Source organism: Petaurus breviceps, unplaced genomic scaffold, assembly GCF_028583685.1.
Source record: "Petaurus breviceps papuanus isolate PSGF00001 unplaced genomic scaffold, PetGlider_PUasm1.0 91041, whole genome shotgun sequence".
Taxonomy (NCBI): Eukaryota; Metazoa; Chordata; class Mammalia; order Diprotodontia; family Petauridae; genus Petaurus; species Petaurus breviceps.
Window position 1 is genome coordinate 38944498 of NW_027187400.1, and position 70317 is coordinate 39014814.

The following is a 70317-nucleotide window of genomic DNA, read 5'->3' on the forward strand; positions in this document are numbered from 1 at the left end:
AATGCTGAAGCCCTGGTAGTCTAGGAAAGGCGTCTGGTTCTGGGCATGAATCATGACCTTGACCCCAGCCTCAGTGGACAGCAAGGGGAGGTGGTCATTCTGCTCAGCCTTGAGAATGAGGCTGATTCCTGGCAACAAGGAAAGGAAGATAAGGAAGGTTGTTAGGCCAGACAGCCACAGGGTACCAGGCCAGACGCTGGGGCCCAAGCAGGGAGCCAGAACCCAGCACTCAAGGCCTTCTACCATCTGCCGCCAATCAACCTGAGAAGCTTTCCTCACACCACGCCTCCCTCCCTGCCCCTTGCCATACTTCATGGTCCAGGCCAAAGGGGTCAGACGAATTGTCAGCAGCCTGTATGCATCTGACCCAAACCCTCAACCAGATTCAGATGAAAATGAGAAATACTTAACAGAATAAAACAGGCAACATCCCATTTTAAAACCAAGTCTCCATGTGGCCCTTCCTTATAGAAGGCTCAATGGCCTGGTTCTGTCTGAGGTGGACACCACTGGCGGGGCCAAAGTAAATTCCATATTTCTAGGGTCCCCTCCGTCTGCCCCTCTCCTCTGCCTTCCCATGCACCGGGGGCCTTTGCTAGCACTGTCCCCCATGCTTGGGGCATATTTCCCACCATCTCAATTCCCCTCTGATGAAGACCTTCCTTTTCATCAAGGCCTGGCTCAGTAGTCACCTTCTCCATAGAACCCGCCCTGATCCAAGGAGGGCTCACTGACATTTCTACAGCCCTCTGTGTGGGGATGCCACACAGGATGCCCTCTTCCTTAGGCGCACATTCATTGAATGTAAGTGAATTAGAGAGTGCCTGAGCAGGCATCATCGCCCTCAGCAGGACCATGCAGTCAGGCAAGTTTGTCCAGGGGTCCCAGACCTCCCCTGCTGTGCACCCTCCTTTGGTGGGGTCTCCTGCCTACCTGGCCCTTGTCCTTGGCATGCGGCGACCTCTCTGCAGGACCTAAGGCAAACCCCCTCTCTCCTCTGGATCGCTGTGCCTTCATCTAAAAAATGATTCTAATGCATAGCCTCCATTAGAGGAATTGGAATTTAACAAGGATCAAAGTCTTGTTCCCTAATTCTAGCTTCAGGAAATAGTTTCTTACTGAATTCTTGTCATTATTTCTTATCATTATTTCAAGGTTGGGAGGGAAGCGTACACCTCGGGTCCTTAATTTGTCATTTTATTCCTTAGGATAACAGATTTAGGGGTAAAGAGACCTAGGACATCCTCTGACCCTACCTTATCATGTGGAAACTGACTCCCAAAGAGCTGGGAGCTCTGGGCTTTGACTCCAGGACTCTGATTCATCTCTCTGCACTCCTTTCCTATGGGTTAAGGTCAACTGTGCATGGCGGGGAGCTAGCAAGCCCTGCGGGATTCCTTAGTATGCCCTCCAAGTCCCCTCCCCAACACAGGACCCTGCTGCACCTACCATGAGTGAGCCCAGACCGGCTGGCTTTCCAGAAGTCACTCATTTCTTGATTGTTGAATGTGTAACAGCTCCCGTAGATGGGGTGATGGAAGACCGTATAGTTCCTGTGAAAGCCAAAAAAGTCAGTGGGAGGACACCAAAGGAGCTGGTCTGGGCCCGTGGGACTAGTTGACCTTTCTCTGCCCTTTGCTCACAATCACTGGGCATACCTTTTGCCCAGCCACAAGTCCTTGGTTCATTTGATTCCTGGGGTTTAGGACTAGAAGGGACCTTAGCAATTGTTTAACCATAATATCAGGGCAGCTAGGGGGTTCAGTGGGTAGAATGCCAGGCCTGGAGGCAGGAAGACTCCAGAGTTCAAATCTGGCCTCTTATTAGATACTCATTAGCTGTGTGACCCTGGGCAAGTCAATTCATCCTATCTGCCCCAGTTTCCTTATCTGTAAAAGGAGCTGGAGAAGGAAATGGCAAACCGCTCTAATATCTTGGCCAAAAAAAACCCCAAAACCCAAATAAGGTCATGAAGAGTCCGTTGCATGACGGAAACAAGTGAGCAGCCACCACACCCAGTATCACCTGGTGGCCTAGACTTAGGGATGGAAGGGGCTTCAGAGATCAAACTTTGCAGAAAAAACCAAAAACAGAATACTGAGGCCACTCATGGAAGTGACTCGTCCAAGGTCACATCACACAGGAAAGCTGGGATACAGGCCTTTAGCTTCCTGATTCTAAATTTAGTGTCCTTGCCCCCTCCACACACACACCCCTGAGGAACAGCCCAGGGTCAGATTATCCAGGCTTTGCAGCCCCAGGCTCTGACCCTACCTCCCCATGTCCCTGCTCAGCAGTTCTCAGGTCTTAATCTGGGTGGCTGTGGCCTGGGCTGAGGGTGGATGCCAGCCAGGAGGGGCTGGTTCGCAGTCCTCCTTCCTCACTGTCTTATCTGCCTGCTCCCCCCTCCTGGCCTCTCACTCTTCCCTGGCTGCCCTTTGTACGACTCCTGGCATACCACCCACCCCCAGCCCCTCACTGCTCCTCATATGTTACCCCTGATCTGTTCATCATTTTTCTCTGGCTTCTTACTTTCTAGCCCTGCTCCTGCCAAACACACTGTACTCAGCACTTTGCTAGTCCCCCACTCTTCATCCTGTGCCCTCCCCTCCCAGCTGCCCCTCCTCCTACCAGTCCTGAGAGCCTCCCCCTCCCTCTCAGTGTCCCCTCTTCCCCAAGTTCCCAGGTGTCCCACTCCCCTGAAGCCCCCTTATCCACTCCTGACAGACTCCCTGGAACCCCTCCCCCAGCCCTTTACTCTACCCTTTCTCGGATCCTTCCCCCCACCTCCTGACGGCCTTTCCCCTCATCACTTCTGATAGCACCTTCTCCCAGTTCTCGTTGTCCTGCACCCCATTGACTGGTCCTCACTGTGGGCTCTGTCATTGCTGTTGAGAAGCTCTCCCCACCTCCCCCATGCCCTCATCGTCCTTGCCCCCAGATAGCCTCCCTGACACTCACTGCTCATGGCAGGCCTTTCCATTGTAGCAGCAGCTGAAGATGAAGTTGCCGTCATGGGCTTCATGGGATACCTCATAATGGGGTGGTAGCAGGGACATGACATTGAGGAAATGGAACTGGTACCAGTCTTGGATTCCCAGGACCCCAGAGGAGTGGGTGCGGTAGAAGCAGTCACCGCCTGTGCTGTTACACTGCGGTGGAGGAGAGAGGTGTCAGGTGGCACCCCCTGGCATATAGAAACCCTGCCCCTCACCTGGGTCCCTCTTTCTGCCCAGAAAGATTTGTGGTCAATGGACACCATTGCTGACTCCAGCATGGGGCTCCCGGCTGTCGCCCACCTCCGCCCCCCTCAGTACCCCTTCTCCATTCAGCCTCACTCCAACCTCTCTGTGAGGCAATGGGCCTCTCTCATCCTGCTCACATGGCCTGACATGGAACTGGGTGTCCTGTTAATGTGTCTGCCTCCATTGGTCCTGCATGGAAGCGAGCCCAGACTGTATGTAGAATCTGGGGGCTTCCTGAAGAGAGGCAGTACAGAACAGTGGAAGGGGAGTGGCCAAAGAATTAGAGACCCTGGGCTCACAGAATCTCTGAGTCTCCAAATTGGAAGGGACCTCAGAGGTCATTGAGGCCAGCCCACACCTGAGCAGGAATCCTTTCTACGTCACACCCGAGAAGTTTTCCAGATACACTGTGTAGTCATGCCTCCTTCATCTTGTACTGATGAAATTGATTTCTTGAACCCAAATGTCAGACTTTACATTTATCCCTAAGACATTTCATCTTCTCAGATTTAACCCCAAGTTCTATCCTGTCAAGGTCTTGTTGGAGCCTTACTCTGTCACCCAGGGTGTAAGCTGTTCCTTTCAGCTTTGTGCCACATGCAAATGTGATAAATATGTCATCTATATATTTCATTAGATAGCTAGATGGTGCAGTGGATAGAGGGTCAGACCTAGAATCAGGAAGAATCATCTTAGTGAGTTTAAATCTGCCCTCAGACACTTATTAGCTGTGTGACCCTGAGTAAATCACTTAACCCTATTTGCCTCAGTTTCCTCACCTGTAAAATGAGCTGGAGAAGGAAATGGAAAACCACTCCAGAGTCTTTGCCAAGAAAACACCAAATGGGATCACAGAGTCAGATATGACTGAAAAATGACTGAACTGAACTCTGAGCCTTGCTGACTGTGTGATACTGGACAGATCTGTTCTTTCCCTCTCTGGGAGCCAATGTCCTTAGCTTTAAAATGAAAGGGGTGGTCCAGATGACCTCTGAATTCCAAACTCTACCATTCTGTGACTCTGAGCCACACTGCAGGATCTAACATCACTCAACTCCAGTCAGAATGGTCGTTCTCCCCACCCCGTGCCAGGCACATCTACCTTTATTGACTGTGCCCGGCAGGCTGCCATCCCTCATTATCTGGGGAGAAGAGGTGTTGGGGGGGCCACACTCACCAGCCTGAACCCCACTTGGTTACTGGCCTCCCCGTCCAGCTTCTCCAGGTAGATACTCCGATCGAGGTGAAAGGACCTGTTGGAATCAGGGCCAGAAGCAGGGCTGCCTTGACTTCCTGCTTTCCTTTGAGTGAAGTTTAACTTGTATAAGGAATAGATGTTCTCCTGGGCAAATTGGTCCAGGTCCTCCAGGTACCGCTTCACAAGCAGAGGCCTATTGGATGATAAGGTTTAGAGCCTGGAAGGTAGCTAGGTGGCACCATAGAGGATAGAGCACAGGGTCTAGAGTCAGAAGGACCTGAGTTCAAATCCAGCCTCAGACACTTACTAGCTGTGTGACCTTGGGCAAGTCACTTAACTCAATTGCCTCCCCCTAAAAGGGGGGTGGATTTAGAAGCCAGCACATAGTGGGCACTTAACAATTCATGTTGGATGGATTGAGCTTGGGCTCTCAGTTAAGGATCTCTGGGACCCCTTACCTGTGAGGGTTCATGTTGCAGAGTGTAATGGACGGGAACATCTTGGGCTCTGAGTGCACAGAGACGGTCACGATGACTGAGTATTTCCAGTACTGCTCAAAGAGCAGGCCAAACTGCCAGTAGAGCATGCTGAGGGTGACCAGGAAGAGCAGGCCCCAGAAGGCCGTCTTCAGCCGGTTGTGGCTGGAGCAGACGAGCCGCACCGTGCCGTGGATGGTCGTGTTGGTACAGAAGAAGCTGAACATCTCCCCAAAGGAGCCATAGAGCTCGACAAGCCCTTCGCCTGGCGGCTGCTCTGCAGGGGTCTCCATTGCACCAAGCCTGGGATCAAGGAGGAAAACCGCTAGCAGCTCCTTGCCTGGGGCTGGACATTCAGCTCCCTAGGGCTGGCTAGGGGAGGTCTGTGCCTTGGGGCCTCCTGCCTGGAAGCCACTAGCATCTGCCAAGCACTTTATTTAACACTGTCACATTGGAGAGCAGCTGTGTGGTACAGGGAATAGAGCACTGGCCCTGGAGTCAGGAGGACCTGAGCTCAAAATCTGATCTCAAATACTTCCTAGCTGTGCTGGGTAAGTCACTTCACCCTCTTTACCTCAGTTTCTCCATCTGTAAAATGAGCTGGAGAAGGAAGTGGCCAACCGCTCCAGTGTCTCTGCCAAGAAAACCCCAAATGGGAACATGGAGTGTGGGACGTGACTGAAAAGACTCAGCAACGACATTCCATTGGACCCTCAGAATCACTCTGCGGAGGGGACTAAATGAGATGATGATTGAAAGTGCTTTCCGCAGTGCCTGGAACATTTCATTGTTGTTCTGTCATTTCAGTCATGTCTGACTCTGACCCCATTTGGGGTTTTCTTGGCAAAGATACTGGAGTGGTTTGCCATTTCCTTCTCCAGCTCATTTTACAGATGAGGAAACTGAGGCAAACAGGGTGGAGTGACTTGCCCAGGGTCACACAGCTAGGAAAGTGTCTGAGGCTGGATTTGAACTCAAGGTGAGTCTTCCTGACTCCAGGCCCAGTGCTCTGTGCACTATAGCGCCCCCTACTTGCCCCATCATCATAATAACAGTATTTGCCTAAGGGCTTTACAAATACTTTCTCATTGGATCCTGGGGTAGGTGCTAATGTTGTCGTCTGTCCTTGATTTTCAGAGGACCAGTAACATCACAGGGGATGTCCTGACAAGCACAAATTGAATTTAAGTGAGGCAGAGGTGCCCCCTCTTATTGTGCCCATTTTACAGGTGAGGAAACTGAGTCCAGCCACTGTGAAGTCATGCAGCTCCAGGTCCAAAAGCATCACCAAAAGTCTCATCAGTCCCAGTGACATTTCTATGGTGTTTCAAGGCTTGCAAAGCCCTTTGCTTCTCTTACATCAGCCGACTTTCACAACAACTTTGGGAACTGGGTTCTGTCGTTACCACACTGATCTTTGTGACAGTAAATCCATCATTTTGTCATGTCCCACTCTCCCTCTCTTGGGGCGTCAGGCTGGTGGGCACTGAGTGTCCACCATAGGTACGCACAGCGCTAACGGCTCTCCTAAGATTCCAGCCCAGTCCATAGAATTTGGTCCAGCAGTGAAGGACCCACTGTGTGCTGGGCATTGGGATCTGACTGAGGAGGCCTTCCCCATCTCAGGGGCCCTGGGACAAGGCGGGCCAGGGAAGGGCAATGGGATTGACCTGAAGAGGCCAAGGATGCTCGAAGCAGGACCCTGCTGACCTTCCAGCCGGGGCCTACTAGCGAAGGAGGAGCTGGGCAGAGAAGGAGGGAAGCCAGGGAAGGATGGGACAGCGAGGTGACTTCTCGCCTCCCTTGGGATCTGGGTCATGGGCGTGCGAGCCTGCCAGCTGGGATTGTGGCTCAGGAAATTCCTGGTTGTTTCTTTGCTGTTCCCTTGGAGTGAATGGAATAACAAATCTCTGAGGGCTCGTGAGGACAGTGGGTACAGTGGGAAGTGCTTTGTGACTCTGAGGAAGCCATCTCTCCTCTCTTGGCCTCACTTTCTCTCTCTGTAAAATGAGGGGGTTGGACTAGACGACCTTTAAGCCCTTTTCAGCTATAAGTCACCACCCCCTTGATGTTGGGTTGCTAGGGAGGGAGGGGGGGAGGCCAGGACCGGACCACACATGCCCTCTGTGCAGAAGATGATCAGGGCGCTGGTCCTATGGTTAGGGGGCTGACCCAGAGGCAAAACTAAAGCCTGGCTTATCCCCATCCCCACCTTTTTCCTCACAGACACTGTACCCAGAGACGTACCCCAGGCATACCTCCTTCTGCTTCCAGGCCACCTCATGTTGCCTTGGCAGGGGCCCATTCCCCCACCCCCACCCCAATCAAGCAGCTCTTATCGGTAGGTCTGGCCAGGCCCGGTCAGAACCAGGTCTCCCAGGGCCCCTAACCCAGGGTGGGGAGGGCTGTAAGGCCCCAGGGGAAGCTTGTTTGCCCTGGGTTTGGTGCTATGGGGATAAGGCATGTGCCTCACCTCAGCAATGATGTTATCAAAGGGTGTGGGGAGCCGAATGGGGGGAGAAGGGAAGGAAGGGGGCAGTAAGAGCCTGGGTCCCTCCCAGGGGTGCCATGTGACCACTCAGGTGTCCTTTAGCAGATGAAACAGATGCTAGAAATGTCTTCAAGCCTGAGCCCCCAGATGGGCATCCCCTGCTAGGCCATGGAGCTGGTGGCCCCATGGTCAGGGGTGGATCAGAAAGACTAAGGTTTAGAGGGCAGAACAGGGAATCCTCCCCACCCCCTGCTCTAGGAGGAGACTTCTCCCTGGTCCCAGAGGCTGCAGGGATAGTGCCTTTGGCTACGATTACAGGTTCACCTGCTCTGGCTTGGGCTGGTTTCTTCTGGGTTAGTTTATCCCAGGAAAGCCCTGGTTGGCCTTCCAGGCCCTTCACAGTCTGGCCCCTTGCTCCCTTCCAGGCTCCTCAGCCTCCACTCCCTTCTGGGAATCCTAGGATCCAGTCACACAGGCTGCCATCATGCAGACACCTCAGCTCCCTTCTCTTCCTCCCTGGCTGGGCCCCTGGCCTGGAATGCTCCCCTCCTTACCTCCATCTCTTTGGGATTCTTGGCTTCCCTCAAGACAGGGTAAGGGCTTGTTCATGCAGGAGGCCTCCCTGGGGCCCTGGCTGCCAGAGTCTGCCCAGCCAAAGTCTTCCCTTGCCTGCCATCTCTCTACTCTGCGTGTATGGTGAACGTGCCAATTCACAGACATGTCTCCCTCATTAAAACGGGCACAGTGCCTGGCACCTTGGAGGGCACCTAATAAATGCTTGCTGCCAGCCTGTCTGAGCCCAGGGCTGGTTCTGCAGCCGGCCAGCCATGGACGTCTTGGAGATAGCTCTGATGAAATGTTTGGATAAGAACCCCCTGCCTGGGGACCACGAGGCTACAGGGAGCAGCCTCCCTGCCCGCTGAGACCCACAGTTCAGTGTTTGTCCCCCCTTATCTGATGCAGCGGGTAGAGCACCGGGCCTGGAGTCCAGAAGACATGAGTTCAAATCCAACCCCCCACACTTGGCTCCTTGCGTGATCCCAGGCAAGCCAGTTAATCTCTCAGCCTCAGTTTCCCCATCTGTAAAATGGGGCTAGTGATAGTGCCTACCTCCTGGGACCAAATGAGATAATGTTTGTTTAGCTGACTGCCTGGCAAACAGTAGGCGCTTAATAAATGCTTTTTTTCCTCTTCCCCAGCCTCATCCCCGTCCCCAGTAGTTGGTTGGGCTTCTCTGAGACAACCTCAGGTCCAGCTGAGGTCAAGGCTGTCATCTCCTTCCTTGTCAAGGTGTCGGGGCCGATCACTGGGTCCTGCCCCCATCACACTTTCCCCACCTCTGAGGCTGCCCCCTCAGCTGCCTTTAGTCTATGGCCCCCTCCAAATAAACCCTCTCTTGGGGGGGTCCCGATGAGGACCATTGAACCACACACACACGCACACACACTCACATACTCACACCCACGCAGACACTCATACACTCACACCCACATACACGCACGCCCATACCCACACACTCACACACAATATACACACACTCGTACATGTACACACATACACACACTCACATACATACTCACCTACACTCACACCCACACTCACACACACTCACACACCCACCCTCACAATCATGCACACACACTTACATACATACACACACCTACATACGCGCACACACACACTCACACACATACACACATATACAATACACACACTCGCACACATACACACCCGTACCCACACACTCACATACATGCACACACTCACAATCATACACACACCTACACACGCACATACATGCATGCACTCACAATCACACACACCTACATACGCAATGTACACACTCGAATACATACTCACACACATACACACATGTACAATACACACACATGCACATATACACCCTCATGCACTCACACACACCCACACTCAGTCACACACACCCCTACATACACACATACACACTCACACACATAGACACATATACAATACACACACACATACATACACCCTCACGCACTCACACACACCCACACTCACAATCACACACATACCTATATAGACACATACATACACAAATACAATCCACACACATGCACACAATCCACACTCATGCACTCACACATACACACTCATATACACACACAAGCTTCCTGTGCTCTGTGAGCCTTTTCCTCTGTTACCTATCAGCCTAGAATCACATGGCTCCAGGTTGTCCGCTGACTCTTGGGCTGGGGCAGGGGGTTGGTGGGCAGTGGAGCCTCAGGCCTCAGGGCCCCAGGGTCCCAGGAGGATGAGGAGCCCCCATCAGAGCAGGGCCCGGGGCCACCAATGGCCAGCAGCTGACTTGTGCAGGGGCCCACAGAGAGCAAACAACTGCGGTTTCCTCACTTGGCCTCCTGGAATTCTCCCTGGGGGCCTGCACAGGCTCCGTCTTGTGGGAATAGAGCGGGTCTGCCCATGTACTCCAGAGGGACATGCATGTTAGTGTTGGCCTATGGGACAGATTCGTGTGGGTACCCATCTGGGTGGGGCTGGGAGAAAGGAGGCATGCATGGGAATGGGGAGAAACTGTGGTCTCAGTTTCTCTACCTGCTTAATGGGCAAGAAGCTGATGGGTGGGGAGACAGGTGAGAAGTGAGCATGAAGCACGTTACAGACATTGATTCTTTGATTTAGGCACTAGTTTTATCCCAGTTTTACTGTTGAGGAAATTGAAGCAGACACAAGTTAAGAGACTTGCCCAGGGTCACTTGGATAGCAAGTGTCCGAGACTGAATTTTAAGTCAGCTGTTCCTGACTCCAGACCCAGAGCTCTTTCCACATTGTCCCCTAGCAGGTCCAAGGGCTGGAGACTGTGACCATCTCCTCTAACTGAGGCTAAGGGAGCATCAGGACCCGGACCTGGGACAAGGCAGCTTCAAGCCGCATGCATAGGTGTGATCACCTTTCAGAAGGGCTGGTCACCTTTCAGAAGTGACTGGCAGTTACTTTCTCAGGTAACATTGGCCAGTAAGTTCAATCCCCTCCGAAGAGGTCTTCAGGCAGCAGTCAGACAATCACTTATCAGGTGTCTTATGGTGGGAATTCCTCTTACGTAAGGGGTTGACCTGGAGGGCTGCTGAGTACCCTTCCAACTCTCTAATCCTGTGATTCCAGGATCCTTCTCTCTTCCCACCCCCAAATCCTGAGAGCCTTCCCTGGTGAGGGGAGCATCTGGGTATCTAGATATGCCAGAAGCATTTGTAAAACTGGCCTTAAGCTTCGGGGCACCTGTGATCTCAAAGATGAGGGGGCAGGAGAGGGCTGACCTGAGGGATAGCCACTCAGGAAACAAAGGGGAAACCCCCAAACCTCTTATTCTTGCAGAAAGCAAAAGCAAAGAAACACATTGTAGGTTGGGGCAGGAAAAAGAAAACAAAACAAAGATGCTTCCCAGTAATTAGAGGCCTTTTAGAGTAGAATGGTTTTCTTCTGGAGGTGGTGAGCGCCCCATTGCTAGCCCCATCTCAGAGTGGAGAGTTCATGGCTCCCTTTCAGAAATATTGGAAGGGGGCTTCCTGACCAGGTCTGCAGTGGAGGTCCTGGGATTCTCCTTCCTTGTTCCCTTCCCCCTGCACCCTGAGACCCAGAACGCCCACTGGTTCAGGGACAGTTTCCACAGAGAATGGGTGGTTCTGGTTTCCCATGGGCTGGGTGTGAGTATGTAACCTTTCACCATGAATTGAGAGAACTGCAGAGGCCTCTCAGATCATTGTTTAGGTCCAGCAGGGCAGGGAGGTGGGGCCAGTTGCCAAACCCTGGCTTACAACCCAGAGGACCTCCCAACGCAGAGTGGACCAGAGGTTGGCTCTCTGGGGAGGAGAAGAAGGCTAGCACACGCCTGCTCTGTCCTGAGATGGAGGGCCCACTGAATGTGGGAGAGGCATATGGGGAGCTTCAGCTCCTAAGGACATCTTTGCCTTTGCTAAGCAGCATCTTGTAAGAGCAAATGATCCTCCTAGACTCTGTCCTAGGATGGGCTGTCCCTCCCTGAGCAGGCAATGGTCCTTTCTCAGAGGCACAGAGTTAGAAGGGGCTTTGAGATCATCCTGGCCAACCCCCTGCCTGACGGCCCACCTGGGCTTCAGTCACATCTATGCTTCTAACATCCAGTTGGAGGTGGTGTGGTAGAAAGAAGACTGAAACTGGAGTCAAAGGATCTGGGTTCAAATCATAACTCTGGGTGACTTTGGGCAAGTCACTTCCCCTTCTGTCCTCTACTTTGGATGAGATGCCCCCTAAGGTTCCTCCCAGCTTAACTCTTATAATCTTATGATCTGTGTCTACTTTTTTTTATCTCAAGACCCAGGGTGGCCAATGGCAGAATCTGTGAGAAGTCCAACCCCTACGGTAAAGGAATCTCCATCATAAGAATCTTCCAGACATGACTGCAGGCATCTGAGAGCCTCACCTGCCCAGGGAGGCAAACCTGCCCTGGCCTGAACCGGTCCTGTCCTGCAAGGTCAAAGGTACTGGGCAGCCATTCTGTTTGTATCATTAGTCTGGCTTTATTCCCTCGGAGAGAGGAGGAGCAGCCAGGGAGGCATCTGTGCGCGCACTCCCTGTTCTCCCCAGGGCTCTTGGGGTTTGCCTCATGAAGAGAGGACAGAGCTAGACACAGACACGGACACATGCCCAGGCACACACCTACATGCAGCTTGGGACAAGGGGAAGGGTGCTGGCAGAGACCGGCATGAAGGAAGGAAGATTCAGCTTCAAAGCCAGCCTCAGACCCTTGCCAGCTGCGTGACCCTGGTCAAGTCACTTAGCTTGTGGCTGCCTCAGTTTCCTCATCTGTAAAATGGAGATAGTAACAGCGTCCACATCCCAGGGCTGTTGTGAGAGTCAATATGAGGCAATGTTTGTAAAGTGCTTATTAGCACAGTGCCTAGTGCAGAGTAATCACTCAATAAATGCTCATTTCCTTCCTTCCCTCCTTCCCTTCTTCTCTCCCTCCCTCCCTCCCTCCCTCCTTCCTTCCTTCCTTCCTTCCTTCCTTCCTTCCTTCCTTCCTTCCTTCCTTCCTTCCTTCCTCCCTCCCTCCCTTCCTTCCTTCCTCCCTCCCTTCCTTCCTTCCTTCTTCTGACTCCCCAGAACTTGGCTTCAAACCCCAGCTCTGCCACTTACTAACTGTATGACTTTGGATAAATCACTTCCCTTTGGGCCTCAGTTTCCCCCTCTGTAATATGAGAGGGCTGGACCAGATGGTCTCTGAGGTCCCTTCTAGCCCTAAATCTATGACTCCATACCAGAAAGACATAGCCATTCATATGTCCCCACCCAGACATAGGTACACACAGATAATCCTAACAGCTCACATTTAAATAGCACTTTAAAGATTTGTAAAATGCTTTACATACAAGATCTTGCTTGAGTTTTGGACTTGGGCTCAGGAAAGAAATCTGAATTTCAATCCAGCCTGTGTGACCTGGATAATTCACTTCACGTCTGCCTGCCTTGGTTTTCTCATCTCTAAAATGGGCACCCATAATAGCAGTGTCCTCCACCTCCCCCCACCATTCATCATCTTCACCCTCACTGACCTTCAAACTCTTGAGCTCAGGAGTTTCCTCCCAACCCTGCTCCACTGCCACACCCCATCTCCAGCTCCCCCAGAAGCAGCCCCAGGCCCGGGGTCACCCAGTTACCTCAGTCGTCCCTCCTGGTCTAGCAGTCTTCTCCAGATGCTCAGGGCCAGGTGGAGCTGGTGCTTTGGCCAGTCCCCGGGAAGCTGAAGGCCAGGTGTGCCAGCAGCTGACAGCTTCTCTTTTATAACTGGCCGGGCTGGCCTGAAGCCAGCTTGCCCAGCCCAGGGAGCCGTCCCAAGGAGGCGGGCCCAGGTAGGGTCCTGGGCTGGAGGTGGGGACAAGAAGGTGGTGCTGGAGGAAACACTGTTATCTTCTTTTCCACGGAGAGGGAAGTGAGTTTACAAGAAAAGTAAGGAAGAATGTGGGTCACCTGGTCAATCCACAAATCTCTTGTCTCCCCTGAGACTGCCCAGCCACACCTGGCCCCTGACTAAGGCATCACCCCCAGCCAGCCAGCCCATCTGCCTCAAACTTTCCTTCAGGATGTCCCCCTGAGGCCGTACTATGAGGCTATGCCTGGGGGCCCAGGAAGGTAGGGTCCTGTTCATGGGATCAGGGGGGCCATGAAGCTTGGACCTAGATAACTGTAGATTGTGGATGGGACAGCTATTCTTCTTAGCTCCCATTTGCTTCTAATCAAGGGGCTGGAGGCTGGCTCCTGGGGAGAAATTAGGCAGCAGAATGCTCTTCTCAGTCCCCCAGCCTTCCTGAAACCAAAGGCCTTCCTTCTCCTGGCTTCCTGATACTCATAGGACCACTCAGACTCTCCTGTCCCTCAATACACTTGATTCCTCAGGAACCACTCATAGACCTGAGACTCCCGGAGGCTCCTGAAAGAAATTCCCCTGGCTTTCTTATCTCATCTGTGATTCATACAGCTAGAAGGGCTAAGGGATACGGTCACGACACAGTCAGGAGCTGAGCAGACTCTTGCAACTAGGAATCAAATAAGATTATTTGTAAAAAGTGCTTTGCACAGACTCTAGCACACAGTAGGTCCTACATCAATGCTTATTCCCTTCCCGTCAGAACTCAGTATTTGTGGGGCACTGTGCTAGGCACCCACGGAGGAATGGAGATTAGGCTTGGAAAGAGACAGATTTAGGCTGGAAGGTTTCTTAGCTATCAGAGCTGTCTCAAACCGGAGCTGCTTAGTGGGGAAGAGAAAGACCTCTCTGGAAGTCTTCGGCAAGGGTGGGGGTGCTGGAGAGGCCAGGGGGCTGCATTCGATGGCCATCCCTGGAATTCTGTGCATTCGGGATTCCTGGCCCTGTGGCCATCCCGGGTACCACTTCTCCTCCTGATTCCCTCTGCCAGCCCTACAGCGACATGCCTCCCTTTATGCAGCCCAAGGTCACATCAGTCTGCTCACATGTGGTTTGGACAAGATGGCCCCTGGGGTCCCGGCCAGTTCTGAGATGCTGAGATTTAGTGGCATCACCTAGGAGCAGGCACAGCTCTTGGCTGCTAGATAACACTTAGTGTGTGACTGTGGGTGAGTCACTTGAATTCTATTTGCCTCAGTTCCTTCAACTGGAAAATGGGCATAATAGCCTCCCCCTCACAGGGCTGTTGTGGGGATGTAATGAGATGATCTTGGTTAAGCAGGAAGCAAACAGCCCCTGGCCCCTAGTTGGGTCTATATAGTTTACTCCCTCTGTCCTTCACCCCTTGTACTTGTAGAGTTGATTTTTTGGACCCAACTTCTTTACATTTATTCCTATTTGACTTCACCTTGTTAGACTCAGCCAGTGGCCCATGTTGTCAAGATGACTGCACCACTCAGTCAGTCGTAGCTTTACGTCACTCGCAAATTTGCTAAGCAAATTTCATGCTCCACATATCCCTGGGACTCGCAGTGCTCCCAGCTGCCCTGGTTCCTTGGATTCTTCAGGAATTCAAAGGGAGGACGCCCATCTCTGAGGCTGAGGAGTATCAAATGTGCTTGGTTGGCAAAGATTGAGTGGCTCCTCCCTGGAGCTTCTGAGAAGCCTGGGCAGCTTTGATTGATAATACTCAGCTCAGCTACCATTGGGTTTGGCCATAGTTGTTTGTGGGGGAAGGAAAACTGGGTGTGAGGGTAGGGGGATCTGTCCCAAGCCCCAGGTGTCCTGGCTGGGCAGCCCTGTGGCTTCAATTAGCTAATTGCAGGAGGAGAAAGACATTGGCCTGGGGGAGACACAGCACCCACACAGTCTTTCCAGAAAGAAACCATCTGATTTCCTGGGGGGTGGGGGGGACCTTGGCATAGGTGGGGCCCATATACGTGCTTCGCACCACAATGTGATACCACAGGCCACACTTTCCATATAACAATCACACCATGTCAAACAACATATGAGGCCTGCACTATGCAATCTGTTATTACTTCATGTCACACTCCATCTGTCATAGATCAAATCACACGCCTCCACATCCTTTTAAAGTCTAAGAATAGGAATTAGGGAAAGGAAGAGGTGAAGACATCAGGTGAATGACACACAACATCTGAGCCAAACCTAGGGAGGACAGACCTCCCTACAGGGAGAAACTGAAGCCAGGCCACGGGGGCGTAACCAGGAGAGCTCAGACCCCAGGACGCTGGCATGGGGGAGGGCATGATTCCTCCTCAGGGGATTCCCTCCCAGGTTGGGGGGGAAGACCCCCAGGACTCTGTAGTATTAGCATTAGGGGCCACCTAGAGCCACCTGTCTGACGAGTCAAGTCACTGTGATACATGCCATCTGAGGCTCCCTCCCCTATCTCTGATGGGTGCCCACATGGATTTCCTGGAGGATGGACTGCCCCTTCCCCATCCATCTTGCCAGAGCTGCAGCAGCTGGTCAGACCATCCTCCATGCCAATGCCAACCTTCCTTCCTCCAACTCAAGCTCCCCCAGTAACATAGTTCAGAGCCATGCTGGAGCCAGCTCTCATTGGCTTGGGAGAGCTGATGGCTAGATTTTCAGTGTGAGCATTTACATCTCAGAAATCATCAAGTGCTACAAATCAAGGCTTAGTGTTTTAATGCTTGTCTGTACTTAAGAAAAGACAGAGAAATGTTAATAATGCAGGTTAAACTTAACCATATATAAGTGTAACTTTCTTTTTCAGAGGTTGATTATCACTTACCAACAAACTTCTAATAACACTGCAAGTTATAGCTTGAATTGTAGATCCTACCAGATAAAGATGATTGGAAGGAACTGGGGAAGAGACTCCTTCCTCCATTACTCCTTATTTTATCATTGATCTACCCTGGCATGCCTCAGTTTTAGATTACTCCCAGCATCCAATGCCTTCTCTCCTACTTTTGTGATACTGAATGAATTTGTAGAAAACCACAAAACCCTGCTGATTGGTTCTACTACAAACTTGTGTTATGTAATCTCCCACTGGGCTCTCACTGTCGCAAAGCAATCCTTTCGCCCTCCCCTAAAATTGACTTACTGTCCCACTCACCACAGCCTCTTTCATCCTTTCTCAAACTTTTGATGGCTTCTCCTCCCTCCACCTTTTCAGCAGAGAACCTGGCCTCAAGTTTGCCTTTTCTCTCCTTTTCTTCACGTCCTATCACTCAGATGCTTTCCCCACAATCCCCTCCTTTACCCCTATCTCACAGGATAAGGTAGCGCTTCTCCTTGCCAAGGCCAACCCCTCCAACTATTCAAATAATTCTCCATGCCATCCTGTCTCCTTCAGCAGATTTCCCCCTTTGCCATCTCTATGTTCACCAATCTCCAGTATCTCTTTGTCTACTGATTGCTTCCCTGCTGCCTGAAAAAAAGTCACTATCTCCCCTAACCACACTAAAAGCTCACTTGATCCATCCACCCCCTTAGCTGTCATCCCATAGCTCTTCTCCCTTTTGTAGCTAAGCTCTTTGAGAAGCCCCTCTACAACAGGTGTCTCCATATCCTGTCCTCTCTGTCTCTTATAAATGCTCTACAATTCAGATTTCCGCCTCATCATTTACCCAAAAATGCTCCTCAAAAGCCACCAATGACCTTTTAAATGCCAGTTCTCATGGTCTTTTCTCAGTCCTCATCCTTCTTGACCTCCCTGAAGCCTCTGATACGGACAATCACCCCCCTTCTCTCTAGGTTCACGACCCTACCCTCTCCTGGTTATCCTCCTGTCCATCTCACTGGTTTTTCTCAGTTTCCTTTGCTCAATCTTCAGTCAGGTCATATCCAATAACTGTGCTCTGTCCTGGGCTCTCTTCTCTTCTCCTTCAAGATATTATTTTTATCTGGTTGACTCACTAGCATCCATGTTTTTAGTTTTCATCTCTATAGCAATGGTCACTTATCTAGCCCTAACTTAACTCCTGAGTTCCTGATTCCCATCTCCAACTGTCTATTAGACATATCAAAATGGATGTCGCATAGACATCATAAACTCCATACATCCCACACTAAACTCATTATCTTTTCCCCTAAGCCCCACTCTCCTTCCAAATTTTCTTTCTCACTTCCTTAATGCTTCTGCTTCCTTATTTCTCAGCCTCCCCATATCTGATATTGCCAAGTCTGTTGATTTCACCTTCGTGGGACTTCTTGCATTTCTTCTCCCCTCTGGTCCTGCCACCCCACAGTGCAGACTCTCATCATCTCACACCTGGACTAATACAACAGCTGCTGGTGGGGCTGCCCACCTCACGTCTCTCCCTACTCCAGTCCATCCTCCATCCAGTCACCCACATCACTTTTCTAAAGCATAGGTCTGACCACAACACTCCCTTTACTCAATAAATTCCAATGACTCCTTATCACCTCCAGGGTCAAACAGAAAGTTTTTTTTACAAGTCATTTCCCAATTGATAAATGGTCAAAGGATATGAACAGGCAGTTTTTAGAGAAAGAAATTAAAGCTATCCTTAGTAATATGAAAAAAATGCTCTAAATCACTATTGACTAGAGACATGCAAAGCAAAACCACTCTGAAGTACCACATCACACCTATCAGATTGGCTGACCTAACAAAACAAGAAAATGATAAATGTTGGAGAAGATGTAGGAAAGTTGGAACATTAATTCATTGTTGGTGGAGTAGTGAGCTGATCTAACCACTCTGGAGAGCAAGTTGAAACTATGCCCAAGGGGCTATAAAAATGTGCATATCCTTTGACCTAGCAATACCACTTCTGGGGCTGTATCCCAAAAAGATCATAAAAATGCGAAAAGGACCCACATGTACAAAAATATTTATAGAAGTTCTTTTTGTGGTGGCCAAGAACTGGAAATTGAGAGGATGCCCACCAATTGGGGAATGGCTGAAAAAGTTGTGGTATATGAATGTAATGGAATACTATTGTGCTATAAGAAATGATGAACAGGCAGACTTCAGAAAAACCTGGAAAGATTTATATGAACTGATGCTGAGTGAAGTGAGCAGAACCAGGAGAACACTGTACACAGTAACAGCCACAGTGTGTGATGACTGACTTTGATAGACTTAAGCTCTTTTCAGCAATGCAAGGTTCTAAAACAATTCCAAACGACTCGATGAAAAATGCCATCTACATTCAGAGTAAGAACTATGGAGTCTGAATGCAGAGTACAGCAGACTGCTTTCTTCTTTTTTTTTTTTTTTTGGTTTTCCTTTCTCATGGTTTCTCCCATTCATTGTAGTTCTTCTGTACAAGATGACTAATGTGAAAATATGGATGTTTAATAGGAATGTATATGTAGAGCCTATTTTATATTGCATGCCATCTTAGGGAGAGAGGGAGGGGGAGAAAATGTAAAACGTTAAAAACTAAAAATAAACAAATAAACTAAAACCCATCAAATTCTCTGATGTGAAAGTCCTTCATAACTTACCCTCTTCAAATTTTCAGTCTTACCCTCCCTCTACTACCATGTACCTTGGGAGCCAATGATGCTGTATGTTCCTTAATGTTCCTTGGACGCTCTATTCAATAACTCTGGGTATTTTCCCTGGCTGTCCCCCAGGCCTGGAACACTCTCTTCCTGGTCTCCTCCAAGTCCCATGTAAAACCCATCTTCTACAGGATAATCCTGAATTCTAGGCTCTTCCTTTCCCTGCTTATCTTCTGTTGATGCTGCCTATAGCTTGTTATACAGTGACACTCTCATGTGGTCTCTTTCTGTGAGCTTCTTAAGAGCAGGGAACAGTGACTTTTTTATTTTTTGTTTTTTTTTGTTTGTTTCTCTTTGTATCTCCAGGGCTTAGTACAGTACCTGACTGTTTGTTGACTGACTTATTGACTATTCCCAGTTCTGTGCTACATGAGAGCTAGGGAGTCCCTCGAGGGGACAGAATGTACAGGGCTCACAGAATGAACAGAGTAGACAGGTCATTCCTCTACATTGCTCACATAGTGATGGCTACAGGAATCTTAGGACTGACCTAGGGCCTGGGTGACCAGGTCTGGTACCAATCACTAGGAAATGTGGCCAAAGGAGAAAAGTGCTAGATATTTCAGGGCTTAGTAAGTCTTTCTGGCATTCAGTCAGTTATGGGTATGTGGGGTGGGAAGGAGTACAGTATCTTCCTCATCTCTGATCTGATGTAGGTACCTAAGAAGGTGGCGGGAAACAGACTTGGGACATAAGATTCCCAGGAACTTAGTTTGCAGTTCTACTTTAAGGAAAAGCTAATCAGTAGCTAGGTGGTACAGTGGAAAGAATACCACCCTGGAGTCAGGAGGACCTGAATTCAAATCCAGCCTCAGACACTCACTAGCTGTGTGACCCTGGACAAGTCACTTAACCCCAAATGCCTAAAAAAAATTGGAAAGAAAGAAAATACTGATCAATTAATCTTTTGACTTTTATTAAATTCTGTGTGGCAGGCACTGTGCTGGGTACTGTGGACAAAAAGATGAAAGTGGCATCAGTCCCTGACCTCAAGGAACTTACATTCTAACAGGGGAGTTGTTGCATTCTAACAACATCCATAAGCATTTACAAAATACATACAAAAGAGTACAAGGTAACCTTGGAGGGGGGAAGGGAGAAAAGATACTAACAGTTGGTGGAGGGGAGACCAGAGAGATCTGCAGAAGATCTCTCTGCTTTAGAGGGACAGGCAGTACAGATTTGGAATCCATTTGATTTTGTCACCTGTTACTGCTGCTGACTCATTGTGTGACCTGGAACATGACTCACTGACATTTGGACACTTCCTCTTTTTGGTCCTTAGTTTCCTCATCAGCAAAATGGGAAGAGGTGGGTTTGAACTTAATGGTGTTTGATGTCTCTTCCAATTCCAAATCCAGAATCTGATGGTCTCTAGCCTTTCAGCTGGGAGGAATAAAATGAGGCAGCTGGTGGGAGTGGAAGGGTGGAAACCTAGGCAAGGTACGGACTGCAGTATAGGGACACTGCCTCCCCTCCCCATTCCCATAGCTGTCAAGGTGTTGTGAAGAGAGAAGATGGGGCCTGACATGGAGCATTTGCTCCCCTTGGCCAGCAGGGCCACTGGCCCCACTCCGACGCAGAGCCTAGCCCAAACCTTCGTTCATAGGTTCAGCTCCCCTTGACCAGCCCGGCCTAGCCCTGACCAGCCAGGGACACTCTTTACATCCCTCTCCTTTGGCTCAGCAGACAGACATCCCATTGTCACACTGGCCCCACTTCCAGAAAACCTGAAGGTCTCACGGTGGAGTTGGATGAAGTAGGCAGACATGAGGTGGGGGAAGCCGGAGAGATGAAGGTCCAGGGGATGGCTGAAGGGCTAAGGGATGGACAGATGGGGGAACGTTTTGTCCTGTGATGTTTCTCCCTCAATTTTCTCTGATTCACGAGCAATTGAGGAGGAGGAAGATAATGGTGATGGTGAGGATGAGGACAGTACAGTTAGATCTCATGTCAGGAACGTTACCAATTGGAGACATTCAATTCAATTCAACAGCCATTTATTTGTTTGCAATGTGTTGTCATTCTTGCTGTATGACTGCTTACAAAGTTACTTGACTTCTCTGAGATTTCATCTGTAAAATAGGATGAAAATAGTTGACTATCATTTATTAAGTGCCTACTGTTGTCAGGCACTGTACTAATCATAGAGTATACAAAGAAAGACAAAGGAACCCTCATGGAACTTAAAGTCTGATGGAGGAGAGCACGTGGGAATAACTGTACATGCATGGTATAGACAAGGGTAAAGTGTAGGGAATTGGCTACCATCAAGACATGGTATTGAATTCTGGTGTTGAAAAGACAAAACAAAAGTGTTTCTACTTTCACTGAAGTGGGACTTAATCCCAGGTCTTCTGGATTCTTACTCTCTATCCTTAGCAATTAGTGCAGAAGGGACTTAGTAAATGCTCATAGATGGACTAACTATTCACTTACCACAGTGTTTCTCTGGCAGGGATGTCAACAGACCCTCTCATCAACTGGGAAGGACAAGTGTTATTATCACCCGCATTTTACCATGGACCCTCAGAGAGGTTAAGTGATTTACCCTGGGTCACACAGCTAGTTACTGTCTGAGGTGGCACTTGAATCCAAGTTTTCTTAGATGGGTAGAGCCCAAATCCAAGGCTCTATTTACTCTACCACACTGTGAATTACTCTGCCATGACCCTGTGAACCTTACACACACACACACACACACACACGTGTGTGTGTATGAAACAACCCCAAAGCTGATCGACATGCAGTCACCTGAAGCCAGACATGCCTCCACTCACTGACTCCTAATGTGCCCCTTACATAACCCTGTCGTCAATGCCCTGTCGGGTCCTGTGATGGGAGGAGTTGAGAAAGAGAAAGGACAATTTTGAGATGCTTCCTGGGTGGCTTGGCAGGTGGGTGGGGTGGCCTGGAGGAGGAGAAGAGAGATGTCCAAGATTTCCACATTCACACAAGGAGGGGAAGGAGAGGAGAGAAGAATGTCAATAGCCGGGAGTGGAGGAGGAAGGAAGATTCCCAGGGGCTTAGTGGCCCTAATCAAGAGGAGTGGGCTGGACTTCCCCGGTAGCTACAAGCGGGTGGGGCAGCATTCTAGAGCCTCATCAGGAGAGGATGAGGACTTGGGATGTTCTGGGGCACTTCCAGATGGAAATCCTTCCCTGCCTCGAGACTGTCTACTTTGTGAGAAGATGGGTGATCTGGCCACTGGTTCTCCAAAGACTTCTCATAACTTGCTGGCCTATTCACATCCAGATCCCTGTCTTGGATAGAGGACTAGGTGGTTGGCCCAGTGGATAGAGATCTGAGTCCTGAGTCAGGAAGACCTGAGTTCAAATATTGCTTCAGACACTAGTTATAGGACTCTGAACAGGTCAATTAACCTCTTTCTGCCTCAGTTTCCTCATTTACGAAATGAGGGGGTTGGCCTCAGTAGCCTCTAAAGTCTTCTCCTGGAGTAACCATCATGAAGTTACAGTAACTTTCAATTCCATGTTTATGAATTGTGTTGTGGATTACTAGTGGGTACCTCCTTTAGCCTGGGATGAACACCAAATATGACAGGGCAGGGTTGGGGATCATCTGTGCGCTGGATTGTCCTGTTTGATGGACTGCGTGTATTCAGTTGTGTCTGTCTGTGTGAGTCTGGCTGGAAGCCCAGCAGGTGAGCTTTGGGGGCTGGCTGTGTGATCCAGCTTATGGAAGATGACCACGTTTGTGTGACCTTGGGAGTGTGGTGTTGTGTCAGACTATGTGTGTCTAGCTGTGTGGATCTGATTGTGTCATCCAGCCCTGTTGGTCTGCTGGGGATTCTGATGGTGTGTTGGGCTGTGTTCCTCCACCTGGGAGTCTGATTCATTCTCTTGGGTTGTGGCTTTGGCCGTGCTTGCCTTGCTGGGTGCCTCCCTCCATTTGTGCACCTGGCTGTGGAAGCCTCATTTGGTTGTCAGACCCTCTTTTCTGACCCTAAGAGTCTGACTGTGGGAATCTGATTCAATTTAATCAGTTGCATGTTAGACTGACTGACTGTCCATGTCTGACTGTGCATGATGGTGGTGTTTGCCTGTGTCTGTGTTTGTCAGTCTGGCTGCATTCCAAAGCCAGTAGTGACAGATTTGGTAATCATCCTTGGTTTTGTGTTCTCCCCACATCCCCCCCCTTGCCTATTGCCTGGCACACAGTAGGAGCTTAATATATGCTTGTTTCATAATACTGAATTGAATCTGAGAGCTGGCAGAATCCCAGGATCTCAGCATAGGAGGTGACCTCATGGCCAAGTCGCCCATCTCACGGCTGATGGTCATTGCCCTCCATCATGTCCCTGATGGAAGTGTGGTCAGCCAGCCTCTACTTGTCAAGCCCCTAGGGCAGGGCCCATTCCCTTTGGGGCTCCAGTTTCTCCTTCTATGGAGCTTTCTTTCCACAACATCTGTTTGTTGTGTCTGGCTCCCTGCTGTGCAGAAATGGAATAAAGAATAAGCATTGTTATGAAGTGCCTACTGTGCTAAGCACTTTTACAAACATGACCTCATCTGATCCCCATAACAGTCCTGGGAGGTAGGTGCTGCTATTATTGCCATCTTTCAGATGAGAAAACTGAGGCAGACAAAAGATAAATGACTCGCCCAGGGTCAACTTAGCTAGTAAGTATCTGAGGTAGGATTTGAACTCAGGACTTCTTGATTCCAGGTCCTTCACTTTATCTCAGAAAACATCTGGTTTCTCTGATTTAGTTTTTCCTTTTCTGTTTAATAGACAGACGGTTTCTCCAACCTAGTCATTAAAAAGTTTATGTCATTTATTTAGGGTCTGTAATAACTCCTGGAGGGGCCATCATGGAGCTACCACAAACTTTCAATTATGTGTTTACCCACCTTGTGGATTATCAGCAGGCTCCTCCTCCAGCTTCCCAGGCTGGGACAGGAGGGGCTGGGCACCGAACTGAGAGTGGGTGGAGGTGGGGATCATCTGTGCACTGGATTGGCTCACTCTGGTTGTATTTGTTGGAGTGAGTGTGTGTTCAGCTGTGTTGGACTGTGTGCTCCACCATCTGAACTGTGTTTGTCATACTGGGAGTCGGATGGGTGTGTCTTAGTGCACAGGACACTGTGAGTGCCAGGTTCTCTGTACTAAGGGCAGGGCATATTGCCCCTTCCTCCTGCCTGGTGCTCTCTTTCTCCTGCCTTCTCCTTTTTCTGGTCTCTCTCCTCCCTCTCTTTGCTCCCCCTTCCCCATCTGAATGGTGCCTGTGACATCAGGGGTTAGAAACCAATTAGACTGGCCAGAGTCGGGGAGGGAGTACCCCTCCTTTTTCTATAAAGCACCCAGAGGGGCTTTGATTCCCAAGGAAGTGAGCAGCCTGGAAACATGGACCCAGGAGTCCTAGAAAGAATGCAATGGAACCCTGCGTCAGGTCATTGAAGTATCTTCCCTGGACACTATCAAAAACTCCTTTCTCCTGCTACTGCTAAAGGTCACTGACATCTTGGGCTGTATCCCTTCTCCATCTCAGCTACAGGCAGCCAGATGTTCAATAGGTAGAGCACGAGATCAGAGGTCAGGAAGACCTGAGTTCAAATCCAGCCTTACTAGCTTTAGGACCCTGGGCTAGTCACTTAATTGCTGCCTGCCTCAGCTTCCTTTAGTGTAAAATGGAGCTACCTCCCAGGGTTGTTGTGTGGATCAAATAAGATGATATTTGTAAAGTGCACATGGTATTTGTACAGATATTTATAAAGGATATTAATGAATACTTGTTTCCTTCTTTCTTTTCATCCTGCTTTGGAGGTATCAGTGCTAACCTCAAGGTGAGGCAGTGATGGGTTGCTCTGTGTAAGTTTCTATTGGTCCTGGATGCTTTCTTTTTGTGGTAGGAACCTCAACTGGGCTCCTATACTATAGGTCTAGAAGACTGAAGAGGGCCCCCTCAGAAAAAGACTGAAGAGGGTGGACTGCGTGACTCTTTAGACTAAACGCTGAGTTTTTTTTCTCTTTGTGGGGGTCATCTCCTTTCCCTTCCCCTATCGAAGGTCGAGAAGATTATATATAGGTCGAGAAGATTAAATAGGTCCCTGGGACATATGGGGCTCATTGGAGGAGGAAAGTTGTCTTCATTGTTCATGGACTCACATGTGAGCTCTTTGCATTGATTTTGATTAAGTTAAATAAAATCTATCCCACAATCAGAATCTTATTAGACACAGTGCTCACATAGGAACCTATGGCCCTTTTCCTATTTTTGTGGTGATACTGAACCAAATTCTGATTTTCCTAGTTGAAATCTTGGGTGGGGGCATTAGTCTTATTTACTTAGGGGGAAACCCTTAAGATTAAACTATGACCCCCAAAACTATTATACTGATGGGGCGGCTAGGTGGCGCAGTGAGTAGAGTGCCGGCCCTGGAGTCAGAAGGACCTGAGTTTGGATCCGGCCTTAGACACTTAACACACACACCCAAAAAACTAGCTGTATGACCTTGGGCAAGTTACTTAACCCCAATTGCCCTCCAAAAAGCAATCCCCCCCCCAAACCAACATTATACTGAGCATACCCTTTGACCCAGTGATAACACTACTAGTATTATTGAATCAAGGATGTGCTGGTTAATGTTTAACAAACAGTTTGGGGGTAGTGGTGGAATGTACATAGGACACACTTTTAAATTTTATCTGCTTTATTGTTCTCTCAATCATTTTCTTAAATCTAGACAATTAACAAAATAATAAATCGTCTTGATCTGTAGCATTTGCCAATTTCCTACATGCAAATACTCACAATGAAGATTTAACAATCAGCTCCTTGACAGTTCAAACGGGCTCTAGAACACTACTACCCATACTGCCAAAGAGACCAAAGAAAGAGACAGAAGACTCATATCTACAAAGATATTTGCAGTAGCTCTTTTTAAAATTGGTGGCAAAGAACTGGAAACAAAGAGAATGCTGGTCAATTGGGGAATGGCGGAGCAAGTTATGGTATATGAAAATGATGGAATACTATCTCACTGTAAGAAAAGATGAAGAAGATGGTTTTAGAGAAACCTGGAAAGATTTGTATGAACAGATGCAGAATGGAGGGAGCAGAGCCAGAACAATTTATGCAGTTGCAACAATGTTGCAAAACTGAACAACTCTGAAAGACTTGCTAGGAAGACCAAGAGTCCAGAGGACTGATGATGAATTTTGCTACCTACCTTCTGACAGAGAAATGATGGATCCCAAAGGCAGAATAAGACAGACATTTGTGTATATGTACAATGTGGGAATTTGTTTTGACTATGCACGTGTTTTTTTTCTTTTTCCAGTGGGGATGGGGTAGAAGGAAAAGGAAACAAATGCTTGTTATTTTTTAAAAATTAAATTTAAATTAAAAATTAAAATTAAAAGCAGAACTTAGATTCTGTGCCATGGATTATACCCACTTAACAGACAAAGAGGCCAAAGTTCAAAACGATTCTATGATGTTCCCATAGCCCCACAGTAAGCATCAGAGCAATATTTGATATATTTAATAGGTCTTTCCTGACTCCAAACTTAGCATTCTTTAAATAAAAAAGTTTTATTGATACTTAAAAAAAACATTGCTATAAGTTGCCAATGCTTCCCCCCTTCTCCCAATTGAAGCTTCCCTTATTTTTTTTTTTTTTGTAAGCAATCGGGGTTAAGTAACTTGCTCAAGGTTACACAGCCAGTTATTTCTGGGTGTGGTGGTAAGTATCTGAGCCCAGATTTGATCCAGGTCATCCCGACACTGGAGCTGGTGCTCTTACTCGCTGAGCCACCTGGCCACCCCCAAGTGAACCTTCCCTTATAAAGATACAGCTCAATGAAACAGACCAGTGCACCTGCTGGCTTTGACAACATAGGCCTCATTTTGGGCCCCTCGTTCACCATCGTTCCGTCCAGAGAAGATGGACCTGTCTCACCTCTATCTGGACTTTGAAAGGTCATCATACTCATCAATGTTCTAGAATCTTTCAGTGGGGTTTTTACCTTCCCATCACTGTGGTCACTGTGTAAATTGTCCTAATCTTGTCACTAATTCAATACTGCAGTGTACTCACCCTAACCACTCTTTACTACTAGCCCCCTGTAGTGTCAGACTTCTCCCAGCACCCAGGCCTTCCCCAGGGTCCAGGCCCCCTCCAGTGGCCAAACCTTGCCCAGTGGCCAATCACAGTGTCTACATTTTCCCCAGGAAGGGTCCAGGCTTCCTGAATGGCCAAGGCTTTCACCCAGTGTCCAGGCCCCTCCCCCCAGGGTCCAGGCCTCCCTCGGTGTCCAGGCTTCCCTCAGTGACCAGGTCTTAGTGTTTACACTTCCTCCGGTGGCCAAGCCTTGCCCAGTTTCCAGACCCAGTGTCCAGATCTTCCCCATGTTCCAGGCATTCTGAGTGGCCAGGCTTCTCTCCTAAAGTTCCAGCCTCCCTTGGTGGACAGATTTCCCCTAGTTGGGACTCTCCCCCAGCAACCAGATTTTCCCCAGTGTACAAGCCTCCCCCCCAGGCTCAGACCTATTGTCCATGACCAGGTCTCTCTCTGTGTCCAGGTCAGCCTGTTAGAAAAGGAGGGACCCCAGCAGTAACCAATCCCCTTTGAGTGTGAGGTGCTTACCGAGGCTTCAGCTGCCCCCTGACCTCTGGGCAGGACTGTGAGAACTGAAAACAATTCTGAATGTGGGCTCTGCAGAGCAAGTTATAATTTATAATGGGGCTATTCATTGACTCAGGAAAGAGCCCATCCAGGGGAAACACAGACTGGTTTTATGAGGATGGCTTTCGTAATGGCCTGTCATTAGAGCTGTAGGAACATGCCAGCTGTATGACCAGGCGCTCAGCCTTGTTTTCCACCTGGAGGAACAGGAGAAAGGACTGTGTCCTGGGCTGTTCCTAACCCTGGACTCCTGTCCTGCCTGTGACATGGTGAGACATTCCAAAACTCTCTGGTCAGCAGCAGAGTAAATGGACCTTGGGAATTTCTCTCCTGAATGAACAGTGTGGATCAGACTGGCAGCAAGAAGGAGCCTCAGATGGCAACAAAGTTGTGCCAAGGTCACACAGGAAGTGAGTGGCCAAGTTGGCATTTGACCCAAGGTGTTTTGAGGCTAAATCTAGCATGGTACAAAGTCACTCCCTAGCCCTTTGCTCATGTCAGGCCTGCATCCAGGAATGCCCTCTCCCCATCCACATCTACCTGTCAGGGCTGACAGGTATCAGCTTAAATGCTATTCTTCATTTTACTTTGAGAGGTATCCTGGTGGAATCAAGGGGTCACTGAACACTTGGGAACAGCTGGGTTCAAAGACTATATACAGTGTGTCCCCAAAGTTACAACGGAATTTACACTCCTAATATTTTTCTCCATCATTTCCTTAAATCTAGACAATTGACCAACCAGGCAAACAAATCGAACCTTGGTTTGTAGCATTTTGTCAATTTCTGAGCTGTAAATGCTTACCTTGATAACAATTGGATCTCATGATCAAATACGGGTCTGGTACTCCCTTAATAATAATAGCATTTTTATAACGCCAACTATGTGCCAGTCGCTAGGCTAAGTGCCTGGTCCTTAAATATGATCTCATTTGATTCTTACAACAATGCTGGGAGGTTAGGTGTCATTAACAATAATCTTCAATCGACAACTGAGGCACACAGAGGGTAAGTGACTTACCCGAGGTCACACAGCTAGCAAGCATCTGAGGCTGGATTCCAATTCAGGTATTCCTGAGTCACCAGCCTAGGTGTGCCGCCTAGCTGCCTGCTGTATCACCTATCTCGCCTTCGTTGCTGCTGTTTGTCCTCTGTTTCCCAAGAGGATCAGGGACATCACGAGTGACTTCTTGTGTTGCACCTGAATTGGATTTAAGAGAGGCAGAGTTGCACAAAGTCTCCAGCCTTACTCTCTCTTCCAGAGTCACAGAAGTCCAATGGCAGGACAATGTCAAGATGACTAATGATGGCTTGAGATGTGCACACCACAGCTCCTTCTTCAGCCACCTTCATGGCCGTTGGAACAAATTGTTCTCATCCACCTATTCCACCAGGGGGAGTCTTCACACCCTTTGTGTAGACACCCCCCTAACTCACCAATGGGTTACCCAACTCCCCCTAGGTCTTGCTTGATTATATGAGAAGAACTCATGGGAGTGGGAGGCCAGTGACGGCTCTTTGAGAAAAATAGTGCATGTCACTGATGGGGGCTGTAGCACCCACTAGATGGTCGATCCTGTCACCCCACTGGCAGGTAACCAATCATGAAGTTTTAATACCATGTTCTATTATCTTTCTATCCCTTTGAAGAAGATATCCCTAAGCTACACCTTAGAGAGTGAAAAGTCTTAATGTAAACACAAGAAAAGTGATATTTGGAGAGTTTTCCATAGTATGTTTCATGACTGGGGAGAGATAAGACCCAAAGTTAAGCCAGGGTGATGTGTGATATATGATGATCCTTCTACATTTTATAACCCCTAGGGCAGGGCTGGGGAACCTGCAGGCTCGAGGCTATATGTAGCCTTCTAGGTCCTCAGGCCGCTGCCCTAGACCATGCCCAAAGGAATAAGGGCCAAAGTAAAGAGAAGGGGAGTCCTAGTATTTGGTTATGTTAGGGCAGCTTCCTACTTAACTGGGTCATATTCTCTACTTACCTTCAGAAATGGGGATGAACCCTCCCAGGGTCCTGAAGGATCTTGCTTCCTCATCCATATGTATGGCCTCACATGGCCATTTCTATAGCAGAAAGGGATGAGAAAGAACCTGAAACAATAGAAAGAAGACTGGACCCAGGGAGTGAGAGAGACTGAAATTCGGATCTGAGCCTAGATGCTAACTGGCTGTGTGATCATAGATGAGGAAGATAGGTAGAACATTTATTAGGCGCCTAATGTATGCTTGCAGGCCCTGTGTTAAGTGCTGGAATGTAAGCACAAGTCAAACAGTGCCTGCCCTCACTGCTCTTGCCGAAGTTAATCATGATCTCTTAATCGCCTGATCCAATGACCTTTTGTTCTTATCTTACACCCCCCCCCATAGACTCTTCAAGTATGTACACCACCAGCCACCGTGATATTTCACAAACAACATGCATCTCCCAGTTCCCAGCATTTTTACTGGCCGCCCCCATGCCTGGCATACTCTTCCTCCTCCTCTCTGCCGCCTGCCTTCCTAAAATCCCACCTTCCTGATCCCTCTTCATTCGGCTGCCCCCCCCCCCATTATTCCTCCTTCTCGGTGTGTCTTGTTCGAATAGAGGTGTGCCCGTTCTGATTCCTCCACTAGACTGTGAGCTTGAGAGCAGGGGAGACCATCCCCAGCACTGAGCACAGTGTCTGCCCATATTTTGTTGCTCTTCAGCTGTTTTCCATTGTGCCCAACTTTTTATGACTCCATTTGAGGTTTTCTTGGCTAAGATACTGGAATAGTCTGCCCATTTCTTTTTCCAGCTCACTTTACAGATGAGGAAACTAAGGCAAACAGGGTAAAATGACTTGCCCAGGGTCCCACAGCGAGGGTCTGAGGTCAGATTTGAATTTGGTCTTCCTGACCCCGGGTTCAGCATTTTATCCACTGTGCTACCTAGCTGTCCACCTGGCACATGGTAGGGGCTTAATAAATATTTGTTTGCTGGCTAGATAATTGCATTCTAATGGGGGAAGAGAACACAAGTGTATGTGGGAGGGGGTGGGAGAAGATGGCAGGAAGATAAGATAAAAGCTCACCTATCAGAACCTGGGGTGGTTCCAGGGGTAGAGTCCAAAGTTCTGGTTCCAAGTTGGCCAGGATAGAAGTGACATAGTTTGGAGCTGGTGGCTTGAAAGTGATCATGGAGGGGCAGCTAGGTGGTGCAGTGAATAGAACACTGGCCCTGGAGTCAGGAGGACCTGAGTTCAAACCCCACCTCAGACACACTTAACTGTGTGACTTTAGGCAAGTCACTTAAACCCAATTGTCCTGCCTTGTCCCCTCCAAAAAGACAAAAAAAGAAAGTGCACATGGAGAAGTCATTTGATCTCTCAGAACCTTAGCTTGCTAATCTGTAAAATGGGGATTACTGTCCCACTCACCTCACAGGGGGTGTTGTGGAGTTTCAAATGAGATATTTTCTATAAAGCACTTTGCAGTCCTTAAAGCATCCTAGAGGTGCCGGCTGATGTTATTATTGACTGTTTATGAGTGTCCCCATCTCATCCCCCAGCCACTAGAATGGGAGCTCCCTGAAGGCAGGGGCCAGCTCTCACAGGACTCAGGCTCCTCCTCAGTAACTAGCTACCCCAATGATAGTGCTCTGAAAGTGTCTGTTGACTGAAAGAGTGAAGTCATTTGTCTTCCCTGTGCAAATGAACCTTGGAAACAAGGAAGGGAAGAAAGAAGAGAAGGAGAAAGGGAGAGAAGGAGAGAGGGAGTGAGGAAAGAAGAAAGGAAAGGAGGAAGGGAGGAAGGAACAAAGGAGGAGAAGAGGGAGGGAAGCAGGGAGGGAGGGAAGGAGAGAGTGAGTAAGCAGAGAAGAAAAAAGGAAAGGAAGGAGAGAGGGAAGGAAGGAAGGAGAAAGAAAACAAGGAAGGAAGGAAAGGAGTATGGTTGTTCTTCCTTCTCAAAGAGAACCCGAATGGCATCACCATGTTGGGGTCAAATTTCAGTGGGTCTGACTATGACTGATCAGACCAGTACAAGCTCAGAATGCTCTCCCACAGGTCAGGCACAAATAGTCCATGTGAACATCTGGGATGGATTCTCCAAATTTGCACATCTTGTGTTTCTTTTGAGCTACTTTAATTCTGTGGATCAATACCAAAGTTTTTTTTTTTTGCTTTTTGGAGGGGGAAGCAGGGCAATTGGAGTTAAGTGACTTGCCCGAGGTCACATGGCTAGTAAATGTGTTAAGTGTCTTGAGGATGGATTTGAACTCAGGTCCTCCTGACTCCAGGGCCGGTGCTCTATTCACTGTGCCACCTAGCTGCCCCAATTCCAAAGTTATTAAGAGAGACCTTGAGAAGATCCTCATTTCTCTTCTTTTGACCACATGCATAGGTAGAGAGGGGGAAACTGAAGCCCAGAGAAGGGGAATGACATGCCAAGGTCTCACATTCACTCAGTGGCAAGGCTGGGTCTGGGATCCAGATACATGGACTTCTTTTCATGAGGTCTTGGACATAGCCCATCCTGAGATGTAGCCTTTTTTAGGGGTGGGAGTAATGGCAGGGACACCCCCACCTCTTCAGCAAGGGCAGTCTAGGTTCTTGGGGAAATACAAGAACAGAGGAAGGAGGAAGCAGGCATCCACTGAATGAGGGAGTCCAATATAGAAATGGAAGATTTGGATATAGCTTGACCCGTTGATGACTCCACCGTGCCCTCTAGTGTCTTAAGTGAACATCAGCTCTTTCTAGATTACACCAGGACCTCAGAGCTCATGGGATCATACAATCAATCTTCCTCATTTCATAGAAAAGGAAACTGAGGTGCAGCGTGGTGAAGAAATTTATCCACTTCACCTAGAGGAGACTAGGCGTCTCCATGAATAGAGCAGAGACCCTGGAATCAGGAAGACCTGAGTTCAAATCCAACCTCAGACATGCACATTATCCAATGTGCAGTTGAAACAAAGTAAGGAGAGGACAGTTAACCCTCTGGACTACAGAAGGAGGATCCAAAAAGATCCCAACAGGCTCTTAGCTGTGTGAGCCTGAACACGTCACTCCGTTTGCTTCTGTTTCCCTATCTGTAAAATGAAGATAATAATAATAATACTTACCTCCCAGGGCTGGTTATGAGGATAAAATGAAATAATATTTGGAAAGCACTTAGGAACCTTAAAGTGCTATATGGATGCTAGCTATTATGTTATTATTAAATGCTAGCCAAACCTAACCGTAACCCCAAACTCTAACCCTATCTTGAACAGAATCTGCCTCTTCCATTCTCCCATCTTGTGGACAGTCAAACAATTGGATACTGAACTATCCCTGGAGCCAGAAGCAAAGACTAGTTTATCAATGGGCCCCTGTCAGTTTGGCGTAAAGTACACCTGTTCTGTCACTGGTCTCGTGGGGTGCCATATTTATCAATATTCTATCATACTATCCATTTTTTTATGTTACTAATATTTCCCCATATTATCAATACTTCATCATATTTATCAATATTTTATCATATTATCCATATTTTATATTACCAATATTTTATCCTGTTATCAATATTTTGTCATATTATCCATATTTTTGTCATATTTATCAACATTTTATCATATTGTCAATATTTTTGTCATATTTTTATCAATAAATACCAATGTTTATTAATATTTTATGAGATAAAGGAAGAGGATCTGGCTTATCCAAAGTGTAGTTGAAGTGAAACTGGTAGAGACAGTTAACTCTCTGGACTGCAGGAAGAGGATCCCCAAAGACCCCAACAGGCTCTTAGAGCAGCAGAGTTGAATCTAATAAGATGAAAATTAACAGAGGTAATTGTGACGTACCATACTTGGGTTCAAGAGGATCAACTTCCCCAATAGAAAACGAGAAGGTTGTGGCCAGACAGCAATTGCTGTGAAAGGAATCTAGAGACAGACCAAGGTAGAGTGAATGGAGTGAAGTCAGAACAATCTATACAGTAAGCACACAAACAGAAAAGAAAATAAAAGAACTCTGATCAATGGAGTGACCTCTCATAATCCCAAGGAACTGATGGCGAAATACGCCTCTTGCTTCTAAGTGATGTAATAGATATAGAATGCTGGACCTGGTGTCAGGAAGATTCAAATTTCAAAGTTTCAAATCTGTCCTCAGATACTTACTATCTGTGTGACTCTGAGCAAGTCACTTAATCCTATCTGCCTCAGTTTCCTCATCTGTAATATGAGCCCAAGAAAGAAATGGCAAAACTACTCCAGTTTCTTTGCCAAGAAAACCCTAAATGGGGTCATGAAGAGTTGGACATGACTGAAAAACTACCCAACAAAGAACTTTTGGCAAGAAAGGTGGTGGGCTATGAATACTGAATAAGGCATACATTTTTAGCTGTGTTTAGTATGTTGATTTGTTTATGTATTTTTTTTTAATAGAAGGGAAGGTTTTATCAAGAGAGGATTATTGGGAACGCACAATGTTACAAAAAGAGAAAAGGGCATCATTTATAAAATGCTAAATTAAAAAAAAGGAAGACAAAGACCCTAGGGTCCTAAGGGACCACAAGTGCAACACAAATTCATGGAGTCCCTGGTCAATGTCCATGTACGTTCTCATTTCCTCCAGTGGTGTTGATATACTTTGGGAGGCGTTTGTTTAAAAAAAAAATGCCCATCCCTACCATAAAATGTTAAAAAGACTTGCAGAGAGAAAAGAATTATTTGCTTGTAATTATAACCTGCCTCACCTGCTTTTCCATTTTATTGTTTTATGTTCTTTCTAGATGCTGATGGTAGCATATCTCAAAGTATAAATGTGTTTTCTCTGTTAGGAATAAGAAAGGGCAGTTGAACCTCCAAACAAAGAATCTATTGTTTTCTCAGATACCCAAAGTTACTGACTCTCTCTTTCTTGGATTGTCATAGATGTTGTTTTGTAAGCGATGGGACCTTATTTCCTAGAAACAAATAACTTTGTCTCTTCCATTTGCCCAATCTGGAATATGTTCTTATCTCTGTCAGGCAATCATATTATTTAATGTTGTCCCAAACTCCTCTTCTCAGCTTTCCAGTTCACCTGATAAGAATGTTGCATGTATCTTTGAGCTCTTTGTCCCCTCCCCATCTCCCTAAAGCCATGATGTGGATCCTAGGATTTAGTAATTGTACACTTATACAATATACTACATGTATATTATATGTATGTGTATTATAAATGTGTGTGTATGTATACACACATATACAATAATAACATTTATCACTAGAATGGCCATGATTGGTTTGGAATTCTGCCTAAAATTCCCATACTGCATGGCTGTGAGAAATAAACTTTGAACAAGCCACCTGCTAACCAGAGTGTGGTTTTGTTTGTACCATGATAGTTGAAAAGATCCATCAACTTGCACTCACATTCACACTTAAGTCCCAAGAGGGGTTACCCTATAAGGGACAGCTCTTAACACTGTAGTTTACAGGCCCCCGACAGGTGTGCTTCTTATTCATAATCAGCCAGTAGTCTCAAGATGCTCTTAGAAAAAAGTATTTACTCAAATGGCAGAGCAAGAATCATAGTTTCAAAGCATTCCCCACCCTCACCTTTGATCTGGGGCACACTCTGTAACAAAGTTACAGGGATAGGGAGAAGTCGGCTAAATTCAGTGACATATGTGGGGCCAAGGCAGCTCACAACCTTAGAAATGAAAGGGGAAAAAGCTTTGATGCCCTTTTTCTCTCGAGGCTCATTGCATGATGAGGCATGAATGGCTTTGTTGGATGACTCTCTCCACTGCTCAGGTGGGCTGGCTACTTGCAGGGTATAGAATCTCTGCTGGATTCCTTGGGTTTCCTTTTCGGTGGGTAGCTATAGTCTCTGCCACTTCCTGACTCAGGCATGGATGAGTGCTACTGGGCTCTTTGAGACCTCGGCTCTGAGGTTTATCACCTCTCAGACAGGGTATGGGGAAGGTCTATTTAATTATTCTTCCTGGTTCAGAACTGGGTTCCTTCAGTAAACAGCCTCGCTCTAATTTATGTTAAGCATTGATCACATTCCCCACATTTCTTTTTTCTCAAAAACCAAAAAAAAAAAAGAGAGAGAGAAAGGTATGGAATGTTTCACTTACCCTTAATCACCCCAACATTTCAAACATCACTCAGGGCCATCAGTTTTGTGAAAATCTAAGGCAGCTTCAGCTTCTATTTTCTACTCAGAGGTGGTTTTTGTCTTTCATTCTATCCCAATTCACTTGTATGTCACAACATCACCTCCCTGATGTCATGGTCCTCTTCAAGAACAAAGGACAAAAAACAACCACATACTCTCTCTCTCTTCATGGCTACCTCTTGGAAGCCTTAGCTCAATTCAAGGTTCAGCTCAACTATTATCTAATTGGTAGACTCCCACTGTACCCCATTCCTGAAATTATTTCGCAAATAATTTGTATTTATTTGTACACCATTTATTTCCCAATAGAATGTAAGTTCATTAAGAACAGAGTCTTTTGGGGTGGCCAGGTAGCGCAGTGAGTAAGAGTACTGGCCCCAGAGTCGGGATGACCTGGGATCGATTCCGGGCTCAGATACTTAGCACCACACCCAGAAATAACTGGCCATGTAACCTTGAGCAAGTTACTTAACCCCAATTGCTTAAAAAAAAAAAACAGAGACTTTTAATTTTTGTCTTTATGTCTCAAGTGGAACACAGGTGTTTGTTGAATAGAATTGAATTGAACTGAGCTTTCATGACCTTTGAGCTTTTGGTGAGCTTTGGTTGTTGTTATGTAGTCATTTTCAGTCTGACTCTTTGTGAACCCATTTGGGGTTTTCTTGGTGAACATATTGGAGTAGTTTGCCACTTCCTTCTCTAGCTTATTTTACAGATGAGGAAACAGAGTTAAGTGACTTGCCCAGGGTGACAAAGCTAGTAAATGTCTGAAGTCATATTTGAACTCAGTGAGATGAGTCTTGCTGACTCCAGGCCTGGCACTCTATTCACTACTCCACCTATATTTATGTTCCAATGTATCCCCACCCCCTTTCATTCCCAGAGAACCATCCTTTATAATAAAAAAATTTAAAAGAGGAAAGAAAAAAAAATTCCAGTAAAACAAACCAACATTTTGAAAAAGTTCAATGTTACACATAGTATTCCATGCCCATAGTCTTCCAGCTCTGTAAAGGAGTAGAAAGAGTGGAGAGATACTTCTTTGGAGCTAAACTTTATTATAATTTCAAAGCATTCGCTTTGTATTATTTTGTTGTTGCTATTCCATTTACTTTGTTGTGGTTGTCATGTGTATTGTTTTTCTGGTCCTCCTTAATTTATTTTGTATCATTTCATGGAAGTCTTCCCAAGCTTCTCTGAAGTCATCATTTCTTCCATAGCCCGGTACTATTCCATTACATTCACATACCAAAATTTGTTTAGTTCTTTCCCGGTAGATGGATATCTACTTTGTTTCCAGTTCTTTGCTACAAAGAATACTGCTGTCAATGTTTTTGTTTATTTTAAGACCATAATTCGTGGTTTGACCTTCTTGGAGTATACACCCAGCACGGGAACATCTGGGTCAAAAGGACATTTTTCATCACTCCCTTTGCAGAATTCCAATTTGTTTCTAGAATGATCGGACTAAATCACAGTCCCTCGCATATTTTCATCAAGGATGCCTTTGCTCCGTAAGTAGACTACTGTCATAAAGAACTTACAGAGATAAGACAACAGGCATGTGTATGTTGGTAGTTACTGAAGCTTTCTTGACCATCTTTTTTAGTAGCAAATCTATCCATGATATTTCTCCTTAATCATTTAGAGTCCACACCTCCAAATTCGATATATTCAAATCAATACCTTCCATTGTGGCTATCCTAGCCTACATTTGGTTTCATCTAGCTTATTTCCTCATTTCTACTTCCTCATATGGAATGCTGGGGGATGAAAGATGAATCCAAATTGTTGGTTCCACTCTCATCCATGATAAAAACCAGTTTATTATAAAAATATAGAAATGTTGATGATCTGGTCCATTTCCTCCCCTGTTGTCCTTCCAGTTCCATCTTTAAATGTTCTTGGTAGGATCTGGTTTAATTGAACCTGAAGCTAAATGTTCAGAAAACTTGTATTCCCCCTCTACTGATTCTCATGGGTTTTTTGTGTGATAAACCCAATGTTTCATAGTTTTAGATCTGCTAAAAATTCAAATGAGCTCTTGGATGGAATTAAGAGAAACATAGTGTCCAGCTCTAGAGAGATAATAAGTCTGTTATGTCTGTCTTCTTCATACCAAATCTGCAATATTGTGTTTGGTCCTGGGTGTGACACTTTGGGGAGGATACGAATCAGCTGGAAAGTGTCCAAAGTTGGGATGAGAGAGGGGAGAAGGAGGAGGAGAAACAAGAAGTTGAGAGGCCAAGCTTTGTGACATTGAAGGGATGGTTGAAGGGGAAGTTTAGCCTTGAGGAAAATTGGGAATGGAGGAAGGCAGAATGATGGTTATTTTAAACTGCCTGAAAGGCTACATGGAGAAAGATTCAATTTATTCTTTATTGAACAACATTCTTACTAACAGAGTTAGTAAAACCAGGAGCAGGGAGGCAGATTTAGACTCTACGTAAGGAAAAACTGCCTACTTGTTAGCATTGTCCCCAAAATGGAATGGGTTGACTCTGGAAGTGGAACCCATAAATTCACGGGTTCCCTTTCATTGGGGAGGGATGAATGGCCATTTCTCAAGAATGTTATAGAGATCGTCTGGATTAATTATATTTTGGGTCCCTACTGTTGGGGGTTTAGGGGTGCTCAGGACCCCAAAATACCAACATGCTGGGTCTTGCCTGAATGAATTCGACCTAAGCCTTCATTCAGCCAAAGTAAAACGAAGTTTATTAAAAGACTCTTAAGGAACCTAAGCCTTTGTATAGTTAATTCAAGCAGGCCATATTGAACCTTGAGCCTTTGTCAGGCTAGATAGAATCTGAGTGCCTTCATGTAGCAGCAAGCACCCCAAGCATCCTCAGGGTTTGCTGCCAGCACAGGTTCTTGGATCTGCTTTGTTAAAGGAAAGCAACTCAAAATGGGTTAACAAGCTTACTTTAATCAGTCAGACATATATCGTTTACCTTGTTCAGGGGAAAAAGGTCAGCACCCTGAACTTCAAAGTATACAGGCAGAATTATCAAGACAGAAACAGATCAAGTAGACAGATTTCCAAACTGTCCAACCATTACATCCATACCCAGTCAACATCTGGGTTTCAACATCTGGGTTTTTCAAAGCCGGGGGCCTCAGGACAACAGCTTCCCAGAATCCATATCAAATCACAGAACACTTCTCAAAATGAGCCCCCAAACAAAGCTACACATCAGGGCTTATATAGCCTTCTCCTGGCTCAGAGAATGTAACAACCTTTTGGACCCACTGGCCAATCAAAAAGTATCTACTGAAAAACAAGCCTCCCACCCCAGGCTTCAGGTGCACTTTAGCCTAGGGGCAGGGAAGATCTTCCAAATTTGCATTCCCATTACACTTCATGGAGGCAAGACTGTGGGAGGGATTTAGGGGTGTTCTAGTAGTCTGGGATGATGGGAAGAGGGGTTCAGGGGGGATCTTGATGGGACTGAGGTCAGACTCTAGGAACCAAGAGAATGGGATTTTGATGGGATCAAGGGTGGGAGGAGATATCTCACTTCTCTTTGGAGATATTAGACAATGAAGGGCTAGGCTAGGTTAAAGGTAACAGAGATTCAGTCATAGTGATAATGGAAGGCTTATGGCTTCAGGGAATGCCAGATCCAGTGGGAAGATTCAAAAAGAGTTCAAGGGGGTTCCCAGAGCCTATACCCCACCATCTCCCAGCTCTGGTATTCTGTGATTGAGGTAGGGATAGACAAGGACAAGTACAGAGGCAGGGGCAGAGACTGGTCCTGTGCTATTTAACCATTTCATAAATGATTTGGAGAAAGATTAAATTTGCACTTGAACTAGGAAGAGTAGCTGTAAGTGATAAAGTCAATATCCATAAAGTTCTCACCTGGTAATGATGGGGTTCAAGCTCTGGGAACCCCCTTGAATTTTCCCACTTGATGAGGCATTTGCCTGAGGTCATAAGCCTTTCATTATTGCTATGCCCAAATCTCTGTTACTATTAACCTAGCCTAACCCTCCATAGGCCAGCTACTTCCCACCCTTGATCCAATCAAAATATCTATATCCAAATATGTTACCCTTAAACTAGCCTAGCCTTCCATTGTCTGTCATCTCCAGGTAGCCTTCAGCTATTTCCCATCCTTAATCCTATTTCTGGAGTCTGACCTCAACTCCATCAAAGATCCTCCTTAGACTCCTCCTCAAGACTCTCCCCAAACCCTCCTCTAGACCAACCTAGATCCCTCCCACAGTCTTTCTGTATGTAAGATACATCTTGCCTCTATGAAGGGGCTGAGATTCAGTCTAGCTCTGACTCAGTTTGTATCAGATTGTTCTGACCCACTTGTCAACACAAGCATCACAAATATTAAGGCTCCTTAAGAATCTTCTCATTATGGTGAATCTTTAATTTTGTTTTACTTTGGCTGAGAGAAGGCTTGAGTCAATTCATTTGGCAGGACCCAGTGTGTTGGTATTTTGGGGTCTTGAGCAAATTCTAAATCCCAAACCTCAACAGTAAGAACTTTGGGCCAGATCTAATAAGATGAAATTGAATGGTGATAAGTCTGAAGTCCTAGTATTGGGTTAAAAATAGTCAATCTTATTGTGTGGGATGACTTGCAGTGAAGTTTCCCCATTCTGAATATCATATATCCATTCTTATTCCTTGTATTTTGTAATTAAGTTCAGTATTGTTTCCCCGTGTGTGTGTGTGTGTGTGTGTGTGTGTGTGTGTGTGTGTGTAAGTCGTGTATTTCAAGGTAATGTAAGAGCTACTGAGTATTAATACAATTGATTGGATTAACTACTGAGACCAAATTAGAGGTGTTTCTAGTTTGGAGAGTTTGGGGAAAGGAATGGTAGCGTGAGAGGTAACAAAGGGTTAAGTTTCTATAGAACTGCAAGAATTGCTGAACAAGGCTACTGATAAGGAGGAACAGGCAGTAGCCTTGGGAAAGTTGAGGCAGTAGCCTTCTGAAGAAGCTCAGTCCCTGGTTCCCAGAAAAAAACAACTAGATAATACTAAAAATAATGAAGAATGGAAAGGAGCTGGAAGCAGCAGGCGGATTTGACCAATTAAGGAACAGACTGTAGCCTTGGAGCACTCAAGCCCAGATAAGAATGTGTCTAGGGTAAGACTGAAGGGGGTTCAGTATTCTGAAGTTGTTACTGAGCTTGCTTGCATAGTGGACCTCATGTATTATGTATATTATCTAGCAAGATTAGAGCCTCATTAATAATAATTATGTTAATGTTTGTAACCCTTTTGCTTATTTAACCCAACTTTAGCTTCTGTATGGCGGCCTCCTTTCCCGGGCATTGATTATTCTGGTGACTAGACCGCCCACTTCTCCAGAGATTCTACTAAACTTCCTATCTTCACTTTGAGGTCTTCGAGTAGTCAATTTGGGGTAGGGTCTCTGTACCCCACCCATTATTATACCACTTGTCTTTTCAGTGGTTGAGGGAGGGACTAGTGGGAAAGAGAGAATTTGAAACTCAAAATTAAAAAATAAATGTAAAAATAAATAATTATTAAGATCTCAACTGGTAAGAACTTTGGACAAATATAATAAGATGAAATTCAATAGGAACAAATTTAAAGTCTAACTTCGGTTTAAAAAATCAATTTTTCTTATATTGCTTTCTCAGTGGGCAAGAGAGGGGCTGGCAGAAGGAAGAGAATCTGGACTCAAGTTTTTAAAAAAAGATTGTTAAAAATAAATAAGTATTGAGGAAAAAAATCAATTTTGCAAGCATGGAGCAGGGAGTTGTTGAGAGAAAAAAGGTCAAGAGTGAGAGAAATGACTATTTCTCTCATATTGAGCTAATTATTAAAACTGGGGAGACCTGAACTTTTCCCCCCCGTCCTATGTTCTTGTCCAGTATCTCAAGGATAGGCCTGATGAAAGACAGGATTTGCAGTCTCCTCATACTGGGTATTGCTACTTCACCCAATTAACTCAGACTTGGATGGGGGATATAGATTCTTTGTCTAGATTGCCCAAGACTGTGTGTGTGTGTGTGGGGGTGGTTCTGGGTATAGGGATAGTCTCTCTAGTGTCAGTCTCAGTCCCTCATTGGAGTGAACTCCATTTCTCTTTGTAAAGTCCACTTCTCATTAATTGTTAACCAATCAGAGTTGATTGCCACCCAAAAGGGTACATGAGCCATGAGCTTGCCACCATGATTATCTTTGATCTAAGAGAGATGGCCAAATGACCTTCCTTTTATTAAAAAAATGTGCTGGCATTATTAATGAAATAATTAAATTACCCAGAAATTCTGACCCTTGAAGATAAAGATACAGTCGAAGGCAAGAATAGGGATAAGGGGCAGAGATAGAACTCTCTAGTTCTAGATAGGGACAGATGAATTAATCAACAAACATTTATTAAGTTTTTTATAAGTTTTTACTACCGTGTTTCCCCGATAATAAGACCTATCCCGAAAATAAGCCCTCCCCTTACTGTGTAAGATTCCTCTAAAATAAGCCCTCCCCCGAAAATAAGCCCTATTGAGATTGCTACTGTAGTGAAGGTGATCCCCTGCGCTACACACTACATTACGGTACCCCCTGAATGCACCGTCCCCCCCCTCCCCGGGTGAAATGCACGCCGGCTCCGAGCTGCATCCAATCAGAGCTGCAGCAGTGAGCACGTCATCCTGTTCTTCCCCAGTGATTTGCTTGCTGGCGCCATTGAGAGCAGTGCCGTGGAGGAGAGCTGAGGCAGGACAACATAAGCCCTCCCCTGAAAATAAGCCCTCTGGTGTTTTTCTTTCCAAAAAAATTAATAGGACAGTGTCTTATTATCGGGGAAACATGGTATGTTCTAGCAACTGTACTGAACACTGAAAATGCAAAGCAAAATTAAAGTCTTTGCCCTCAAAGGGCTTACATTCTAACAGGGAGACAGTGTGTTTCAATATTATTCAATATATATTATATATAATAGTATATATTATTATATATAATCAAGATACATACAAAGTACATACAAGATAACCTAAGAAGTCAAGTCAACAAGCATTTATTAAGAACCTACTATACCTATATATACTGTACCTAGAGTTGGAGGTGAAGGGACTAGTAGTTGGGGGAAAATAGGGAAAGACTTCTGCAGAACAGAGATACAACCTGGCAAAGGAAAAGAGACAGGGAGAGATGGGGACAAGGGCAGAGATAGGGACAGGGACAAGAAGAGACACAAGGACAGAGAAAAATACAAGTTTAGGGATAGATAAGAGAAATAGAGATAGAAACAGAGATGTGACACAGGTAGGGACAGAGAGTAAAAGAAAATCAAACACCCATGATCCCATCCCCAAGGTCTCCTCCAGCAGAGTGCCCCCCCCCCCCACTCATCCTCAATGTCTCCCTATCTATTGAACCCTTCAAGGCTGTATATGAACAAGGCTATATCCCTCTTATCTTTAAATAACCTTCATAACATCCTCCTGGCCCCACTATTATTTCTCTTCTTTTCACAAACTTCTAGAAAAAAACTGCTTGCCCTCACTTTCTATTCTTTTTTTCACTTTCTAGCCTCTCACTTGCTTCTCTATCCATTGCAAACTTCTCACTTCCTCATTCAACTGACACTATGCTCCCTCTCTTCTTCTCCTTTCCTTCTCTTTCCGAGTCCCAGCTGATATCTCAGCTTCTACTGGAAGTCTTTCCCAGTTTTTCTTAATTCTAATGCCTTCTCTGTTAATTATTTTCCTATAGCCTGTTTGTATGTAATTGCTTGTTGTCTCCTTCCATTAGACTGAGAATATGATGTCTTCAGCAATGTTGTTGGCTGCTACCACACTGAAGGTAAATTATTGAACTTGAAAAAGCTACAAGCCAAGACTAAAGTAGAGGAAGTGTTTGTGCAAGATTTTTTGTTCACAGATGATTGTGCACTCAATGCAGCCTCTGAAGCTGAGATGCAAGAAAGTATGGATCGATTCTCTGCTGCTTGTGCTCATTTTGGCCTAACAATTAACACCAAGAAAACACAGCTTCACCAGCCAGCACCACACCATCCTTATGTGGAACCATGAGTTATAGCAAATCGAGAAAGATCAAATGCTGTGGATAAATTCCCTTACCTTGGCAGTGTACTTTCCAGGGATGTACACATTAATAATAAGGTTGATGGAACATAGCTGGAGCTAGTTCAGTGTTTGGGAGGCTCCAAAGGAAAGTGTGGAGAGAAGAGGTGATAGACTGAACACCAGACTGAAGGTCTACAGAGCCGTGGTGCTGACCTCACTGTTGTGTGCTTGTGAAACCTGGACAGTCTACCAGTGCCATGCCAGGAAACTGAATCACTTCCATTTGCATTGTCCTAGGAAGATTCTGAAGATCCCCCTGGCAGGAGAAGGTACCAGCTACTAAGGTAAGGTCTTTCTTGAGCTGAACTGCCAAGCATTCAAACTCTGTGGCAAACAGTGCAACCCTGACGGGCTAGCCACATTGTCAAAATGTCAAACATGCTTGCCTAAAAGACTGTTATGGAGAATTTACATGTGGCAAGTCCTCCCATGAACGTCAGAAGGAGCAGTGCAAGGACACTCTCAAGGTCTCTCTAAGGAACCTTGGAAGTGATTGTGTGACAGGCGAGACACTGGCACGGGACGCTCAGCATGGCCTGCCCACATCAGAGAAGGATCTGTGCTCTATGAGCAAAACAGAACGGCAATAGTTCAAAAGAAAAGCAGCATGCACAAATTTCGAGAATCCAGCCCAAATGTTCACAGGGACTATTTGAGCCCGACCTGCGGCGGGGCATTCCAAGCCCATATCGGTGCGCTCAGCCACAAGCGGACACGTTGTACCTTGACTCCAACACGGTGAAGTCACGTTGGTCCTCTCCCAGCATGAAGGACAATAGCCACCGATATGCGTGCATGCGTGTGCGTGTGCGTACGTGCGTGCATGCCCCCCACTCCCACCCCAAGTTCTTCCTGGGCAGGGCTGCTGGTCGTGCCTCAGTGTCCCCAGCGGGAGGAACAGTGCCGGGAGCACAGCGAACACTTAAATGTCAGAGATGACTTGGCTGAACAGACAGAGGGGCAAGGAAAAGGCCGAGCCCAAGGACTGTGCCAGACACTGCCGGCTGGGGGATTCCGGAGAGACACACAAAATCCCCCACCGGCAGGGTCCAGGACTTGGCCAAGCTCCGCGCCTGCGCCATAGCCACCTCTTGCCCCGCCCCCTTCCCGGGCCCGCCCCCCTCCCAAGGAGCAGCGAGATGACTGTGTCCTTGGCGCCCGCGAAGCCTAGAGCGTCGAGGGAGGCCGGGAGGGAGGGAGGTGCCCGGCTCGTTCCCGGAAGTGGAAGTGGCTCCCGGCTCGGCCGGGAGGGCGGCCATCTTGGAAGCCGGAGCGGTGGCGGTGGCGGCGGCGATTGAGGGTGTGACGGGCCCGCTCCCGGACGGCGGTGGTGGCGGCGGCTCCCCGGCCCGGCCCGGCCTCGGCTCCGCCTCAGCTCGGCTCCACCGCCCGCCCGCCCTCCTTCCTTAGCCTTCCCGGCGGGCGGAGCGACCCCGGGCCCGGGCCTAGCGCGGCGGCGGCGGCGGCGGCAGCAGCAGCGGCCCCGGGAGCGACCCCGGCGGCGGCGGCGGGAGAGGTGAGCGGGGAGGGGCGGCGCCGGGGCGGGGCCGCGGTCACAATCGCCGGGGTCGCGGCGGGACTCCCGGGCCCCCCGTCCCCTCCCCGAGCTGTGCAGACGAGCCCCCCCGAGGCCCCGAGACGTGACGTGACTGTCGGGCCCGCGGCGGGCGCCTCGGGCTTCCCCACTCCCACTCCGGCAGCGTCCCCACGGCCCGGCCCTGGGTAAGTCGGGCCCAGGGCCTCAGTTTCCCCGCCTGTCAAAAAGAAGGCCCCTCCTTCCCGCCCTTCCCCCCACCCCCGGCCCATCCTTTGGGAGGAAGCGTCTCCCCGGGCTGGGAGGGGTCGCAGACGGACGCCCCCACTGTGAGCCCACGGGCTGACCGACCCGGCCGCTGAGATCCTAGAGCGCCGGCCCGACCTGGGGCAGAGCCCACCGACTCAAGGAAGTGCCTGCCGAGTGCCGGGCGTGGGGGGCGGAGGGTAGTGTTTGTCCTAAACATTAAAAACGAGCTTTATCGGAGAAGCCGCCCCCGCCCCTCGTGTCCCCCCCAACTCCCCCCGACAGCCCCTCCCTTGGATTGTCCCGTTTGTCTCGGCCCCTCCCTTCGGGGCACTAGACTGTAAGCTCCCCGAGGGCAGGGACTCGGAACGCCTTTGAGTCCTTGGTACCTGGCGCCTAATAAACGCTCGCCGTCCAGAGCAGGAAGAAGCCTGGGAGGTCATTTCGCTGGCCCCTCTCAGTTTTCATATCAGGCGGCAGAGAGTACGTGGGAGCCCGGGGTGAGATTTGGACCCGGGTCCGCCCACTGCTTTTTTGTTGGAACTCTGACCTATCCAGGTGGTAAGGGTCAGAGGTGGCATTTGTATGGACCTAAGTTCTCGGGTTGGGTTTTTTTTTTCCCCCCCCCAGGTTAAGAAACTGAAGGGAAGTGATTGGCCTGGTCACACAGCTGATAAAGTCTTCAGTTTATAGATGAGGAAGCTTAGACTCAAAGAGAAAGTGATATTTGCCTACGGTGGCACAGCCAGTAAATGTCAGAGGCTGTATTTGAACCTAGGGCCTGCTGACTGCTGGACAAACAGTCCTCAGACCTTTTGGTCTCAGGACTCCTTTACAATGAAAAATTGAGGACCCCAAAGGACTTTTGTTTATGTGGGTTCTATCTATCAATACTTCCTGCATTAGAGATTAAAATGAATAAATTTTTAAAAATATTTATGAATTCACTTAAAAATAATAATCACATTTTACATTAAAATATTTGTGAAAAATAGAAGTTTTCCAATGCCAAAAAATTTAGTGAGAGTGGCATTATTACTGCTTTACATGTTTTTGCAACTCTCTTTAATTACTGACCTAAGAGAAGACTAAATTGAATTCTCCTCATTCTGCATTCAATTTTTTGTTTTGATTTGAAGTATGTGAAGAAAATCCAGCATTACACAGATATGTAGTTGGTATTTTAATAGGGAAATAATGTCTTGATATTATAATGAAAATAGTTTAGGCCTCCCCACCCCCTGAAAGGCTGTCAAGGACCTTTCTAAGGCCATGGACCCCAACTGATATCTGCTATTCTTGAGCAAGACTTTTCAGCATCCCAGAGTTTAGCTCAGAATCCTAGATTTTAAATCTGGAAGGAACTTGGGAAGTGTTGACCCTATCACCTCACCCTTTATGGATGAGGAAGTTCAGGCTCAGTTGTATTGAGTGGCAGAGACAGATTAGAACCCAGATCCTCTGAATCCAACTCCACTGTTCTTTCTGCTGGAACCCAAGGAGGTGGTTAATCTCCATACAGAATGGAATGCAATCTGTTGGTTCACCCTCTTTCATAGAGGTAGAAACTGAGCCCTAGAGAGGAAAGGGCTTGCCCAAGATAGGAGCCTTTCATAGGTTGTAAGGAGCAGAGCCCCCATTCAACAAATCCAGTAGTAGGGGGGCTCTGACCTGTCCCAGCAGCAACTGAGGGTTCTTTATGTTATTTACTTTTTTCTTCCATCCTCTTTGATCCTTAACCCCCCCCCCCCCCCCCCCCAAAAAAAAAAAATCCTTCCTAAAGCAACCATCTTCACAACCCCTGCCTGAGCCTGTGGAGGGCCCTGCGGGTTCTGCCTCGTCAGCTCCCCTGGCCCTTTTGATCCTTCTGGTGTCCTTTAGCTGCCTTGGAAGCAGAGTTCCAAAGCCTCTTGGACTTCCTTATTCTTTCAGAGCCTCAGAGGAGGGTAAATGGGGGTGATTTCAGAGTCTGGTCAATGGATTCTGTGGTCACTTCTTGTCAGTGCAACAAGTGGGTGCCTGTTGTGTGCCAGGTGCTGGTGGGGGCAGAGGGCATTAAAGTTGAATGCTGCACTCAGACTTTGGATATAAGGGAGTAAAAAACACCTGGCCCTGCCCCTAGAGAACTTGGATGAGACTCCTGCACAGGTCATCACAGTAAGAGCAGGCTCCTGTTGAGGGATGTGTGTGTCTTTAATAAAATTTGGGGAATTGCATGATTAGTGCCTTCCCAATGGTCCCAACCAAGTAGCCCATTTTCTGTGCTAAAATGGAGGGCATTGGTCTTAGAGCTAGAATGAACCTGATAGACCATCCAGTTGACTCTTTGATTTCATGGATGAAGACACAGGCCCCGGAGAGAAGGGATTGCCCTGGAGCCTGCATTCACACTCAGGGCTCTTCCCACCTGATCATCCTGGGGCATCTGACCTCCATGGTGCACAGACCTGAAGTCTCAGATCACTCCCACCACTCAGGGAAGCAGATGAATTTTAATATTTGCATAAGAAAAGCAAAAGAGGAATCTGCCATAGAAATCATGATTATTAAAGTCTTGGCTTTGGTTTCCTGAGAACAATCAGATAGTGACAAGAGGATAGGGTTGGGAGTCAGGAGGTCTGTGTTTTATGGTACCATTTGTGCCACCGACTGGCTGCAGGACCTTCTGGGCCTCTGTTATTTCATTAGTGAAATGAAGGGATTGGACTGTGCTGATCTGTCTGTAGGGCTTCTTCCTGTGGGTATTTCTATTTGCATATACCTGGCATTTGCCTGTATTGATCCATATGTAGGCTGCATTCTGCCTTTCCACACCTCCCCACCCCCATCTGACTTTGAGAAACCATAGTCAGTTTTCTTTTTGAGTATGCAGCTATAAATTTCTTCCAGAGTACCCATTTTTGGGGCAAAGCTCATCTTCAGACCAGTTATCATCAAGGCTTGATACATTTCAGTAGTTGGGGTCTGCAGTGTCTGATTTGGTGGTCTCTACTCCCACGTGTTCAAACAGTGTCTCTGCAGGTGATTCCTCAATGTACGTATTCAATTCCAGCCTCTCCTGGGCTGCACCCACAGCAAACTCTCTCAGATATCTTGGACTATAGATGTTCTTTGGGCATCTCAAAGTTGACATGTCCAGAACAGAACTCATCTTCTTCCTAAACTTTCTTGGTAGTGGCAAGAGTGACCCCTTCCTCCCCTCCATGCTGGCTTAAACCTGTGTCCTCCTGGACGCCTCCCTCTCATATACCCAGTCCATTGCTCCTTCTTGTCATTTCCACCTTCACATGTCCTCTCCTCTCATCCAGCCCTAGCCCTGGTTCAGGCCCTTCACCCTTCTCACTGGGCTGTCGTCCTCACTTCCACTTTGTCCCCACTCAGCTTCAGAGGTGACCAGAGCCTCCATCTGGCTGTGTCAATCCAGTGACTCTATTACCTCTAGGATGAAACAGAACATGAGCCCCTTTGTTTGGCATTAAAGCCCTTCATGACCCCTTCTTACCCTTCCAACCTCCCCTCCATGTTTTCCCTAAGTCAGCCATATTGACATATTTGCCATTTCTTCTCATAGCCATACTCTACTTCAGCCTTCACATGCTGTGCTCTGAGTACCTGAAATGTGTTGTCTTCCTTCAGGACTCAGTTCAAATATCACCTTGTGTAGAAGCCCCTTCTCAGGTCTCCCCCTTCCCCCGGTATGCTTCCAAATTATCTTCATCTCCTCTGGTTCTGTCTTATGTGTACCTAGTTATGTACACATTACTTTTCTCGTTAGAATGTATGCTCCTGGAGGACAAAGATTTTTTTCAGGGAGGGGAGAAGGAAGCATACTTTATCTGTATCCCTAGCACATAGCACAGTGCCTCAGATATAGCAAGGGCTTAGTAAATGTTTGTTCATTGGTCTTGGCATCATATTTGAGACTTGAAAAAAGTCTTCAATACTAGATTTAATTATGTGATATATGTATATATACACATACAAACATACTATACACACATTATTACTTTTACTATTTCAAGGAACTACCTCAGTTGATACCAATCACAAGGCCCCCCCCCCCCCCCCCTTTTTGTGTGCCTCAGCAGGATGTGTTTGTGAGTTGCTAAGTCTAACTTTCTAGTCATGGATCCCCTTGAACGTAGGCTGTACTTTGTAGGCAGATACACAGATCAAATGTATTTGGTATAATTTGATAAGCTTAATATTGAGATTTGAGAGATAATCCCTTGGAGCTGGTCAGTTATACTGTCTTTCTTGACTTTCTAGATGTTCAAATAATTTCTTTTCTGGTACTTTACCTAACCTCCTTGTAGCATGTTCCCACACATGTGCATGCACATGTACACACACAGAGGCAGAGTACATTGGGTGATCCCTGCCCTCTAGGAGCCCCCTTTGTCTTAAGGCAGCTTGGGTCACGTGCACCATCTTTACATGTATCAATTTTTCTTTCTGGTGTCCTTGGTTTTGCCATAGACAGCTCAGAGAGCATGACACTTGGACAGAATGATTTGGATGGGATGGATGTCTTGTAAGAAATAAATGGAAAGCTTGGCATGTAGGGAAATGAAGTCATTATACATGCACACACATGCCTGTTATTGCTTATTTTTACATTCTTTTTGTGCATTGACTGAATTTCAGATTATGCAGACTATCCTTTTGAAGGTCATGTTGTGCCCTTGGTTGGTTTGTTCATAGAATAGCCAAATTCACTGTGGCTTGACTTGATTTGGGTTGAGTTCAGTTCACTTTCAACATCCTTTGAAAAAGATTGAGCATGCAATTCAGGCAACTGGAAACCACTTCTAAGTATTGATGTTCCAGGACAGAATGCCCTTTGTGTTCTCCAGGTTTCCTGGATTATCCTTTGTTTATGTGACAGGCTGTTGCTTTCGTTTCTAGGGTATAAGTCAATGTTCTGGTAGAAGAGAATGCATTCTTTTTGGCAGATCTCCTATAATTGTAGTCTCACCAGTCTTCCTTACTAGGCTCAAACAGGTGTTTTCCAGTGTTGGTATTGTGTGAGCTCCCCTATCCATTCTGCTGGTACAGCCCTGGACTGCCCAAGCAGGATCTTATCTGAAGTCACTCCATGGGACATGATTGTGGCTGCAGAAATAGTCCTGTTGGAGATGAGATGCCCTCCTGGGCTTGGGAGGAACTGAAATTGGAACTGGCAATGTAGAATTCACCCAGTACATCCTTTCAGCTTTCTTACAGGAGGCATGCTATTTTAAGAATCTGAACATTAAAGAAATGAAAGGAAACTTGGGGATGTCGTTGTCTAATGGCTTCATTTTAAAGATGAGAATACTGAGTCCTGGAGAGGAAAAGCAGCTTCTCTAAAATAAGATTAGGAATCAGTGGCAGAGCCAGGGCTAGGACCTGTTAAGGATTCTTTTGAAAAAGCACATGGGAAATAAACTGTGAAGATACAGAGTTAAAAATCACTGCATGTGGTGAGAAGATTGATACCTAATTAAACAAGTATTTAGTACTTGTGAGTGCTAATCACTGTAAAAGGTAGAGCCCTCCAGAAGACTGATAGAGGAGAAAAGCAGAACCATAACCCAAGTTGGAAGGGGATGAAGTGTGTGATAGAGGTAAGAACAAAGCCCCAACAGAGGCCAAGGATGGAAAGATCCCTTTTGAAATCAGGACGGCTTCTGTAAGGAGTTGGCTTGTGGAGGGTGGTAGAATTTTAACATAGCAGGCCTAGAAGAACTATCCTGAGCAGAAGCATAGAGATAGAAAAGGACCAGGGAGTTGAGGAATGGTGAGTTGTCATATTTTGTTGAAGCTATGAGTTGTATGATGGAGAGTGGGGTGGGGGGAGGCTATAAAAAGTCAGTTTGGGTCCAGTTCAGGAGTTTTGAATGCTGGGCTCCAGGACTTTGGCTACACATTGGGGAGCCATTGAATGTTTTTGAGCAGTAAGAGATCTTGAGCAAAGCTCTGCATCGAGAAGGTTCATGTTACTTTAAGTTGAGTTAGAAGGGAAGGGCTGAAGGTTGGGAGACTAGATAGGCAGTACCTACCAAGGTAATAAGGGTCTGAACTAGGTCAGTAGCAATGGGAAGAAAAACAGCAAGAAGTGTTTTGGAGGACAAAACATTCCTCCAGGATTTGGTGAGTACCTGGATTTAGGGGTCCAACAGGGACTCTGTTCTAGGGCTGCAATCCCTGGAATCTCCTGACATCTAATCCAGCATCATTTTTACTATGCCACATCACCTTTGGCTTCCACCCTTGGACTTGAAAGAGGGAGAGGGAATCCACAGGGATTGGGAATAATACCATCTCTTCTACAAAGCCTTTCTGGATTGCCCTATTACTTAGGCCTCCCCCCCAAATAATTATTTTGTATTTAGTTCTTTGTGTATATGATAAGTTCTGTGAGGGCGGGGACTGTTTTTGGTTTGGGGGGTCAAATGAATGGGAGAATGTGGTGCCATTAATAAAAACTGAAAAACCAGGAGGAATCACAGTTGGGTGGGAAGATGATTTCCATTTGGGGCAGGGCTGAGCTGAGGGTAGGCTAAGGGGACACTGAGTAGGTCAGAGTTGGTGACATTTTTAGGAAGGGTGTTGAGCAGGTATGTGAGATGGGGAGCTATGGGAGATTTTTGGTTAAGTAATGACTAGATGGAATTGGTATTTTAGGAGGATTAACCAAGGAGGGTGTTGGATCCCCAGGAGAGCCTGGAAGCAGGAGAGCCATTGGGTTACTGTTGTGTCAGAGGGTGAAGGGATAAGGAACTACACTGTACAGATGTCAGGAGGAAAGGGAGGAGGCACTTTGGAGGAAGAAGGAGTTGGAGTTTGTGACTGAGGAATTCCAAAGGAAGTCAAGGAAGAGAAGAGTCCACAGTGCGGGGACCTTGGGAGGTGACAGTGCCAGTGAGTGTGGGGAGGGAAATGATGGCACTGAAGGATGTGCTGATGAGCTCTGGAGCTCTGTCATGACTCCTGCCTGTGTTTTTGATAGATGAGCAACACCAGTAATAAGAGGGCACCGACAACAGCAACCCAGAGGCTTAAACAAGACTACCTTCGGATCAAAAAAGACCCAGTGCCTTATATCTGTGCTGAGCCCCTCCCTTCGAACATTCTGGAATGGTAAGGCTCCATCGCTTTGCTTCAGTCAGCACGTGAAAGCTTAGCAAGAAGGCCGGGCTTCCTTGTCTTGGACCGCTAGAGCCTTTGGCTTTTTTTCTTTTACTATCTGAAGACTCCCGGTAGAATGAATGCATGCAGGTATCGAATGCTTTTGTAGTGGGGGTGTATGTGGGGGGCTTGGGGGTCTGGGTCTGGCCTAAACTATAGCCTTATACTTAAGACCCAAGACCCACTTTTGTTTCATCTTTTCAAAGTGTATCTTCTGAAAGTACTTTCAGTATCTCCACACACTGAGGAGTTTATAGACTGAAGTAGTCATTGGAATAGGATTTTATTATCAATGTGGGTTATCTAAGACTGAAATTTGTTGATTTATTTTATATGGAATATATATTTGTGTATATTAGAATTTTCTGCTTTGAAAGACATGTTTTACTTTGTTATTTCTCATGGCAGTCTTGGGAAGTCTGTTTTTTTTGTCCCAATTTTCCAGCAGAGGGGACAGAAAAAGAGAGGAAAGAACCATTCATAGGGCATTAATCCTTAGATTTAACCTCCTTATTTTATAGATGAATAAATGGGCAGCGTAGGGAGCTAGCTGGACTTGATTGCAGTCATACAGCTAATAGTGACAGAGTGGGGACCAGCTTTTTTCCCATCATGCCCTGCTATCTCTCAAGTGAGTCTCTTAGAGGAGCCCATGAAACCACTGTCTCCAGAGAAACCATTTGTAGGAATTGACTTCTCAGAGGAGAACTGAGCCCTCCTATATCTGAGCCACATGGATTTTTCTTTTACTCCTAATTTTGTGCATGTGATGCTACATGGGTTGACTATAGCCCTGCATTTTTTACTAAAAAGGGGCAATTTGTTCCTCTTTCCATAACATATTTTTTTCTCTAATTGACCTCTTCCTCCTCTACTGTATTAGGTTGATGATTGATTTTTTTTTTCTCCCCCAACGTAGCCATTATTACTTCTGGATTAGTTGCAGATGTTACTAGGCCTGGTTCAATTCATCAGATTGACTGGGGGCCATTTGATTCTACAGAACCAGTGAGGGGGAGATGATTATAGCATTTTTCAGATTTTTTGTTTACTGCAGAGACATATTAACTGGTTTGTTGTAGCCTAATGGGAAAAGCATGTGGGTGTATCTACATTAGGGGGAAAATAGAAACATTCTGGCCACACTGTTGTTTCATCTTTTCAAAGTGTATCATCTGAAAGTACCTTCAATATCTCCACGCACTGAGGAGTTTATAGACTGAAGTAGTCATTGGAATAGGATTTTATTATAAATGTGGGTTATCTAAGACCGAAATTCATTTATTTTAGATGGAATATATATTTGTATGTAACATAGAATAATTTTATTTGACATAGAAGTATCAGCACTTTGGAGATTTCGAGGGAGTAACTGAAGAATTGTTGGTAACTTTTTATGTGCTAAACCTCACTTTATTTGTAAATTGGTTAAGTTTAGAGTAAGTCATGTAAAGAAACAGTAGCACTACAGAGAGCACTTTAATTGGATAATATGTGGTTTGGGACTCTGCCCCTTAGAGCCACCATAACGAAGCCTGAGAGCAGGTAGACCTGGGGGTGAGGGGCCTTTAGCTTACTTAAGCCAGTGTCTGGCATGGAGTAGGCACTTAAAAAATGTTTGTTGAATTGAATTTGTTATTGAATTTATTATTTTTAAGTCTTTTGTAGCATTTGGAAAAATGTTTGCCCTTACGGCATGAGATCCAAGACAGATATTTTTGGAAGCAGCACCTTGACCTTCCTTCATCAGAAGGAGGCCCCATTGGTGCTTGCTTTGCTCAGCGCACACCCACCAGTGGTGCAGGGACTGTCCAGGTCTGTCTGCTGGCCAAGCCTGGGGCTGCTTTGGGCAGCCTTGGCCTGACCTGGTGCTCTCTGATGTTCATTCTTCCCTCTTAGGCACTATGTCGTCCGGGGACCTGAGATGACTCCTTATGAAGGTAAGTGAGCCAAGGCCGCAGGAGGAGTCACTTGCGGGCTGTCTGTCTTCATGCTCCCAAGGAAGATATGCTGTCAAGTACCCTTTTTGTGGCAAGCCCATGCCGTCTGTTGGGTTGTAGCTTTAGGAAACTTGACACAGGTCTTCATTGGTCCCTAATATCTCCACGTTCTAAAGATGCTCAAAGTTCTGTGTTGTTTTTCTTAGACATATTTTTATTCAGCTTTTTAAACTATTTGGAGTTTAAGTGAAGGTATTAGGTTTGTGGGGGTGTGGGACCTTAGAGGTCAGCTGTTGTCCACCTTCCCTAGAAGAGCATCAGCAGTGTTCCTGACACGCGCCCCCTGCTGGAATACTCAGGGAGGGGAAGCTCACTGTCTTAGAAAGTCCTTTGTTAGTTTTTCCTTTGTTCGAACTTGCTTAACCAGTCTCCTAAACTAGCTTAGGTGAGTGTGATAAAGCTTAGGCAGACTCTGCTAGCCTTTTTTGTGAGCCAGGTAGGCCCATGGGAAGGCCACCCCCAGATCTTGACTGGCTGTCAGGAAAAGTGTCTGGACAGTTAGGGCCATTGCATTGCTGCCTTCCTCTCACTAGAGGTCCTTCAACAGAGGCTAAAGGAATGAATGGGGGAATAGGTTTGCTTAGAGGCTCTTCCTGCTTTGGTGATGACCTGACCTCTGAGGTCTTGGCCAATTCTCAGTCCTGAGACTCTGGACCCTGGTTGCCCTGTCCTGAGGTCCCTTGGAACCTCTTTTGAGCCAGAGTAGCGTTTTTGGGCATTTCATTAATAGGTCTATCCTCACGTATGACATGGCTCTCTGTGTGGCCCTGGACTGGACTTTTGAAGATACCAGAGAGGTGTGCACCCAGACCCTGCCCTCAAAGAGTTTGCATTCTTTTGGGGTGTCAGGAGGGAAGGTCAACAAAAGTTATCAGGTGAACCATCAAGAAACTCCTCCAGGGAGCATAGAACTATGTTTATGTTGAAAGCATTTCAGGGGGAGCACAAGGAGATAGTGAAGGTTGGGGAGGGAGAAGCTTCATTCAGTAGTTGGCACTTGGAGAGGATGAGGCAGGCTTGGATTGGTGGTTGGGATGGAGGGCAGGAGACCTGGCTGAGCATGGGAAGACTGAACCAAGGAGGCACCTGCTGGAGCTGAGTTGGAAGGGCGGCTAGGGGGGCAGTGTGGGGGGCGCTCTGGCAGTATTTATGGAGGTGTGGGGGTGGGGAGTGGTCTGGAAAGGCTGGGGGGAGGCGGGGCCACTATATTTCAATACCAATGAATACCCTGCCAAAATCCGGCCAGATGAGCTGGCTGGAGGGGAATGGCTTGTGGGCAGACGTGAGGAGAGTAAAGTAGCTCCCTCCCAGGCGTCTTCACCAGCCTTGCTGGTTTGTGGAGCTAGTTATTCCAGAATGCTTTAATGATATGTATAGAGGCTTCCTGTCTGCAGGCACCGGGCTAAGTTTCTTACAGTTATCTCATTTGATTTTCCTAACAGCGCTGGGAGGCAGGTACTGTACTTCCCCATTTTACTGTGAAGAAATTGAGGCAGGCAGAGGTGTAGTGACTTGCCCAGGGTCACACTGTCGGTGTCTTGAGGCCAGATTTGAGCTGACATCTCCCTGACTCCAGGCCCAGTGCCACTTAGCCACTGCACTTGGTCTCTGCATTTGTCTGAGTTGTAAAATAGACATTTCTGGGGAGTTAGATTGAGGGTCCTGACCATTGGATTCGGTCTACATTTGGGGAAGGCATAAAAATGATGGTTGTTTTTCACATTTTATTTGCAATTGTTCTGTCTTTGTAAATGCTCTGAGGAAATTTCCCAGAATACTAAAGAAGTTATTTTTGGCTTTCTTCTGTTTTGATATAGGTGGCTATTATCATGGAAAACTAATTTTCCCCAGAGAATTTCCTTTTAAACCTCCTAGTATTTATATGATAACTCCCAATGGAAGATTTAAATGTAACACAAGGTAAGACCTTTCCCTTGTCCCATCTGTTGTTGTTTCTGCAGTTGTTTTGGGGGGCCATTCCAGGAGTACTGTGTATATATTCTATAAAGAGGTACCTTTCCCACCCCTTTTTTTGGCAGGTTATGTCTTTCAATCACTGATTTCCACCCTGATACTTGGAATCCAGCTTGGTCAGTCTCAACAATCTTGACGGGTCTGCTCAGCTTTATGGTGGAAAAGGGCCCCACATTGGGCAGCATAGAAACTTCAGACTACACAGTGAGTCTTTAGGAACATCTCACACGTGGGGTGGGGTGTTCTAGATGGAAAATGGGGGTTGTGAACCAGCAGCATCTACAGTGCTATGCCTGAGGATACAAAGAAAACGACAGTCCCTTCATTCAGCTTAATTTAATCTGATGGTGACACCCATCTCACCCAAACTTCTCTCTCTGGAGGGCTCCCATCTGTAGCATCATTGTCATCTACCCTCCGTTGGAGGCTTGGTTCTAGCCATGGGCTTAGGGAAAGCTTCATGAAGGCTTTGCCACTTAAGCTGGGCCTGAGCTGTAGGGAAGGTGGTCTGGAAGCAGAGATTTCTTTGGTGTGGGCACAGGGATCCTTCCAAGGCATAGGGGTGGTGTGTGCAAGCCCTCAGAACTGAGGAAGAGTCGTTCACCTGGAGCATAGATTGTTAGGAAGGGAATACCTTGGAGTGAAGCCAGTGCCCTGGCTCATCCCCAGGGAATGAATCCTGTGGTCGTTGTCTTCACTGTTGGTGGCACCCCAGCTCTTTAGGAGAAAAGAATGGTGTTTGTCGAAGGGTCACTGGGTAGTGATTCCAGGTGACTGAGGCAGAAATAGACCTAGACCGTGCTCTTTTCTGTGCCCCACAGAGGTCAGAGTACCTAGAGGAATCCAAGAGGTCATCCTCTCTGTTCCCTTGTCAAGGGCAAGATGGATGATAACCTCTGCTAAAGATGTGTCTTGCTTTCCCTTGTCTAGGGAAGGCTCCCTAGCCTGATTAGCGCCATGTTTCTGGGTCTGCCCATCCCTCCCTAGCCATGAAGATCCTTCTTATTTCTACCTTAAGGCCCATCTGCTTTGGCTTAGCATTTTTTTCCTTATTCTTTGCTCTTTGGGTGTGGCAAAAATTGGGTCACCCAAATTTTTTTTTTTTTTTTGCTTTATTGGAGGGCAGTTGGGGTTAAGTGACTTGCTCAAGGTCACACGGCTAGTTTTTGTGTTAAGTGTCTTAGGCCGGATTTGAACTCATGTCCTCCTGACTCCGGGGTTGGTGCTCTATTCGTTGTGCCACCTAACCACCCCCACCCTCATCTTTTGTAGCTTTTGATAAACTAGTGGATGGGAGGCGAGCACCATGGAGGTCCTTGAGGACTTTTGGCTGTGTTGGAATGAGCTAAAAAGTGCTGGGCCCTGGCTTCAGGCTTGTCAGTCCTGTTTTAGGGAACAAGAGATGGCAGGACTGTTGTGGCTATTTTGTCTGGGTCTTTCCTGTTGTGTGTTCACAGTGCCTGCCTTCATTTCTGTCATTGATGAACTGGGAATCTATGAGAGCATGTCAGTATCTGTACAGGGAATCAAAGGGATGAGTTTAAAGCCTGAGACTGGGGACTGATAAAGTGAATTGGTTGTGGGGGGACAAATGACCCAAACGTTAGTAGGCACTACCATCTCCGTGCTTCTACAGCTTCAAGTTGGTCACTTTGGGCGGAAAAATAGTCTCTTCTTGGAGCATTTTAAAGTTACCATGTGGGTGTGGTTTTATTCTTACACTAACGTTTTTTTTTCTTGGCAGAAAAGACAACTTGCTGCACAGAGTTTGGCGTTTAACTTAAAAGACAAAGTTTTTTGTGAACTGTTTCCTGAAGTGGTGGAGGTGAGTGCTCCTTAAAAAAGAAGGAGAAGGTTGGAAATCGATTCTCTTTACTTACTACACAAAGATTCATGTAGTGGGCAGGCCAGGAGGGCTACAGGGATGAGCTGTGGCAGTCAGCAGCCCCCATCCGAGGAAGGAGCCTCCCATGGGTGAGAGCCCTGGGCAGGAGGGCCAAGACTGGCCACTGTGCTTGGGAGCCTGAGCTCTCCTCTTAGAACTGCTTGGCTGTGGGCTCCCTTCACCAGTTCATTTGACTTGATCTCCGTGGGTTCAGGGAATGGACCTGTAGGGGAGACACACACACACACACACACACAGACACAGACACACACACACACATACCGGGTTATCAGGGCCAAGGGCGATGTGCCCCAAAGGCAGTGGTCATAATAGAGGCTTCTGAGAAGCAGGGAGATACTGTGTGGTGGCTTGTTTTAAAATGCCCACGGTCAGGAAAGTCAGTAAACATTTGGTAAGTCCTTCCTAGGTGGCAGGCATTGTGTTAAGTGCTGGGGATGCAAATATTGGAATAGAAGGACAGTGCCTGCCCTCAAAGGGCAGCTCACAAAAGGAGCTGAAAGGGGGGAGGAGGAGCAGGAAGTGCTTGGAGTGGGGGCTTGTGGTGGGCCCAAGGTTGGGGGGGAGGCTTCAGTCTGATGATAGCAGGGGGAGGGGCTCTTTGCATCCTGGGGCATGACACTGTCCCTAGCTTCTCCACTTGGGATAGTCATTTCTCTTTGTGACTGGCTTTTCCTAGGAAATAAAACAGAAGCAGAAAGCACAAGATGAACTCAGCAGTCGACCCCAGCCCCTCCCATTGCCAGACGTGGTCCCTGATGGGGACACTCACCACGGTCAGAACGGGCTTCAGCTCCTGAACGGGCACGTGCCCATGGCTGGCCCCCACCACGCGGGCCTGCAGCAGGCCAACCGCAACCACGGACTCTTGGGAGGCGCTCTGGCCAACCTGTTCGTCATAGTTGGCTTCGCTGCCTTTGCCTACACAGTCAAATATGTCCTGAGAAGCATAGCCCAGGAATGAGCCGCACGCCGGGATTCCAAGCCCTTGGACCTTGGTCGGAGTGAAGCGTGTGAACCTCTGGGCAGCGGAGCGTGACCCTGGGACAAGTGACACCAAGCGGGTCTGGTCCTGCTGGGCTCCTGGGGTTTAGTTTGGGAAGCCTTTACAAAACACAAACAAAGCCAGAGCCCAGAGCGGGCGCAGCTGGGATCCGAAAAATCTGTGAGAGCATTGAATTCCTGTCGTCTTAACCTCCCTGTGTGTCTGTGGCTGTAAAGCAACTCGGCACCGCGGATGAGAAGCCGGCGCTCCTAACGCTTGCTCTCTTAGCACGGGCCCCTCTTCAGTTTATTGGACCTGTTTGAAGTAAACATGTTTTTCATTTTACATAATTCGGTCGTTCAAAAAAACCTGAAACTCAATGCTAGCCCTTGTTGTCCGTGCTGTTTTTAGTTTAGGTGAAGGACTCTGATCTGGAAGGAGACAGAAGTGGCCAGTATCAAACGTGGGAGGGCGGCCTGGGGGGCTCACTGGACTGCCCTGCCGGAGCCTGACACTCCCCTGCTCATGCCTGATCTTTGGCCATGCTGTGTGTTGGCTAATTGGTTTTTGTTTTCTGTCAAAATGGATGTCTTAATAAGGCTTAGGAGGAACTCTTTGGAGTTTGGGTAGCCAGTCACCTGTTAGATGCTTCTGCTGGCCAGTGACAAACTTTTAGACCAATCCAGGGCCATCATCGATTTATCTCAGCATTTTTAGTGTGTTTATGTTCACTTAGAATGATGAAAGAAATGACTTTTAGGAAAGGGTTTTTTCCTTCTATACCACCCTCCCCCTCTCAAAAACGTGAAATTAAGATTCTGTTTTGCTTTCTGATCGCAAGATGTCATTGTTTACTGAAATAAATCTGCAGAGAAACTGACAGGCTGCTCAGAACGTGTTGCTTGTGTCACAGATTCCTCTGAAGGGCTCCATGGTGGTGGGGAGGGACAGAGATGAATTCTGAACCAGCTCATGCCCACCCGAGGGCCTCCTCCTGCCTCAGCTGCTGTGTCCATCACTGTTGAGCTGCCCACCCACAACCATATCATCCACTGCCAGCTCTCCCCTTTGTGCAGGCAGCCCTCAGACGTCAGCTGGCTGGCCTTGAGCCTCTGGTTCCTTAGTTCAGGACCAATTGAGAAGGAAAGGGCTACCCTACTTTGGTTCCCTGCTGAGGGCAGGGAATCCTGTTCTGTGCTCATGGCCATTTCCCAGAAGGGACTCCAAGCATTTTGACTTGGTCTCGAGGGCAAGTTTTATGCCTATTGCAGCTGAAAGTGATGGGTCACCCTGCATGGGATGAGAGACTCCCCCCAGAAAGACAGGTCCAGAAGGAGTTGGCATGGTCTGCAGAGGAAAATCAGCTCCCTGGCAGGCTATCTGGGAACTCTGTGTTGTGTCTGTGTGTCCAGGGAGCATCCCTTAGAGTGGATTTTCCTATAGAGATGCATATTGGAGCTGTGTGGTCTCTGCTTCTGGGGGATGCTGGGAAGTAGGCATCATGTTCTTTCAAAGAGCCATAGAAGTTAGCCATCAGCTGTTCTGGGACCAGTTTTATCTGCAGTAGGTGACCAGCCAGGCTAATAAGCCAATACTATAGGGAAGAAATTGTGATGCCCACCTTCTAGGGGTGGCACAGGAGGGAACAGTAACAGCCAGAAATGCAACCCATGATTCACTTTCTTAAGATTGTTTTAAAATCTACCATTTTGTATGTGCTTGATTTGACAGAGTGTCCTGTCTGTAGAGCTAGGTCTGTTCTGGTCTGGGTCTTGGGGGAAGAGACTGTCTTGCTGTGCTGAGTTGGGGGAGGCAGGGAGATTCCAAAGATAATCAGGCTGTACTGGGCAATTCCATTTTAATGTCTGCCCTGGAGTGAGCCTGTAGCTGGACTCCCAGACTCCTCCACCTTTGTTTGCAGACATGCCAACAGAATGACCCCATAGGGAGGCAACCGACTGTTGAGATGTCCTCAGTAAATGGAGGTAGCGGAGGTGGAAAGGTGATGTGTTGATGGCCACAGACCTTTGGTGGGGGAGGGTGGGTGGAAAATGGCACTATGTAATGACCGACCTCCAAAGGCACAGCTGTTCAGAGTGCCTCAGTTGGAAATGATGAAACACCTTCCCCTTGCTTCCCTTTCGATTCCCTTATTCTATTCCCTTGCTGCTGCTTCCCATCCGCTTCCTGCCACCCCCTCCGGTGGTGCCTTCCCTCTCAGCTGCCCTCTGTTACCTAGGAGATGAGGGAGAAATAGGTCCTGATAAAAGCCCGACCACTCTGATGTGCAGGCAGATCTCTGTAGGTCTCATCCAACAGACAGGAAGCCCCTTGAGTCTAGCCTGTGGAATCTCAGCCTTTTTTTTTTTATACCAAAGTCTGGGAGAAATCGCTCCTTCCAGGCTGAAGTGTGGCCCCCAATGCGATCCAAATGCTGGACAACAAAGGAAGCTTCCCTTTTTCTGCTGGTGGAACTGATGGGTTCTGACCCTTGTTGTGTCTTGATTTCCTTGTTTGGGTCAGACTCCCTTGCTGCTTGTGGGGATGATCGCAAATGTCCTCTTTTAAACCCCTTGACTGCTCAGCCTTTGTTCATTTTGAGAAATCACGTGTTCTGGGGCTGTGGTGTTCACTGTGATTTTCTTTCCTCCATCTATCTCTTCATGAAAATAGTATGTCTCATTGCTGGGAGTAGGAGAGACTGTTTTATGCACATTAGAAATGACCGCATTGTAAAGTCTCTGTTTAAATAAAAGAAGGAAAATCTCTTACAGAAAATCAGATTGTGGAGCTACGTGCCTGTGTGTACGTATGTGTGCGTGCTCGCTTCCTCCTGCCATGGTGGCGCTTCTCCCCTCTCCCCTTGAATTTAACACTGGATAAGATCTTCCTGACCTTCAGTCTAGATGTGCAGTATTCGCAGGCCTCAGTCCAAAAGAGCATCACCTTGTTTTCTTTGGGGTTCTCGAGGATGGTCTTGTCTCTCTGGGCATCACCTAGTGGTAGAGGAGTCTAGGACAAGTTTGGGGAATTCCAGCTCAGACCTGGGTGGGTTGGCAATTCTTCTGTGACGTAGACTTGCTAGGGGGTCTTTCTTCAGGTTGGAGTTGAATCAGCAGAACAGTGGTTATTGATTGATTGGACTGGAAACTGAAGCAGAGAGGAGGGTTCAGCATTGGGGATGTTTGTGTAATCTCACTGCTCGTCGGAAAGAGGGGCCTGGAAAAGGGTCTGGAGTTGGAATGTCTTTAGTGTATTGGCTGCCGTAAGAACAAGAGGACCCAATTGAGATCAGGGATCTGGGATCAGAGAGTCTCTTGTAATTCCAGCACCTGTCAGTGGGGACCCTGTGCCCATCAGACTGAAGAGGCAGTCAGGACCAGGGGTTGGGGTGCCCTGTGTTCCAGCACTCACAGAGGGGAGGGAGTGAAAGGAATATGTGATTGGGACATGCCATGGAAAGGCATGGGAGAGAGGGCCCTGTGATTGGGATGTCTGGAGTAGGCCCAAGGCTTGTTGAAGGAGGAGAAAGGGATGTGGAAGTGGAGTAATGGGAAAGATTGTTTTGTGAGAGAGATTTAACAAAGTTTCTGTGTTTCTGTTTTCATTTACACCATGTAGCTGTTCAGTGACTTTTCCAGGCAGGGATAGGGAGGAATTTTGCTTCATTTTAGGGTTATGGCTAGATACAGCCTTACATCTATAAATATAAGTCTGTGGTTAGAGCTTGGTGTTTTCCTGAGGACTAAAGAAACAGGTTTGCCCTGAGGATGAGGGTCATCCTGAATTATCCAGTCCTGGGCTAAGCGAGATCTCTCCAGGGCCCATTCCATTGGCCCCTTAAAGGACCAGACGGTTTTCTCAGAGGGATCCAGCTTTAAACCTTCAGCCCAGCCTCTATCATTTTTGGGTCCAAAGGATCAAGGGTGAGTTTCCTGATTGATGAGAATTTAACATTTCTAACCTGAACCAGACCCACCCTGTTGATCTCTGGCAGTTTCTGGTCTGCCACTGGCATACAGACAGCCCTTAGTGGGTATCAGATTAACAGCACTCTTCCCTGAAAGGAGGTGTTAATAGCCCTGTGACCCTCCCTCACCATCACTGGCAGCCCCTTTAGAGGATAGGCTCCTGAGGGCAAGAACTGGCTTGCTTTTTATGCTGGTATCTACAGCCCCTCACAGTGTCTGCCTGGCACACAGAAGTGCCTAATGCATACTTATTCATTCACTCTGTAGTTCTGGCCCTAATTCCTGGACATTTCTGTCACTCTTTAATTCTCTAGGCGCCCAACAATGACTAGGCAAAAAGCGACTTAATTCAGGCAGCATGTGTGAGTGGAGGCACCTCAGGGCTCTGTCTTTCCAGGCATCCAGGGTTCATGCCTGCCTGTGGGCTAGTACAGAGTGTAACGGCCTGGCTTGGCTTTGCCCTCTCCCGTGGCCCCCAAGGTTCCCTGTTCTGTCCTCTGCCAGTCCATGGTTGTATGTCTGACTTTATATGTAGTCCCCTTTCCAAAGTAAGAAGGGGACTCATGTCACAAACAAAGCCCCATGGCTCCCTGGTGACCAGGGCCCGGAAAATTATGTAGCATCCTAGGAAAAAGCATGTCTTCGGTCCTGCTTGCTGTTTTCCAAGAAAGGCTGGGCTTTTCAACTGGAAATTGGAAACTAGCTCTACCACAGGGCAACAGAATTGCTGAAAGCCTTTGCCCCAAGGGATTGGAATTCTTAAATAGCCCATTAAGGAAAAGTAGTAGTTATTAGGCTCTCCTTTTGTCCCTGGACTGAATAGCTCCCACAGCTACCAACCAGGAGGCCAGAAGGAAGGATGTAGGGTGGCCCTGTGTGAATGAACTAAGCTGTCCTGGGGCTGGAGGTTTCCTCCAGTCTGTGAACGAAAGAATATAGCTTTGTGCTCATCCAGTGCCCTGCTTCCTGGGACTCCAGACACTCCAGACACATAACCCCATTGCCCCAGCCCCATTGGAGGCTCCAGGCCACGTCTCCCCGCCTCCCTTTTTGGGCCCCTCGTGTTTGTACTCCCCTGAGATATTAGTCCCCCTGAAAAAGGATGTCTTCCTTGATTTTCCCTATGCTGGCCCATAGGGAGCATTTGATTAGTGTTGATTGATTGATTGATTATGTGGCAAAGGAACTTGAAGGAAATCCAGCTCTTGGTGTGTGGCTAGAAGTGTGTGTGTGTGTGTCCATCCTTTCTTCACCTCCCACTTTACAAGCGCTCCGCCCCAAAGTGCCTTCTCCTACAGAATCCAGCCTTGGCGTTCTCTGATCCATGCTCTCCCATTTCATAAAGTGGGGATGGGTGGGGCTCCCACTTGGGCTGAAAGATAACCTTGCAGCCAGAGCCCAGCATCAGACTCCAAACTCAGAACAACAAAATGCTCAAAGAGACCTCAGGAGGGCCACCTTTCCCCCTCCGCCCCTTCTTTTACAGCTGCAGAAACTGAGGCCCCAGAGCTTATAAGTGACTTACACAAGGTCACAGCAAACAGCACAGCCCCAAGTAGGATCTGAACTCCATCTGCTCTCAGCTCCAAATGTGCTCTGTCCACTCCAGCTCACTGTGCCGCACAGCACTGGCTGCCCCAGGGTTCCAGCCAACTTTACTCATGCTGTTTATAGAGGAGCTGCTGTCTGCACTGGGAAAGGGACTTTCCACAAGGAGAGTCCCCTCATGGCACCAGAGCACTGTCCATGAGTTTCTTCTTGTGTGGAGGTGCCACCATTGTGCTAGACTGACCAGGCTTCTCAGGTCAGAGGGCTGGATGTCCCTTTGGGGAGTGTCGCTCTGGGGGGAGGAAGTTCCCTCCGATAATGATCACCACCTTCACAGCTGTCTGCAGTCTTCAGAGCTGTGAGAGCACAACCACATCCCTCTGGAAAACCACAGATGAACGTGTGCTCCCTGGGCATTTCTGTTTAGTTATTAAACGTTTCTCCATTACCTAGTAATCTGGCTGGGGCTGCACTTCGAAGTTTTGGGGGCCTTGAGATGAACGCGTCAGCCCTAGAGCCCTGATTGTCTGAGTGACTTGTGCCACCTGTGTTAGAGGAAAGATTCAAACCCAGGCCCAGGGGGCTGTGGAATTCCATAACTGTTCACCTCAGATACCACCTGTGTGACCCTGGGCAAGTCACTTAACCTAACCTCTGTCTCAGTCTCTTCATCTGTAAAATGCAGATAATAGCACCTACCTCCCAGGGTGATTGTGAGGATCAAATTTGATAATAACTAGAAAGTACTAAGCACAGTGCCTCACACATCAGACACTTAGTACATCCTCCTTTCCTTTCCCCCTCCCTCCTTCCTTCCCTCCTTCCTTCCTTCCCTCTTTTCTTCCTCGCTCCCTCCTTCCTTTCTTCCCTCTTTTCTTCCTTCCTTCCTTCCTCCCTCCCTCCTTCCTTCCCTCTTCCTCCTTTCCTTTCCTTTCCTTTCCTTTCCTTTCCTTTCCTTTCCTGTCCTGTCCTGTCCTGTCCTGTCCTGTCCTGTCCTGTCCTGTCCTGTCCTTCCATTGCTTTTCTAGAGGAAAAAAAAAGCTCTTTTTCCATACACTAATAACAGCTAACATTTACAGGATGCTTTATGGTTTTCAAAGGTGCTGTTGTTATACCCATTTCGAAGATGAAGAAACTGAGAAGCCACTAAATTGTCTTGCCCTAGATTAACACACTCCTTAAGTGTCTGAGGCAAGATTTGAACTCCAGTCTTCCTAAGCCCTGGTCTCTTGACTACTCCCTAGCTGCATGATCTCACTGAGCTCACAAAAGCTCTTGCCTCACCCACTTCACAAATGAGGAACCTGAGGGTGTACTCCTCATGGACTAGGAAGTGTTAGAGGTGGGGATTTGAGAACCCAGGTCACTGGTCATCTTTTTCTTCAAGGTTTGGGTTTGGGCCATTTGAGGAAGGACCATAGTATACTCCTTGACACAGATTCTTTCCTGGAGCTCCTAGGACTCTGCACTTAGCTCACTGCCCCCGGCTTCCCAAGTCCTGGGGCATGTGTCCAAGGGTACCCAGCATCTTCCCCCAAGGAGTGGAACTCTCAGGGCCCTCATTGTAAACAACTTAGGCTTCTCTGGCTGTGGAGCCAGCTCAGGAAACTGCTGGGACCAGCTGGCTCAGTGGGCAGGGTTTTGGTTTTTCATGGGGTTTTGAAGGCAGAAAATCTGGTTTCAAATCCTCCCATGGTGACCCGGGGTCGGTCATGGAACCCCTTTGGCCTCCCTTTCCTCATCTTTAAAACAAGGAGGTTCATCTAGACGTCCTCTGAGGTGCCTGAACTTAGCCGTCTTTGTGCCCTCATCTCAGGCCAGGGCTCTGGAGCTCTGCCACCCAGGGCTTAGAGCAGTGCCGACTTGGTGACAAGATCAGAGTCCCTCGATGCAGTGACCGCTGGCCAGGCTCCGTGGCTGGAATGCAGAGGTGAAGGCAGCCTTTGCCTTGAAGGAGCGTGCCTTGGGTTGAGGGGAAAGGACATGAGTAAATATAAAAGATATAAAAATATTCTTGGGGGGGGGGGAGGAAAGACCTGGGGAAGGGCAGAGGCTGAGGGGTGGCAGGTGCAGTGGCTAGAGCTTCAGGCTTGGAGTCAGGAAGAACTGAGTTCAAATCCAGCCTCAGACTCTTCCAGGCTGTGTGACCCTGGGCAAGTCACTTCACCCTACTTGCCTCAGTTTTCTCATCTGTCACATGGGAGTGCTGTAGCACCTGCCTCCCAGGATTGTTAGGATATTTGTGGATTGCTTAACTTTGTGCCTGGCACACAGTAGGTGCTTAATAAATGTTTGCTCCCTTCTTACTCCAAGGGAGTTTGCCCTTAAGCCAAAGCTCAAGAGGGAGACTGGGTGGGAGAAGGAGGAGGAGGGCCTTGGGTGCCGGGGCAGCAAGGCTGTTTAGCTGTGGGGGGTGGGGGGCATATTATGTCATTAGGGTGGAAAAATAGACTGAGGAAGATGTTGGAAGGCATGGCACCCACTGTCTTGAGGTAGGGGGGTCCCAGGGTCTTGTCTGGACCAAAAGTGGGATGAAAGGACAGAAACATGGCAGTTTAGATGAATGAGCTTTTATTAAGCACCTACAGGTGCTGAGCATACTAGCACAAACAGGGAATGACCCCTCTCCTCGGGGAGCAGTCCTTTGGGGGCTGGGGGTGCTGTAGGATGGTGGGCAGATTCCAGGCAATGGCAGGGCTAGTGCTCCTGAGAGACCGGGGTGTGCTGTGTTTGGAAGCAGTAATGGTCCATCCCACAGGATGCTAATAGAGGCCTCTAAGAGCCTGCTAAATCCAGCTTCAGACACTCACTAGCTGTGTGACCCTGGGCGAGTCACTTCACCCTGTTGACCTCAGTTTCCTCATTTGTCAAATGAGCTGGAGAAGGAAATGGCAAACCCTCCAGTGTCTGACAAGAAAAGCCCAAATGGGGTCATGGAGAGTCAGATACGACCAGAAATTACTGAATGAAATCGTGAATACAGCTCCCTCACTGGACAGATGACAACGGAAGCAGAGGTTGAGGGACCTTGTCTGGGTCACATGGCTGGTTAAGTGTCACATGTTTGAGGCCAGGTGCCCTGGGAGGGGAGGCTGCCCTGCCGTCTGGGCAGGGGCACACACAATGTGTCCACCTTGAGGTAGTCAGTCCCCTCCTGACTCTGAGGGGACCAACCTCAGGATCCCCTGAACTCAAGGGTCTCCTGTAGTCCCTCTCGGGTTTGGCTGGCCCTCCTCCACCCTTTGACTGGTCTGTAGCTGGACAGCCTGATTCAGACTGGCTTACTGGTTTTATGTATAGGCCTCTTTTTTGGGGGGGTGGGGGGAGGAATTGGGCTAAGTGACTTATTTAGGGTCACACAGCTAGTAAGTGTCTGAGGTCGCATTTCAGATCCTCCTGATTCCAGGACTGGTTCTCTAACCACCGCACCATATAGCTGTCCCTATTCTCTTGAATGGAACTGAATTTTTATACTTTTGATCACTTGATTGAATCAAGGAGGCTTTGAACTCAGATCTTCCTGCTCTACCCGCTGAGGCTGTGAGGGACTCCTCTGGGTTCTTTCTAGCCCTAAGTTTCTGCCATTTGACCCCTTGTCCCACCTCCTGCTTTCCCCGAAGAAATGAGGGTGGACCCCAACCGCTTGAATGGCAAGGAGTACCCATGGCCACAGGGTGGTGCTGTGAGCCCACAGAGGGCACCTGGGCTGGGGCTCCGTCTTCCAGTGATGGAGAGAATCCTAGGCTGGGGCTGGGGGCCGGGCTGTGGGGGGAAGGGATTATGGGGCACATCCTGACTTGCTGCCTGGAGTCGCAGGAGGCAGCCAGAGTCAGTAGACCTGCCCACGACCTTTCTCTGTCTTGTGGCTTGTGGAGGGGGGGGGCAGGGAAGGCTTTAATTGAAGTGGGGAAATTTTTCTGAAGGCCAGAGAGCACTGGGGTCAGGCTGCTCTCTCTCCCTGCCCCCCAGCATCTCCGGGTCTGGGGAATTCTTGGTGGGGGCACCCATGTGTCTCCTTTCTGGTAAGGAGGGCAAGGGGACTAAAGTCAGGGGCTGGAAGCTTTGGCCTTCCAGGGCCTCCCTCACCCCCAATTAAAAATATCTGCTACCTAGATTAGACTTTGAGAACCCAGCACCCCTCCATCTGCCCCCACCTCCTGGGCTGTATTTGTCTCAGTGGTGGCCTGAGAGAGAGAGAGAGAGAGAGACAGAGAGACAGAGAGAGAGAGAGAGAGAGACAGAGAGAGAGAGAGACAGAGAGAGAGAGAGAGACAGAGAGAGAGACAGACAGAGAGAGACAGAGAGAGACAGAGAGAGAGACAGACAGAGAGAGACAGAGAGAGAGACAGAGAGAGACAGAGACAGAGAGAGAGACAGAGACAGAGAGAGACAGAGACAGAGAGAAAGACAGAGACAGAGAGAGACAGAGAGAGAGAGAGGCACAGAGAGAGAGAGACAGAGAGAAGGAGGGAGAGATAGACAGAGACAAAGAGAGACAGAGACAGAAAGAGAGAGAGACAAAGAGACAGAGACAGACATGGAGGGAGAGATAGAGACAGAGACAGAGAAAGACAGAGACACAGTGTGTGTGTGTGTGGGGGGGGGTTCTCTCTACCTTATACCAAAGGAAGCCTCCACCCTCAGCCCCTGGGCTGAGTTTCTGTCCTCTGGGGGCTCCCCTCTTTCCTACTGGCCCCCAAGTCTTTCCTGCCTATGCTTAGGAGCTGAGTCAGAGCCTCAGGGCACCCACAGCTGGTCAGCTGGGGCACAGCACTGGTTTCTTCACCTCAGGCTTAGCTCAGTCTCCCTGGCCTTAGCACCCTTTCCTCCCCCAAGTTACATGGTGTTTATGGAGATGCTGTGTTCTCTGTCCAGGAGTCTGCACTGGCCCCCACCCTCCCTCATGGAGGGCCATCCCTGCATCAGGAAGCCCAGGGTCCAAGCCCTGCCTCTGTCACCTTGCCCCACGAGGCACTAGGAGGTGCTGGCCCTGCCCTGGCAGATGAGCTGGCCCAAGTCAAGAAGCATGCAGGCAATGCCTACTATGTACCAGGGCCTGAAATCCCGGCTTAGTGGTGTATGTACAGGGCCTGGCACAGAGTAGGACTATAGATGTAGGTCTGGAAGTGACCTTAGGGGTCACCAAGTGTCATCCTCTCATTTTTACAGAAAAGTAGACTGAGCCCCAGACTAGCAAAGGCAAAGCTCG

The 70317-nt window shown here is 47.6% G+C and overlaps 2 protein-coding genes and 1 long non-coding RNA gene across 4 annotated transcripts in view; 1 reads left to right on the plus strand and 2 right to left on the minus strand.

Annotated features, from left to right (window-relative positions):
• SCNN1D (sodium channel epithelial 1 subunit delta) overlaps positions 1–14320 on the minus strand; it is an 18883-nt gene extending 4563 nt beyond the window's left edge. The window contains exons 1-7 of the mRNA XM_069079561.1: positions 14212–14320; positions 13101–13305; positions 4902–5222; positions 4423–4636; positions 2962–3152; positions 1450–1553; positions 1–128 (exon numbers count right to left, since the gene is read on the minus strand). The exon at positions 1–128 is cut by the window's left edge and continues 36 nt beyond it. Coding sequence (XP_068935662.1) covers positions 1–128; positions 1450–1553; positions 2962–3152; positions 4423–4636; positions 4902–5222; positions 13101–13305; positions 14212–14320 — 1272 coding nt within the window. The remainder of the gene's footprint in view (positions 129–1449; positions 1554–2961; positions 3153–4422; positions 4637–4901; positions 5223–13100; positions 13306–14211) is intronic.
• Positions 14321–19798: 5478 nt separating this feature from the next.
• On the minus strand, positions 19799–44824 carry LOC138153884 (uncharacterized). The gene is made up of 3 exons (XR_011166491.1): positions 43769–44824; positions 28576–28755; positions 19799–20979 (listed from the first exon to the last, which is right to left on the minus strand). It is a non-coding gene; the product is annotated as an uncharacterized lncRNA (long non-coding RNA).
• Positions 44825–45157: 333 nt separating this feature from the next.
• UBE2J2 (ubiquitin conjugating enzyme E2 J2) lies at positions 45158–60469 on the plus strand. 2 transcript variants are annotated; one of them, XM_069079283.1, is made up of 7 exons: positions 45158–45290; positions 52549–52679; positions 54627–54667; positions 56545–56647; positions 56767–56905; positions 58446–58526; positions 59284–60469. In XM_069079283.1, the coding sequence occupies exons 2-7, from the start codon at positions 52549–52551 to the stop codon at positions 59566–59568; spliced, it is 780 nt and encodes a 259-aa protein (XP_068935384.1). In that variant the 5' UTR covers positions 45158–45290; the 3' UTR covers positions 59569–60469. The 2 variants fall into 2 exon arrangements, with proteins under 2 accessions (XP_068935384.1, XP_068935386.1); XM_069079285.1 differs by lacking the exon at positions 45158–45290 and adding an exon at positions 45378–45496.
• The last annotated feature ends 9848 nt before the right edge of the window (positions 60470–70317 follow it).

Bases quoted from the DNA above. Each gene is read 5' to 3' on its own strand.
- UBE2J2 (XM_069079283.1), top strand. From the start codon at position 52,549: ATGAGCAACACCAGTAATAAGAGGGCACCGACAACAGCAACCCAGAGG. The intron at 52,680-54,626 runs GTAAGGCTCCAT...CTTCCCTCTTAG, and splicing joins CCTTCGAACATTCTGGAATG to GCACTATGTCGTCCGGGGAC. The intron at 56,648-56,766 runs GTAAGACCTTTC...TTTTTTTGGCAG, and splicing joins AGATTTAAATGTAACACAAG to GTTATGTCTTTCAATCACTG.